Source organism: Muntiacus reevesi, chromosome 1 (assembly GCF_963930625.1).
Source record: "Muntiacus reevesi chromosome 1, mMunRee1.1, whole genome shotgun sequence".
Taxonomy (NCBI): domain Eukaryota; kingdom Metazoa; phylum Chordata; class Mammalia; order Artiodactyla; family Cervidae; genus Muntiacus; species Muntiacus reevesi.
Genome location: NC_089249.1, coordinates 72581382 through 72652630, shown reverse-complemented (window position 1 = coordinate 72652630; position 71249 = coordinate 72581382). Strand labels below are relative to the sequence as shown.

General features: G+C 46.0%; 3 protein-coding genes across 5 annotated transcripts; all 3 read right to left on the bottom strand.

Annotated features, from left to right (window-relative positions):
- Nucleotides 1-11097: 11097 nt before the first annotated feature.
- LOC136161041 (ragulator complex protein LAMTOR2) lies at nt 11098-11699 on the bottom strand. Its single transcript, XM_065925472.1, has one exon. The coding sequence runs from the start codon at nt 11595-11597 to the stop codon at nt 11220-11222; it is 378 nt and encodes a 125-aa protein (XP_065781544.1). The 5' UTR covers nt 11598-11699; the 3' UTR covers nt 11098-11219.
- A 10203-nt stretch (nt 11700-21902) lies between these two features.
- On the bottom strand, nt 21903-24637 carry PIGM (phosphatidylinositol glycan anchor biosynthesis class M). The gene has a single exon (XM_065947610.1). It carries the CDS (start codon nt 24535-24537, stop codon nt 23266-23268), a length of 1272 nt encoding a protein of 423 aa, XP_065803682.1. The 5' UTR covers nt 24538-24637; the 3' UTR covers nt 21903-23265.
- Nucleotides 24638-33834: 9197 nt separating this feature from the next.
- KCNJ10 (potassium inwardly rectifying channel subfamily J member 10) lies at nt 33835-65820 on the bottom strand. 3 transcript variants are annotated; one of them, XM_065947619.1, is made up of 3 exons: nt 57381-57613; nt 51499-51585; nt 33835-36305 (listed from the first exon to the last, which is right to left on the bottom strand). In XM_065947619.1, the coding sequence occupies exons 2-3, from the start codon at nt 51505-51507 to the stop codon at nt 35166-35168; spliced, it is 1149 nt and encodes a 382-aa protein (XP_065803691.1). In that variant the 5' UTR covers nt 51508-51585; nt 57381-57613; the 3' UTR covers nt 33835-35165. The 3 variants fall into 3 exon arrangements, with proteins under 3 accessions (XP_065803691.1, XP_065803709.1, XP_065803700.1); XM_065947637.1 differs by lacking the exons at nt 51499-51585; nt 57381-57613 and adding an exon at nt 65620-65820; XM_065947628.1 differs by lacking the exon at nt 51499-51585.
- Nucleotides 65821-71249: the final 5429 nt, after the last annotated feature.

The following is a 71249-nucleotide window of genomic DNA, read 5'->3' as shown; positions in this document are numbered from 1 at the left end:
ATTAAATGACGTTTTAACTGCATTAACAGAATCATTAATTAAGCACATCGTTTGTTTAAATTTTACAAACTTGTTCTGAATTATTTTTGTAAGCCGAACAAATAAGATAAAAATTAAAATTTAAAATGAACTACCTGGCATGTTGAATTATTAGGTGAAGAGTTGTTTTGTATTTCATCAGCTTTATAAATTCACATGGTGACATATCAAGTTTCCCCAACTAGGGAGGGATACACCTGTAAAAGATTAGGACCAGCATGTCTTGTTTTACGTAAATAATCGTATTGTGTTCTGAAATTGTGAAACTTAATCAGAAAAGTACTTAGTCTCTTAAGTCCTTGTTCCCACATTTTTAAAATGAAAGCTTGGGCTAGTCTGTAGTTTTCAAATGATTTTAGCTATGAAAACACTTTTATCAAGTGAAATAATCATAGCTAATAAGACAGATAATCCTTGTGGTTTCACATTGCATCCTCACAACACTGTGTGATCAGTGTCCTTACATAGAAGCTGAAGATACCGAGGCCAGAAGAGGTTAAGCGATATACTCAAGATCACAGAGCTAACCACAGAGCCAGAATTCAAACCCAGTTCTGTCAACTTCAGATCTCATGTTCTTTAATCATTTGAAGCCCTCTCTGTGAAGTAAAGAAGGGGACTCTGCTGATTGAAAGGAAGGTGGGGGCTCTCCAGCGCCTTACTAACTCTACTTCTCATCCTAAGAGTTCGGTTTAGGAAATATCTGATTTTTTCCTTAAAAAAAAAAAAAGAAGAAGAATTTCAACTAAAAGTTTAGCCTTTATATCTGGTCAAATAATTTAATTTTTTTTTCATGATGATTAAAACCGATTTTAAAATTCTCATAGTTCTCTTTGGTCATCTGGCCTCAGTCTGCCTTCTTCAATAGACTCAGGGATTCCCAGGAGTCTGTAGATCCACAATTAAGAAATTCAAGTATTAACCTAAAGGGTGGGATGGGGTGGGAGGTGGGAGAGAGGTTCAAGAGGAAGGGGACATATGTATACCTAAGGCTGATTCATACTGATGTATGGCGCAAACCAACACAAGACGGTAAAGCAATTATCCTTCAAGTGAGAGCTGAACCACAAAGAAGTCTGAACACTGACGGTCAATGCTTCCAACCGTGGTGATGGGGAAGACGCTTGAGAGCCCCTTGGACTGCAAGGAGATCAAACCAGTCCAGCCTAAAGGAAATCAACCTTGAATATTCATTGGAAGGACTGATGCTGAAGCTGAAGTTCCAATACTTTGGGCCACCTGCTGTGAAGAGCTGACTCATTGGAAAAGACCCTGATGCTGGGAAAGATTGAGGGCAGGGGGAGAAGGTGGCAGCCTAGGATGAGATGGTTAGATAACGTCACTGACTCAGTGAACAAGAGTTTGAGCAAACTCCAGGAGGTAGAGAAGGATAGGGAAGCCTGGAGTGCTGCAGTCCATGGGGTCTCAAAGACACAACTTAGCGACTGAACAACAGCAAAGAAATTCAAGTATTGATAAAATTCAGTTCAGTTCAGTCGCTCAGTCGTGTCCGACTCTGCGACATAGAAGTTAAAATTCAAGGGGAACCCATATACACAATAATATGGAATATAGTGCCATCTACTGGCACATCGTGGTATTGCACTCGACTTCCTCTTAACAGGACATAAAAGAAGCAAGGGGCTAAATTCTACCCTGTTGCAGGTATATATTGCAATAGGAGAAATTCCTGCTATACTGAGAGCAAGGGGGAGATAGTAGAATTTCCCAGTAGTTAAAATCTCAAGTTATGGGCCTGGGTTTGCCATCAATAGCTGTATAGACTTGGTTACGTCCCTTGGTGCCTTGGACAAGAACTCACCTTGGATCATGTAGGCTTTGCCGTTTTGCCCTCAAAGCATAAGGACACCTAAAGGGACCATGCCAGAGAGGCAGAGCCTAAAGAGTGTGGCTCATCTTCTCCTCTGTAGTGCAGGCTCTTGTTTTTTTATCTCTTCATATGCTAATTTTAGAAATAATATTCTATCCTCAAAAAGAATTTCACAGCTCTTTTCAAAATTTCTCAAAATTCCCTTTCTACTATAAAGACCTGGCCAACCTCTGAGCATTTACTGGGCCTACCACATTTTAAGGTCTTGCGTAATTCTTTCCGAGTACAACACAGGAGACCCAGCCCCCTTCTCCTGAACTTACAATATGATTGAGGAATAAAACAAGCACATCATCTGCTCCTTCCTTAACTAAGCATTTTTGTCAAACCAATTGGGATATTTTTTTCCATGTGATCATATTTCTGATTTTATAACACTAGTCAGCGGGAGAGAGAATTCTTTTTATAGTCAATCTTGCTGGAAGGCATCTTTGCTATAAAACCAGTGTTTCAGGAGTCTCTTGGGAAGAAACTGTGATGGAGTTGAGATCCACTGTCATCGCTAGGTAACAGTGTTCTTCTCATGGGAAGTGCCTCAGATTACGAGACTTCACAGGTATTATCTGCTGTAAGCAAAGTACATAAGGCTCTGAGGGTCCCAGCCCAGACAATAGGCTATATATCTGCAACAAAGGAAGACATATAGATATCTTCAGATTTCCCATTCGCCTTCATTTAATAACCAAGTCGCTTGATTTTTTAAACATTTCTATTAAGGAATGGACTTCCCTGGTGGCTCAATGGCTTCCCTGGTGACCTGCCAATGCAGGAGACATAGATTTGATCCCGGGATCAGGAAGACCCCCAGAGAAGCAAATGCAACCCATTCCAGTATTCTCGTTTGAGAAATCCCATGGACAAAGGAGAGTAGCACGCTACAGTCCATGGGGTCGCAAAAGAGGCTGGTACAATTTAGCAACTAAATATCAGCAACAATTATGGGAAAAGGAGCAGTATATTCCTCAATAATCCAAAGAAGGTAATACTACTATCATGAATTATTAGTATTGATTAAGTATATTGGCCCAAGAGTTGTTCTAAGAGCATTAACTCATTTTATCATCACAACATCCCTAAAAAGTACATTTTATTCTTATCATTTTACAGAGGAGGAAACTGAGCCTCAGAGTCATTAAATAACGAGGCAGTTATCATTGTTTGACCCCACGGATCCAGACTTTCTGCCCTTGAGGAAGTTATAAAAGGGAGTCAGACTAGCCCCGGCCACCCAGTTGATGGGTTACTCTCAAGACTTTGTTGCGGACCCCCTCCAGCACGCGCTCTGGGTTCCAGTATCATGTGGACAGATGAAGAATCCCAGCTCCTTTCCTCTCCAGGGCCAGCAGTGGCACAGGCAGTGCCTGAATATTGTTTGGCATTGTATTCAGTAAGGAAAAGGACATTTAAAAAGAGAAAGTCAAGTTCTTCTGACCCGTCTCTGGCTCTAAGCATCCTGTATAAATCTATATTTGATAAGATTAGGTTGATCAAATCTAATCTTCCTTTAAATCAGAAACAAAGGAGGATTATCCAATCCTTCCCTGAGGGAGTTGGCCCCCCAGATTGATATTAAAGGCAAAAAGATGAGAGTTTCAAGATTCCAACAGGCATTTAAAAAAAATCAATTCCTACTTTCCCCTTTTTCCTCTAGCCAAGAAAATCCAAGAAGTACTTGACTATAACATGTGTAGTTATCAGATTTCGGTTGAAGATGAAGTTCTCTTTTCAAGTATCTTAGAACTCTATAAGACCGCCTTCCCTACTCTACCCTACCCCTGGTCTTGCAAGGAAGAAGACCTCCAGACCATAGGCAAGTCCCGTGGGCAGAAAGGGATAATTCTTAAAGGAAAGTGTTCTTGCCTTTTAATTATCTTCCCAAGAGCAGGAATGATCAGCTGGAAACTCCCAGTCATAACTCACTGACATCTTAGACCAGCTGAATAGACGGGTCTGCTCTGATAGATATATTATGCAGCAAGCAAAGAACAAAGAGACTCTTCTCGCGGGAATGTCAGCATCACTGTGTGTTTTCATCCTTTCTTGTAATATGTATAATTTATCTTCTTTTGGAAAAGTACATATAAATTTTAATGCAACTTGCTAAAGAATAATAAACAAAGTCACAGTTCACTACTCCCATTCGTTTCTCAGGAGAAAGGGGAAAATCTCAACGGTATGATGAGTATTACGGGGACTTCAGGCCAATAAAGGGGAATTTAACCAGAGATCTCCCCAGAGGGAAGGCATCTCTGATTTGTTAGGTCCTTAAGACAATAAAAAATATCTGTGTGATGACAAGACAGTCTCATCCTTCACACACTGACTAAAAAGCATTAGGTAACATGGAACAAAGAGGCACATACCTCAGGATTTCAGGATTAGCAACATGGATTCCCCTTAACAGCAAAAGAAAAACACCAGGTACAGAATTTCTGGAAATGAAGAGTATTAAGGACATTGTCCAACCTCCCACCCAGTGTATTTCTCCCTCTCACAATAGCCTTGGCGTGTGGCCAGTCCCTGTTTTGATGTCCAGAAGCTAAGAGGAAAAGACCGTCTAATTCAACGTTAGAGACAAATGCTTATCTCTTGGGAGGCTATAAATTGCAGGCAGCCTTCCGGGCAGTAACCTGCTGAATAGGCTATGATTTTCACAAAGTGTGGATCAGAAAACAGAAGCTGCCTACCCCTCTCTGCCCTCCAAGCTGGGCTCTGGGAGACCTCACAGATGCACAGCAGGCCCACCTTTCAGTCTGAGAGTCAATGCAAGTGACGTAAGTGGTGTTTCCAGTGCAAAAATGACGGTCCGAGTCCATACACTTAACACTGTCCCTTCATAATTGCCGGGTGAAGTGACTTCCGGGGCAGAAGAGGACAAACCGTCTACATCTCAGAGCGACTCAGACCAGAGGTGAGTGAGTCTAGCGTTTTGAACAAAGAGGAGCAAATGCTAGTAGGACTAGCATTTTGTGGAGGGTGGTGCCAAATGGGAACCCCACCGCCGCCTCCAAAAGGGGACAGGTACTGGGGTCCCCAAGGAGCGGCAGGCAGCCACAGGTCCACCCAAGGCTTGTTTGAGGCACAGAAGGCGTGAGAAGTGGCGCAGAGGTGCTGATGATGTCTGGGGCCACCATGCTACTTGGAGGGAGTTTAGGCTGTCCCACCCACCTCAGTGTCCAGAGGGAGCCCTGGAGTCAGAGGTGAGACTGGCTGCCCGTGGCCACTTCTTATCGTCACACACCGTGAGATTTCTAAGGTGATAAGATCAAGGAAGTAAAAACTTGTTTCCTTTGCTGAGACCGAAAGACTTCAATAGGGACACATAACCTGAACAGAACATCTATCATCTCCTTTTCTGGACAAGCACCCATCTTCCTCTGTGAGGATGAGAACACAGAGGGAAATTACCAGATGTAGAAATAAAAGGGCCCATATGAGGAGTGCCAGGCAAGTTTAATAAAAGAAGGTTTATATGGATACATTCTAGCAAAGATTGAATGTCAAAGATAGAGAAAAGGGGTCTGTAGCTATCCGGGTAAAAAGCAAAACCAACAGGCTATTTATACTGAAAAGTAGAAGATTTCTGCTTTGGAAGCTTAAATGCAAAAATGTCATTCAGTAGCAGAACAGATAATTCGTTTGTATAATGGAAGATGATACAACAGGAAAAATAAAGTGTGCTTCAGCTATGCCCTCAGCACCAAGGAATCACACTCATAAAACTGGGCTAAAAGGTGTCAAAATACAGTGTTGTTTGGGTGGTGATGTGCTCAGTCATGTCCAACTCTGTGAGACCCCATGGACTGTAGCCCACCAGGCTCCTCTCTCCATGGAATTTCCCAGGCAAGAATACTGGAGTGGGTTGCCATTTCCTTCTCCAGGGCATCTTCCAGACTCAGGGATTGAAACCTAGTCTCTTGTGTCTCCTGCATCGGCAGGTACCACTGTGCCACTTCGTAGAAAAACAGTACGGTTCTATACATGTAAAGGTTAAAAGTAGTCAATCTAAACATTGTATTATTAAGGATGCAAATCTAAGAAGTTAAACTATAAACAGAAAAGTGAGATTACACTAACTCAAAATTCAGGAGTTAATTGCGGAAGAAGTAGAGAGATGCTAATGGAAGCTTCCAGGTGTTGGTGAAGTTCTATTTCTCAGGCCAGTGGTGGCTGCACTGGCGTTTGCTGTCTTATCATCCTTTAAATTGTACAAATCCATGTTATGCACTATTCAGTGGGCTTCCCAGGAGGCTCAGCAGTAAAGAATCTGCCTGACAATGCAGGAGACAATAGACCCAAGTTCAGTCCCTGAGTGGGAAAGATCCCCTGGAGGAGGAAATGGCAACCCACTCCAGTATTTTTGCCTGGAAAATTCCACGGACAGAGGAGGCTGGCGGGCTACATGGGATTGCAAAGAATGAGACACGACTGAGCATACACGCACATATATATAATGTTTCAAATGAAAATTAGGACAGAGACATCTCAAATAGAAAATGAAATTCATAAAGGAAAAATTAGCTTTCTTAAGATTTAAAGAATGTACTAGTTAATGCAATTTTAAAAAATTAAACATGGGCAGAAATAGGAATATCATATAAAGTATATTTTTAGAAGAAAATCTCACCAAAAAGAGAAAGAGAGGAAGATTACAATGGATGAATCTCATTTGTGAAAAATAGATGCAAAATTCCCAATAGATCTTTTTAAAAATAGGATATTAGACTAAGAGGTATATTATTAAGGTTTACCAGGTACTGTTAGGTATTGTTAGACTTCACAATGAAAATATGCAGAGTTTGACACTGGAACATCTCATATTAAATTCAGAGAAAAATCTCAGGATAATATCAGTAGATGCCAAAAAGTCATTCAATTAAATTCAACAAAAATTAATTTAAAATTAAATATTAATAAAAAAATTCAAGTGCCAGAGAACTATAAAAGTATACATCTTTGAAGTCAAACACTAGGGGCATTCCTATTAAAATTCAATATAATATAAAGATGTCTGTTATCATGACTGTTACATTAGTAGGAAGTTTTAGGCAAGTAAGTAAAAAGAATAAAGAAGCATACATGTTGGAAAAGAAAAGACAATTACAATGTTTTGCATGATGATATAATTATTTGAAAAATCAAGAAAAGTAACTGAAAAAAAAAAGATTAGTACTAATGAGAGAGTTCTTGAGATGTGTCTAATTGCAAAATAAATACACAAAACTTAATAGCAATGATCACAACCTCAAAGGCCTTCAGGCAGACAGCAAAAATGAATGACGCAGACTGGTGGGGATCTTCTGGGACTATAGGAGGCAACAGCTTCTCAGCACCCATACATTTTTGTCAAGAGAAAAAATGACCACAGAGTTGCTAGACATTCTGATTTTTTAAGAAGTTTCATAAAATTATGTTTTTGTACAAAAGTTTTCTGATTTTATATGTAGATAACTAATTCAAAAATTACATGAACTAAAATATATCCACAGGCTAGATATGACCAGAAGCCTCCAGTGTGCAATTTTTGATCAGTATTTTGCTATTATAACTACTTTGCAAATAGAATGGAGGGAAATGTGAAATGGGACAAACACTGATTAATTTTTCAATAGCTCACCTTTTGAAATAAAACTAAATTTCTTCTTATATCACACCAAATAAAGGCTGGAGGGTAAAGATTTAAATGTAAAATATGAAGCTAGACAAGTACTGGAAAAAATATATAACTGAATATTTATATAATCTTGGGGTGTGGAGGTCTTTCTAAAAATAACAACAATATAGAAATTATAAAAGGAAAAAAACTGACCTTGATTACATACAGTTTTTAAACATTTCAGTTCTCAAAAAATAAAAGGCTGGTGGCAGACTAGGAAAAATATTTAAAACACAAAAGATCAATATCCCTTACTAGAAAAACAGATTGTACAAATCAACAACAAGCACCTTCAGAAAATATTAAGCATAGGCTGTGGAAGAGTAATTTGCAAAATAAGAAATGCCAATAGCCAATGAATATATTGTAATGTCCCATAATTAAAGAAATACAAATAAAGCCAGTGACTCAATGCCATTGTCCCCTATCAACTTGTAAAAGATTTTTTAAAATATCTTTTAATTTTCTTATTTATTTGACTGCAGCAGATCTTAGTTGCACCATGCGGGATATAGTTCCCTAAGCAGGGATTGAGCCCCCAGGCTGCTTGCACTGGGAGTGCGGAGTCTTGGCTACCGGACTCCCAGGAAAGTCCCTGACAAAGATTGGTTGTTTTTTTTTTTTTATTGTTTTTGAGGTCCAGTGTTGACAAAGACATTTATCATCGGTAGAAGTATCTTTGAATACAGCTTATAGAACAATTTGACAGTATGGGTTAGAATGCTTTAACTCAGCAAGTCCATTGCTGGAAGTTTAGTCTAAGGAAATAAGAATATATACAAGGATTTAATTGCAAGGATGCTATTGTTGATATAATGTGTGTGTGTGCTCAGTTGCTCAATTGTGTCCAGCTCTTTGCGACCCCATGGACTGTAGCTTGACAGGCTCCTCTGCCCGTGTTGATGTAATAGCAGAACCCAAAAACAAACAAACAAACAGGACAATGCGAACTCTAATGGAGAAATACCTAAATGACTACATTCATAGCGGGAAATGCTTGGCAGTCAGCTGAAAGTCTGAAGAAGTCTTGAAAAATATTTATTATTATTGAAAGACATTCACAATACATTGCTGAGGATTTTTAAAATTTATTTTTAATTACATTTAAAACAAATAAAATTAAGTCTATTTTTATTTCTAAATTAGTGTGACTCCAAACTCAGCAGTTGTATATACAAAGATCAGAAAGAATATATCCCAAGATATCAACAGAAGTTCTTACAATGGTCATCTCTGGATTGTGGAGATATGATTATTGTGTTCCAAATCTCCATTTTTAATATTTTGTTTTTGTTTTTCTATAATGAACATTTTGTTTTGATAACAAGGAGGAAAGCTTTATTTTTAAATAAAAAATAAGGAAAGCTGGGGGTACCAGGTAGACTAACTGATTATTATAGTTACTTAGCTATAAGTATTAGAAGGACCTAGATAGAGTTCAGATAGTTTAGTTTGCTCTGCATGTGTGCATAAACATGTATACTGAATATAATCAGGCTCACCTTTCTACTCATGTTTTGCTAGGACTGCTTTTAAAATAAAGTCATTTGCTAAACGCTGGTAAAGAGAGCCACCCCAGAAATATGCAAAATGCAATAAGAGAGTTTAGGCAGGATTTAATTTAATCTGAAAAATTAAAATTTTATTGCAAATACTCCACAAAATGGATTTTCTACATGTGGTTTATTAGAGTTGCTTATAAGTACCTGGTTTAGCCACAGTAACTTAATGGACTCTAGACAAATATTTACAGGCCCAGAGAGAGGTTTATTGGCAGACTTGGCCTTCCTGCCAGGCTTAACAGTGAATTCCTGCCAACCCTTCAAACACGCATAAAGAAGCTAGAAAGATTCTGCCAGTGATTTAGGCAAGGAAAAGTGTGGAGCTGTGAAGGGTCTGACATTTACTAGATGAATCTGGAGTGTATTCATAAACAATGCGAGTATCCAAAATAAACTGAGTGGTACATGTTACCCTGCAAACTAAAGCCCTGCACTTTAAAAACAAACGGCGTTTCTCTGAGCTCACCAGCCACTCCCTGCCTCTTTTGCCCATCGCTGCCCAGCTAGACTTTCGAAAGTATCTGCCAGGGCTCGGCCTTAGGTGCCTCCCACGTGACCTCATCCCACCTCTTGTTTCAGGTAAAGTCTGTAATCTGGTGGCTCCCAGACATACATCCAGCTGCCCACATGCTTCCCCACTAAGACATCTGATCCCTCAAACTTGACACCATATCATTCAATTTCCAACTCCATCTTCCTCCCTAAATCTGCTCCTTTTCTGTCTTTGCAGCTCAGTGAAGGGTATTACTGGGCTTCCCAGATGGAGCGAACAGTAAAGAACCTTCCTGCCAATGCAGGAGACATAAGAGACACAGATTCAGTCCCTGGGTTGGGAAGATCCCCTGGAGGAGGGCACAGCAACCCACTCCAGTACTCTTGCCTGGATAATCCCATGGATAGACGAGCCTGATGGGCTACAGTCCATAGGGTCTCAAAGAGTCGGGCAGGACTGAAGCAGCAGCTCACACACACGCAAAGGGCATTACTGGCCTCTTAGCTGCTCAAGCCAAAAGCTTAAGAAACATTTGGATCAATTTCATCAGCAAGTCCTGTCAATTCTCTCTCCAAAAATACATGCTGAATTTATCTCCTTCTCACCCTCTCCTGTACTACCCCCTTGATTCAAGCCACCATTGCCTCTCAGCTAGAATACTGCAATAACCTCCAAGTTGAACTTTATTTTTTTTAAATTATTTATTTAGGCTGGGCTGGAACTCTGTTGCTGCGTGAGAGCCATCCAGCCGTGGTGAGCAGGGGCTACTCTGTTGCGGTGTGTGGGCTTCTCATTGCTGTGGCTTCTCTTGGTGAGGAGCATGGGCTCAGTAGCTGTGGTGAAGGGTTTAGTTGCCTCTAAGCATGTGGGATCTTCTGGGATCAGGGATCGAACCCTCGTTCCCTGCGTTGGCAGACAGATTCTTAACCACTGGACCACCAAGGAAGTCCCCAAGTTGAACTTTCAAGTTGAACTCATTCTCCATCGCCAAACTGAACTTTTAAATGTAATTTATATGCGCTTAAATCCCTCCAGTGACTTTCTATTGCACCCAGGAAGAAAAAACCCTAACTTCCCACCACTGCCCACAACTTTGGTGAATGCCTTTCCTCTACTCCCCATTCCTTGCAAATTATTCTTTAGCTACAAGAGCCTTCTTTCTATTTCTGGGATTCCAAGTTCATCCTACCCGAGGGCCATTGCACATTTTGTTTCCTCTGGCTCAAACTTCTCCCACCCAATTCCCAGCCCATTCCCATTCATTCATTTTAAAAACAGTAAGAAATGAAGAATATGCCCTGACAGAAAGCAACAAAATTCCGTAAAGCAATTATCCTTCATAAAAATTAAATTAAAGAAAAAGAATCAGCACGAAGCGCACACAGTGAGTCGCTGGCGAGCAGAAGACCTGGGTACTTGTCTCCCGTTATTTTCTTTTTCTTTTTTTTTTTTTTTCAGCAGTTGAAGTTTATTCTTGGGAAGAACAACCCCCTGCAACAGTCCAGGAAGGTTTCCCCAGGGAGCCCTGCCCCAGCACATGGTCATCTCACTCTTCTGAATCCCAGGTTCCAACGCCCATTATGATGCTGCTACTTGGGTGAGAGGCTCCTCCAAATACTGCACCAAGGCCTGGGCCTTGGCCTTGAGCATTCCGAAGCCAACGGTCTCCTTAGCATACATGCACAGTAGAAGGTTGGCCACTCTTGTGATGGCTACACGGCCCTCCATGCAGTCCATGAGGATGAATTTGAGATTGTCTTCATTAAACGCTTGGTTTCCATTCCGGTCGTAGGCCGCCCAGATGTTACTGGCGATGGCCGCGGTGACCCTGGCGTCTGTATCCCCATAGCCGGAGTAGGCCAACAGAGATCCCTCGTTATTCAGCAGCAGGGTGCTCTGAACACCTCCAGTGTTGGCCTGGCTTAGCACCTGGGTCAAAGCCTTGGGACGCAGCATGCCTGAGGCTCCTAACCCTGGGTTTTTGCACCCAGAACCCAGAGTTTCCTATTGCTGGCCTCCGCCAGTCGCTTTCCGTAGTCCAGCTGCCTTGCTCCGGAACGCCCTCTCCCGTTATTTTCAAGGTACAACACCCACTCCAAACCAACAGTGATCACAGCAGCCAGCAACCACCGAGGAGATGCTCTGACTCACAGCCTCCCCTTCTGTAGGACAGGCACCAACAGCTAGCTTCTCTCTTGGAAATTTAAAACCTGGGCACAGAGACCTAGAGACTGGAGGTCTCCATGGAGCTGGCCACCTCCTCTGGAAGCCCCCAGCCTACCCCATTTCTTGTGTTCCCAGATTCTGTTCTTCAGTTCTCTCCTTGGAGTTTATGAACTACTCGGTACTCTTCAAATAAGTCCCTTGGCTAACCTTTGTTTCCGTAACGTACAACTGAAATGAACTTTGACTAAAATAATGAAGGACTCCATCTTAATTGCCTAGACTGCTTCCTAGAACTCAGCTTCACAGAATCCTTCTTTTACAGATGATTATTGGCTAATCCAGGGCTTCCCCTGTGGCGCTAGTGGTAAAGAACCTGCCTGCCAATAAACGGGAGACATAAGAGATGTGGGTTCGATCCCTGGATCAGGAGGATCCCCTGGAGTTGGAAATGGCAACCCGCACCAGTATTCTTGCCTGGAAAATCCCATGGATAAAGGAACCTGGCAGACTACAGTCCATGGGGTTGCAAAATGTTGAACACAACTGAGCAACTGAGCACAGATGGATAGATGATTGGCTAACCCAGGGCATCCTTGGAACCAAAAATCAGCATTGATGTTGGCATAAGTGATAAGTGAAAGTTGCTCAGTTGTGTCCAACTCTTTGCGACTGCATGGACTAAACAGTCCATGGAATTCTCCAGGCCAGAATACTGGAGTGGGTAGCCTTTCCTTTCTCCAGGGGATCTTCCCAACCCAGGGATCAAACCCAGGTCTCCCGAATTGCGGGCAGATTCTTTACCAGCTGAGCCACAAGGGAAGCTTGATGTTGGCATACTTGGGCAATTTAATAGTCATTTTGTCGCCTCCGACTAATATATACACACACACTCCTGAAGTCTCTCCAGGTCCTCTTTCTCCAGCATCCTTGAGGATGAACTCTGTTCTGCTTTGATGTTTGCTCACAGCTCATCTCATCTCTGCACTGCATGTTTGTACATGTACATGAAAGGGCCTCATGCAAACACAGCAATAAATCAGAACTCTGAGAAGGAAACCGCTCTCTTCTAGAAGGAATTTATTTCCCTTTCCTTTCCTGAGTTAATCTTCTTTCTATTTCATTTTCCCCAGTAGTTACATTTTCATCACCAAGACTGTGAGCTTCACTTCTTGGAGTTTAAGGACTTTTGATGAGGGCTCCGTAATTTTTTCACAAATAAATGCACACTCCCCACACAAGCACACACAATCTTGCATGCAACAAAATGCTCTTGGATTCTTGATTGAGAATAGCTTCACTAGGAACAGTACTTCTGTGACCTTCTAGAACCCCATACACACACACACAAACACACACCACTAATTCCCCCCTTTCTCTACCAATGACTCATCTACACCTCTGCTGTCAGAGATACTGATAAATGTGGTTCCTCCCTTCTAGAGTTTATTCTGCTGGCGGGGGGGGCGGCAGGGAGGGGGGGAGAAAAAAACACCCAAAGCATCCTTAGATTATAGGCAGTTAAGTTTATGAGTCATCAGAAGCTTCCCCCATTAGAACACTTCCCCAGGACAAACATTTAAAAATTTCCTAGATTACAGTTCATCTCACACAAGTTACATTTTAAATGCTTTCCTTCACGGGGAAGCATTCTTGGACTCTGAGATTAGGAAACAGACAGGTTTTATCAGTAGCACACCTATCAGGAGTTTCTTAGATGGGTTATTTCCTGGACAGATTATCACAGTAATTAATCTCATCCATTTTTCATTGTCAGTTTCAGAAAGTGACATTTTTGGCCCTGGTCCCAGATTCTAGAGACCGTTGTCAGTTTGGAACCTATATCAGTTCAGCTTCCTATATACTGACTGCCTTCTAATTAGAGCTTAGAAAACGTTGGTGTTTTCTGGGTTGCCTTCTACAAGCTAAATTAGAGTCTGCTAAGGACAAGAAAAAGTGGAGAAGAGAAGATGGAAAGAGGAAAGACTGGATGAATGCATTAAAGGAAGAACAGAAAAATCAGAGGCCAATCAGATGAGCCTTTTTTTTTTTCTTGTAAAACCCACTGGCTCCTGATTGGCCTCAAGCCCCTAAGGTGTCTCTTCACCCACTTAGCCTCCCGGTAGAGGCATTTACTTTGCATGATTACTCGTTTTTAATAGAGTCAACACGGTATAGAGGGGTTTCTCAGCCTCTGCTCTGCTGACATATGGGGCCAGAACGTCTTTGTTGTCAGGGCTGTCCTGCGCACTGTAGGAGGTTTAGCTGCATTCCTGCTCTGTACCCTCTAGATGCCACTACCAAGTCCTGGTTGTGGCCACTAAACATGTCCCCAGAGTGGGGAGCAAAATCACCCCTGGTTGAGAATCACTCAATAGAGGAAAGTTGCAGACTCAGATTTAGGTTCCAAATCTAGCTCCATCCTTAACAAGTCTATGACCTTAAAAATCAAACAAACAAAATAATATTTACTTGAGCCTATTTTCTTTTTTAAAAAATTTATTTACTTATTTGTCTGCACCGGGTCTTAGTTGCAGCATGAGGGATCTTTAGAGGTGGTGCGTGGGACCTCGGCGTTCCCTGACTAGGGATGGAACCAGGGCCCCTGGCATTGGGAGCAAGAGCCTTAGCCGCTGGCCCACCAGGGACGTCCCTGGGCCTATTTTCAGGTCAGCAAATGCTTATCTCAAAAAGTTGTTTGAGAATTAAAGGAAATGTGTGAAAAGCATATATTATCATTACCATTATTTTTGAGCTCCCAACAGGTGTTTAGTAAGCATCTGTTCCCTCCCCATTCCAGCTTCATGTATTTAACAAATATTTATTGAGAATGTATGCTGTATGCTAAGAATACAAGCACAGAACAATTCCTGTCCTCCAGGAGGTAACCCACTCTGAAAGGAGATAACACTGCAGGTTTGTACATGTACATGAAAGGGCATATGGACATATATTATAATAGTATAATACGATACTAGACCATGTGCAATAATAATGTTTACCAAATCTTACAACTCTGGTCCTATTTTTCTTTCTTTTCTTACTAATTAATGTCTCTGTATAAACTTACCTTGCATGCCTCCTGGTAGACAAAGGGGCCCGTGAGTTGGGTCTTAAAAAATGAGTGACAGTTCATCTGAAGAACAGGAGAAGCGCATGTGGCAGAGAAAGAGAAAGAGCAAGGGCAAAGGCTTAATAGTGTGGTGATTTCAGAAAACTAAGCATCATTCAGCAGGTAGAGAGAGGCTGAGTAGAAGAAATTGGCCCAAGATGGAGGATGCTACAGAATTTAGACTTCCTCTTGCCGGTCACGCACGGAGTCCTCTAGGATGCTTTTATCAGGATGGTGACAGGATCAGCCTGCTTTGGAAAGCATGCTCTGGCAGCAGTCGGGTGGATAAATGAGAGGCGCGTGGAGGGCGGGAGAGATGGGATCCGCGAGGACGAGTCAGGAGCCATCGATTCCAGATGAGAGATAATGAGGACCTGAACTGTAGAATCGACAATGACAATGGCAAGATGCCAGCAAGCTCCAGGGACATTAAAAGGGAGAGCTGACAGGATTCAGTGACTGATTAGATGGGAAGGCAGGCAGCAAATGGAGAAGAAGGAATAGCAGGTGATTGTAAGATTCTAGCTTAGAAAATTAGGTGGATAGACGGCATTTATAAATGACAGCCACCCAGAAACGGCTCCCTTTCTTTTTCTCAGCTGGGCAAAGAAGCTCACTATCCCTGGTTCCCACTTGACAGATTCATGTACCGCTCAATTCAACAGACCCAGGAGGGGATGTGGCACCCACCGCAGCTCCATGACATAGCTTACTCCTGTTTGGTTTTTCTTGGTCCTGGGAACACTCCAGGAAAATAACATCAATAACTAAGAAATAATCACTGACCCTGGGGAACTCAGTCTAGGTGGCTCAGACACACAAGTGGGAAGGTACTGTACAATGCTATCTGCACTGAATAATAGGGGTGCTGAATCAGAGGATGTTTCACAAAGGTCATTGTTAAACTGAACAGGAGCTGGTGGGAGAGACAAGGGGATGAGAAGAACGTTTTGGCCAAAGAAATGGCAGATGAAGGGCGTGAAGAAGTGCTGTGGTTTGGTATGACTACAGGGTGGGTTGAGGCCCAAGAGGAAGCTGGAATCATAGGCCAGGGCCACATCATAAAAGGTCTTGTGAGCTAAGCTAAGGATAATCTAAAGTATAACTAATCACTGAGTGACTTAAGCAAGGGAGTTTCAAAGAAAGCCCCCAATATTTACTCAGTATTAAAGGAAAACAGGTACAGTAACAAACATCTCAGTACCTAGAGCTAAAAGATAAACTGACACAATTAATTTTTTTAAGCTTATATGAGCAAAAATTGACTCAAATTGGGCAGCATCAAACTGGATGTGGTTAAGAGTAGGTTTTCCTACAGGAACTAAGGGAAAGACTTTTACAGGGAAGAAGCAGAAGCAGAGCAAGGAAATTATGTGATTGGCTATAGCTCAAGGTGTTGCATTATTTGGAAAAAACCTACTTAGTTGTCCGTAAACTAGTTTTCCTTAGGTTTCGGTTTGAGAGGTTAAGGCTTTCTTAACCTTTACAGGCTTAGGTTTTAGCTTGCTCATGCAGGCTGCTAAGGTTTTAGAACCACCTTAGTTAAATGGTCTCCTTGTTTAACTAATTTAACACTAATATGCACCATGTTCTGTGCTAGCTTTGTCCAGTGGATGGATTAGTGAAGCGCTCCCAATTACTTTATATGTGTTTGCTCTTGCCATTGTCACACTGAATTATAATCACCTTTCCATCTGTGTCCTCTGTGAGACACTGTGAGCTCCCTGAAGCGAGGAATGTTGTCATAACCATCCTCACACCCCCAGCCTAGCTGAGTGCATGGAACAAAGCAAGATCAAAGCATGGAACAAAACAAATTCAGGGAAAATTTACTAAATGAGTGAATGCTCTATTGGACGACTTTTCCCCAAACTTCTACCTTCTAGAGTCCACATCTAAATGATAAGAGTAGAACAGAGAGAGGAGTGGTAACCAGCTCTGGAAGATGTGGGTTCTGGTCCTATCTTATACACTAACTCTGACCTTGGGCATATATTCTGAGCCTTAGGGTTCTCATCTGTGAAAACAGATTCAAGAAAATCCTCATGTCTCAAAATAACATGTGAAAGTACTTTGTAACACTGCTCAGATGAGTTTTTATATATATTTTATCTTCCTTACAAATTAACATGCAATCTAAAGTCAGGAAAAACAGAGCTCAAAATCATTCTATTACAGGCCAATAAAAATACTAATGTTAATTGTATTTCTCAACTAGCATTCATGTTCTACCAGATACTGTGAATTCAATTCTGGTTCATCCTTGCATACTCCCATCCACTATACCATCCTTCCTGCTGTTCTTTAAACCTGCCAAGCTCTTTCCTATCTCAGTGACCTTCCACTCAGCAAGGGACACTCTTCCTCAGAGAGCCTCATGAGTGCTAGGTCTTTGCTTCCTTCAGGTCTCTGCTCAAACGCCACCGCAAGATGCCGTCTCCAACCACTTTATCTAAAATAGCACCCCTACTTCTCCGTACTGTCATCACTCTTTCTTAGCTTGCTTAATTTTTCTTTGTGACAATCGCCACAGTCGTGTGTTTGCTTATTCTTTGCCTCCCATGAAACTGTAAGCTCCGTGAAGACGGCCTTTGCCTCACTCACTCAGAGATGCATCTACATTGCTTAGAACAATGTCTGGCACATAAAGATACTTGGGGCCTTTTGTTACATGAACAGCATTTGGTAAATAAGTGAAGTTTCTCACTGTAATCACCTGTCATCATATGGAATTAAGAAAGCCTTGTAAAATACAGAATTAGAATCAGAAGACCTACTCTTTTCACTAACAAGCCGTTTGGTCTTGGAAAGTCACATGCTTCTTAGCCTCTACTTTCTTATCTGTAAAATGGAAATAGTAAAATACCTTCTACTGCCTCATTTTACAAATCACAGAATTGTTGTGGAACTTAATGAGGTCTTATATAGAATTTATTATATTAATGTTTCTGTCTTTACCGTTAACTCTTCAAGAGCATGGACCCTGTCTTACTCATCTATTATTAGACTTGGCATAGGCCTGGATCTATAAATAATCACCAAAAGGATGGAGGGCAAAGGTTAAAAACTCCCTTTGTGAAATCACTAAGCTTCAAATATTCACACTACAAATTATCTTTAAATAGTCACTATGTCATTTCATCTTATACAGCAGACATAACAATTAGCAAACTGTCTGAGCAGCTAGAAATATTCCCATTTTGTCTGGTTTTTGTTCAGGGTAATGAATATGAATGCTTGTTTTGACTAAATGAATGGTTCTCCTGGATCAGCACTGAAAAAATGCTTGCGCTATTATTCTGATGATTCTCATCTAGACAGAGGACATGTGCTTCCATTAACATAACGCCAACCCTTGAATGACCCCTCAACACAATGGATAAAAGAAGTGCTGTGTAACTTAGGAGCTAAAGCCAAATCTCCAATGTGTAGTGTCAGCCAAGGTATGACACGAATACACAAATACAAAACTGTCAGGTCAGAACCAGAAATCTGAAAAACCTGTGCATACATTCTCGCATATAATTATTATCTTCTCAGAGAACCAGATCAAAATTAGAAGGAATAAAGCTTATATTAACAGGTAGTTAAAACAATTATTTAATACAAATCCAGGTTCTTTTCCTATATTCTAGTAAATTGGAAGAAAAAGACTTAAGTCTAGATTCCAAAAGGAGTTCCTTCTTTAAAGGCTTGTAAACAGATGTGAAACCTGGGGAGGTGATGGGGAACAGCTTGTCCTAGGCAGGCATAAGCACTTTGGGTATATTAACTCATTTAATTCTTACAAACAATTCTATGAAGATTATATTATCATCCCCAATTCACAGATAGAAAACTAATCTATCTAGATAGAAGAAATCTGTCCAAGGTTACACACTGGCATTTGAACCTAAACTATATGAACTTGTGTTTTCTTTTGCTATACTTTTAGTATAGGACACGAGTTTTAACCATATGAATGCACCCTGCAGAAGGTACATTGTAGAGGAAGAGAAATTTAACAATAATCATTTGGAAATCATTGACTTACAAATAGAAGGGCTAACATGTGGCTCAGCAAATCAACTTGTCAGACCAGGCTATGGAGGGAAAGGACATTATAAAGTCACCAGTAGCAAAGAAATTATACAATTTGGTGAGAGGGTTTGGATGTGGGAAGGGGTTACTAAAGGTCTGGAATTACTAAAGTTGGGGAATGACAGAAACTTTTGCCCAACTGCAAGAGAACTGCCCCTCAAACAAATACATAAAAGAGTAAGGACAAATTGATTGGCAAGGCAACTGTTAAGAGTAGCGCTGAGTTTCATTTATTTTGCCAGAATCTCCACCTGTTGCATCTGGATGCTGGAAAACTCCAAAGCCTAATACAGTGGAAAGATTATGACATGTAGTCTGGCAAAATGTGCTTCAAACTCTAGCTCTGTAATTTATTTGTAAGTCATTTAATCTTTGAACTTCTTCATTCATCTATAAGATGGAAGTACAAATATCAATTCTAAAGTGTTGCTGTGAAAATTAAATGAAACCATATATGGCAGAATAGGTACCCTGAATCATTTAGCCATGAAAAGCCAGAGCTTATCATCAAGATATAAAATCAGTTAATCATTTGTTGGAAGAGAGAAGCAGATTATCAAGAATCTACACACGGGGAATTCCCTGGCAGCCTAATGGTTAGGATTCTGGCCTTCACTGTGGTGATCCAGGTGCAATATCTGATCAGGGAACTGAGATCCCTCAAGGCTCATGGCCCAGCCAAAAAATCTAAACATGTAATCTTTTATTTGGAAAACTTATTAGGGATGATTACTGCCCTGCATTTTCTTAGGAGGAAGACAGAAAGATTTGCACAAAATTGTTTGGTTGACTTTGATAAAAGGTGTATCTCTTAGTTCTCACTGCTTTCGAGAACAGGGAAAGATCCAGACTTCCTAGTTATGGATTATTTATTATCTCTTTCAGGGAATCTTTGAGATCCAAGAATGTCTATTTTTTAATTAATTAAACACAAAATAATTGGAGAAATTTGAAAATGGACAGGATGCAAAATTATATAACAATATAATAGTTTTATAGGAAGAGTATTTTTACACAGTGCATGCTGATGTACTTAGTGGTAAAGTTCAATGATGTTTTCAACCTTGTGTGGTTCAGGAAAAAACTGTATGTAAATAAAACAAGCATGGCAAAATGTCAGTTGTTGAACTTAGATATGGTAGGCATATGGGTAATGTTTAAAACTGTTCATGGTAAAGCACTGGGGAAGGGGGTGGGGAGCAAACAAGAAATTGCATTTAAGAACTGTCCCACATGAAATTTTCCATCTTTTCCACTTCTACTCATTGCACAGATGGGTGAGGTAAGGGTGGTACAACAGAAAACAGCTGGAGAAGTAATATATTCAGTAATATATTCAACAAGTGGACTAACCAAAAGACAAGTTCTGCAAAGCTTTTGAAACAATGTTATGTCACTTAGAGTCATTCAGCAAAGTGATGAGAAGTCAGTAACTGAAGAATATAGTTTTAAGAAAGAGGTCCTTTCCAATGGACCTAATTCAGGGACTTTATCTAGGGATATTTAGGGACCACATTTTGAAGACATTAAGGCAACCACAGAAGAAAATAAGTCATGCAGTCCCTCTGTTTAGAACACAGACCATCTTGAGAAGCATTCTTCATATGTTAATAATTAATGTTTATCTAGAAATGGATATATTGATCTTAAAGGGTGGCATAAGAACAAAAAGTATCATATAGGAAAAAAGCCAAAGTGCTATTCAATTTTAAAGTGTTATAATAGGATTAATAAAGAAACCAAAGGACTCACATGAAAAGAAGACAAGAAATTTTACAAAACCAAAAAACAAAAACAAATGAAAAAAATTTAAAAGCCCCAAGAGACCAAATAAGATCTTTTCTTGAGTTAATGTACTAAATGTCTTGTACCATAAAAGAACACTTTCAGCATCTTCTGAGAAATGCCTGTAGGTCTTTGGTAGAGAATTTCTCATAAGGCAGGATTTGCTGATGAAATTCCCTCCAAAATCCCAACAGAACCCCTCTGATTTCTAAGAATGTTAAGGTAATTTAAAATGTGAAAAATGTTTACTCTTATGATGCATTTATAATGTAAGCACTCATATGATAGAGTATTATTTAGCCATTTCAATGTAAGTATGAAGAGTAAGGCACAACAAAGAATGTTAAAGTAAAAAAGAAGTGAATAAGTAAATACACTTGTGTATTGTGTACAAAAAAACCAATTATATTGAGATGTTGGAAATCTATTTCTGATCCTCTTTCCCTCCCAGTTCTACCAGAGAAAAAATTTTTGTTAATTATTATTATAAAATGATGGAAAAAAAAAAGTAAGGCTGCGGCTGGAAGGCCACTATTGAACAGTCACATACAAATGCTAACGTTGCATATGAGACCAAATGTTACAAGAAAAGGCTCTGTCCTCAACAATTAATTCTCTCTGTTACTTTCTTCCAAACAGCAACCCATGCAAAGTCACCCATTCTCCCCTTCTTCTTCTTCTTTTTTTAAAAAATATTTATTTGGCTCCATTCTGCCTGGTCTTAGTTTCAGCACATGGGACCTTTAGTTGCAGCATGTGGGATCTAGCTCCCTGGCCAGGGATTGAACTCAAACCCCCTGCATTGGGAGCACAGAGTCTTATCCACTGAACCACCAAAGAAGTCCTCTCCCCTTCCTTTTAATGGTGGGTTGTAAAAGGTATCCATTTAAGAAGTGCTGCCAGCAAAAGCATTCTTAATTATGACCTGTCTATAGACATCTTATGTTCAGGCTTTTTTAGGCCTGAAGTGACATGAAATACACTACTTCCTCCGCAGTTTTTTGGTTTTAGTGAAAGAACAATGTTGTCACATTACTCATCTTTTACTATCAAAATCATTAAACCAAACTCACTCATTACTAATACATTTAGAGTGTTAGGGAGTCCCCAAACTAGATGGGTTGTTTTTTTTTTTAGCTTGCTTATTTGAAACTCACAAAGCATTTTTTCCTAGAAAATTAAGAGTAATAAGGAAAATGCATCTGGCTACTAAAGCCCATTTTCACAATCTCTCCCTCAATTTCCTGGTCTAAACCACTAATGGCTATTAGAATGCTTCTTACACTTTCTAGGAGCCTCCTATGCAGGTCTTCATTTCTATCATGAAATTTTCATAAGTGAGGTATTTTTAAACTGGTAAATGCCTATTAATGATTTATTTTTTTACAACCTAAAATCTCTAATCATTTTAACAATACTGATAATACTTGATTAACTTATATTCTGTATCAAAAGTCTTTTCTAGTAATTAGAAAATTAAAAACAAAGAGACAAAAGAGAGTTCTAAAATGTCATAACAGTATGTGACCTCAAACATCAAAAGCAAGATGCTATTTTAAAAGGTTGAGAAGTTTAAAGATGAATGAATTTATTTTTTAAAAATATTTATTTTTAGATTCATTTGGCTGCACTGGGTCTTATTTGCAGCATGCGAGATCTTCATTCTTTTGTTGCGGCACATAGGCTTAACTGCTTCATGGCATGTGGGATCTCAGTTCCTTGACCAGGGATCAAACCCAAGTCCCCTGCATTGCAACATGGATTCTTTACCACTGGACTACCAGGGAAGTCCCAAGACGGATGAATTTAAATTCAATCCTTTTGGTATAAAACCAAACAGTAAATTAATGCCACTAGGATTAAGTGCTGAAAAACTAAGTTATAAAGCAAATACATGAAACATGACTATAATTTACTTTCTTTGGATTCTTTATCTTCTAAGCCCCCACTTTAATATAGAATTAACTTTCCCAACCTCAGTAGTATTACTTAACACTTTATATCTAAAAGCTGTACTTTAGGAACATTTTGAGTTTTCACAGCTATCAGGAAAGCCTTAGAACAAAAAAGTGGGGGATAAAAGACAGTTACAGACAGTACCACAGTATAACTGTAACAAATACTGGCTTAGATTTCATCTCTTGACTGTATTCCCCTATTCCTTCTACAAAAACCTTTTAGCATCTGATTATTTCATTAGCCCTTCCATTTTCAAACAAGTAATCTTTACTTCCCGTCATGTCCCAGATGAATGAGTCCTGAGATTTCCCAAAGGGTGAAACTCAATTATTGAGCCCCCTCTATAAGTAAGGCAAACATTCATTAAAATTTGCTGGAATAGTTTTATGCTCCAAACTGGACTTTCTCTAGAGTACTTAGGATGTTCAAAAAAAAAAAAAAAAAAAAAAAAAAACCATCTCTCCAAAGCTCTCTCTGATCCATTCAGGACAATCAGAATCCAAGTCCCAGAAGGATTGGAGCATATCAGTCATATTTGGTTCTGTCTGTCAGGGGTTCCTCCTTGTAATGGGAAATGATTTGAATGAGGATGGAACAGTTGATAAGGAGGAAGAACAAACCGGCTAACCAGATAAACAGAAAGGTGTTCTTTCCTTGAAACTCAAGAACATAAGCAGGAGCCAGCCATAAGGCCTGCCCGATGAACCATAACATCAGGAGAACGACAGCTCTTCTCCAAGGTATTCTCACTAGTGGCATCACAAGGGGCAGGAGGCAGAGGTACCAAAGAAAGTACTGGGAGGTGCAGACTTTGTTAAATGTCACAAAAATTGACGTATGAAGAAAACAACAAAAGACAAGGTCTCTGTAATAGGCGAAAGACACTGCTGAAAGTAAGATGAACTGCGGCAGGAATGCGGCAATTCCCAGGGAAAAACTCCACTTGCTCTCTGCGGTCAAATACAACATGTAGAAGTATGGAGAAAAGTTGTGTCGGATATCTCGCCTAGTTAGGTGATAAAGGTAGGCGTGCTCCAAAAATTCCCAACCATATCTGTAATAAAAACCGAAGCTCAGGGCAAAAAACGTGAGTCCAGCAACTGCTACGAAGAGCAGCACAGCCCGATGACACAACCTTTTCAGGAATTCGTACAAACGAGCCTGGAAAGAATATCGGGATTGACGCAGACCTTCGTCACTGTCGCGTTCCGGAAGCAAGTGGAGGGCAATGGGAAGGATATAGGTCACCGGATACATCTTCAGGTGCACTGCGAAACCATAGAATACAGCGGCACACGCGACGAGTCTTTTTTCTATTAGGTACAGGGTCATAAGCACCAGGGAGGCGACAATCGAGTCCGCATTGCCTCGGCTGGACACCGCCATAGGTAGGGGATTAAGAAGCCAAAAGACACAGTACCCGCAAGCCTGGCGGCGACCCAGCCCCTTAAGAAGCAGTAGCCGGTACAGGAGGAAGGCGGTGAAGAGGTCGAAGCTGATGAAGAGAAACTTCCCAAACAGTTCATTGAGATAGATGTTGGGAGTGAGTAGCCACCCCAACAGGGGAGTGTATCGGTAAGTTGCCCTGAGGTAAGGGGAGCGCCCCTCCGTGACGAAACGCGCGGCGTCCGTGAAGACCTGGTAGTCGATGTCTGTATACCTCACTAGCAAGGTCCGGTCCTGGAAGACCCCATAGAAAACCAGGGCCACTCGGGCAAGGAAAGCCACAACAAATACCCCGGCGGGGGGCACCCGCAGATTCAGAAACTTCTCTCCCCAGTGTGTGGTCGGGCTCATGATCTAACGGCACCACAGCAGCGCAGGCTCGAGCTGTCAAACTGCCCTGGAATGTCTAATACTCGCTTCGGTTCCTCGCTTCAGATGGCCTGCACATCAATCACCTAGGCTGCCAACCCACAGCAACTTCCGCTTGACCACTTCCGGCAGGAAGATCCGCCCCGGTCTGCTTCCGGCCCCATACCAGGGGCTGGGTTCTCAGGGGCGCCTACGGGAGAACTACCTTCTTCTGCCTTGGCTGTCTCGTTTCCGCTCCTTCTCCGGCGAAGGCGGGATTTCCGGTCCTTGGGGTAGGCGACTTCCGCTTGCCGGGCCGGCTGGCTCTGGGTGGACTTTTTAGAGAGCTGGAGGTGTGTTATTTGTCGGTGGCCGTGTACTTCCTCCGCCTCAACTCCAGTTATGAGAGACTGACTTCTAGAGCGGAGCGAACTTCAAGCCACCTCCCTCTGGCCTGGGCGGGAGACCCGAAAGTGAAAAAAATAGGAGTGAAGGAAAAATAAACCTGTGATGATTTCCCACGGTTTCTCTCTCCTGCTCGAGGGTAATTCGGGGGCCGGGGGCCGGGGGCCGGGGAGCGGGAGTGAGGCGGGTTGTGGGCGACCAGAGAACCGAGCTGGGATGAATTGAAAGGAGGCCCAAAGTGTGAGCAATATTTGGGACATACTTATGTTTTGAAATTATTGTTTATCTAAATTTGAATTGAACTGATCAGCCTGTATATTATCCGACAACGCTTGGTGGAGGAACGGGAAGGGAGGACGGGAAGCTTCGTAAGGTTCCTAAAATATGTCATGCCCTCATACTTCAGTGTCATTGTATTTGCTGTTCTTTCTGTCAACGTTGCCGTCTCCTCTCCAGTCAGGACTTAACCCTTCAAGCTTCGGCTCATGTGTTAACTCCTGAAAGCGTATCCTGGCTTTCAGCTCACTTTTTCATCAGGCAGTGTGATTTAAATTGCCATTCCGCTAAGTGAGGATAGACGGGCAGAGCCCAAGGGGCTCTAAGTTCTAGAAAACCATTCACACAGAAGCTCCTGCTCCTCTCTGCTGTCCAGTAATATAGCATTTGTCAGTGATGCTGTTTTTTGGTTTCATTTTCCTAGTTTTCTGTCAGGTCGCTTTGAGTTCTTTGAGAATAGAGATTATCTTGTTCTTTTCTGTACCTCATCGAATATCACATTACCAGACTTAAGGCATTCGGTACACGTTGAATTGATTTTCCAGGTTACCCATACCAGAACCTCTGGAGTGGCATCTTTGGGGATGCTTCCAACTCCCAGTCCTTTTCTCTTTGAAATATCCTTTATTTCAAGTTCTACCCCCTTCACCCATCCCACTCCAAAACCCTGTTCCCATGAATTTCTCACCAAGGACTCTAACCCATGATCTCTTGCCCTTCTGTGGGCACTTACTGAACTTATAGTCTGCACTTTGGAATTTCATCATTTATTTTATATTGTATTCATAACCCTTTCAATGAGATTGTAGGGTTTTTGAGGTTAGGGGTTACATCTTATCCTTAATTTTTTAAAATTACTCATAACTTATTACAGTCTTAGGCACATGGTACATGTTCAGTAAATGCTGACTTTCTTGACTTCACAGATTGATCCGACTTCCTAGGGGAAGTCTTCTGTACTAGCATAAGGAAAGTAGATGACTCCATCTAGTCTGAACATGCAGCTCTCAGGATTACCCTCCATTCATCCCTCATACAATTTACATTTATTCTTTGGATGAACTGTCTTAATCTCACACAGCCTGTATTCATATTCTGATATCCCTTTGTCATTATCTGTGCCTTAGTATAACTATATCCCTTATATTAATAGTTACTTAAAATTTTTTTTGGCTATGCTGGGTCTTTGTTGCTGCGTGAGCTTTTCTCTAGTCGTGGAAGCAGCAGCCACTCTCTAGTTGCACTGCGCAGGCTTCTCATTGTGATGGCTTCTCTTTTTGCAGAGCACAGGCTCTAGGGCACATGAACTTCATTCAGTATTTGTGGGATCTTCCCAGATCAGGAATGGAAACTGTGTCTTCTGCATTGGTAGGCAGATTCTTTACCACTGAGCCACCAGGGAAGTCCCAATAATTAATTTTAACCTTTTTTTTTTTTTCTTTGCAATTAAGTAGCCATAAATACAACAGCACCATTCAAATAATGATGATGATTTCTAATAGCCAACTTTGTTGACAACTTATTTGCGGTATGTCCAGCGTCACGCTAAATACTTAACTATGTGAGGTAGATAGTCCCACATTCACAAATGAAGAAATCAGGCTTAGGGAGGTTAAGTAATGTTCCTCAGTCACATAGTCAGCTAGTGGCAGAGCTGGAACTCAAAAGCAGATGGCCCAGAGTATTCTTACTGTGTGACTAACCTGCAAATAGAATGTTAATTATGATATCTAATTTCCCCCTCTGCCTCCCTTCATTGATCTCTTGTTTGAATCTTTCTGATATTTTCTCTCACTGTGATTTATCTCTGTTATTCTTTTCCTTTGCCAGTGAAAGATAAGTGAGGGTTGGTCCCAGAAGGTAGAGGATGTGGGAGGTAGATGTCTGAGGATTAACTTAGTTAATCCTCCAGAGGGAGAAAGGGGTTCCTTTGGTTGGGTTGGTTTAGATAGTGTGGCAGAAAGGCCTCAACCAGTTTGTCCGTATAGAGCTTAACCTAGTAAACACATAAAAGGCACCAAGTTTGGGAAATTGAGAAAACAGTAAACAACTAATCAGAAGAAACTAAGTTTGGATCAAAGCAAGATGTATATAGTGTTTGTGGGACTTAAGAAGGGAGTAGGTTAGGGAAGGCTAATTCTAGACAACATTACTATTTCTGGGTGAGACAGAAGATTCATGGCACTAAGGACCCCATATTGAGCTTTTTGCATTGGGCATAGGAGTTGTGTCTTCTCGCTTCTCCCTGAAAAAGCTACATTTTTTCAAATGCTCCACTGTTCATTACCTCTTGAACTATTACTTGCAATCCTTCCTAATTCTCCCTTTTATTGTCTGTCTCTTGGTTTCCAGTTTTTTAGAACTAGTGGCTAGGGAAAACACGCACACATGCATACCTCAGCCCTAGCATCCTTAGTGAGGACCTTGGCCTTGGTTACTGTGCTGTGTATGCTCTCATTAGCTTTTTAGGTCCACTCTCTGTCTATTCTTCCCTGTTCTTTCAGCATCACATAGTTTCCCTTGCCCCCTGGTTTCTCATTAGAATAGGCCAGTGGCAGGCATTAGCAGAACTTTGGCAGTGGCATGAGTTCCTCTACCTAAGGCCAAGGCTGCTGCTGAAATTATAGCCCTCTCCCTTGGCTACAACTCTCACCAGGTTTCAATGACCATCCCTTCAGATTTAAGACTAGTGATGGTAGCCATGAAATTAAAGGACACTTACTCCTTGGAAGGAAAGTTATGACCAACCTAGATAGCATATTAAAAAGCAGAGACATTACTTTGCCAGGAAAGGTCTGTCTAGTCAAGACTATAGTTTTTCCAGTGGTCATGTATGGATGTGAGGGTTGGACTGTGAAGAAAGCTCAGCGCTGAAGAATTGATGCTTTTGAACTGTGGTGTTGGAGAAGACTCTTGAGAGTCTCTTGGACTGCAAGGAGATCCAACCAGTCCATCCTAAAGGAGATCAGTCCTGGGTGTTCATTGGAAGGACTGATGCTAAATAAACCTGAAGCTCCAATACTTTGGCCACCTGATGCAAAGAGTTGACTCATTGGAAAAGACCCTGATGCTGGGAGGGATTGGGGGCAGGAGGAGAAGGGGACAACAGAGGATGAGATGGCTGGATGGTATTACCGACTCGATGGACATGAGTCTGAGTAAACTCTTGGAGTTGGTGATGGACAGGGAGGCCTGGCATGCTGTGATTCATGGGGTCGCAAAGAGTCGGACACGTCTGAGCAACTGAACTGAAAGGCTTCCTTAGAGAAGGGCATGGCAACCCAGTCCAGTATTCTTGCCTGGAGAATCCCATGGACAGAGGAGCCTGGCGGGGTACAGTCCATAGGGTCAGAAAGAGTTGGACATGACTGAAGCAACTTAGCAGGCACACACACAGTCTTCCTACTGTTCCAAGTCCCTGGGTGCTTCACCAGCCCTGACCCTTCCCATACCTTTGCAGATAATCTCTTCATTAAATCATGTCCAGTTAGCCCTTTGAGTGTAAGCATCTGCTTCCTGCTGGTGCCTTAATTCAATTCCCTTCTTTTTTTGTCTGGATCTTGCTTATATGTCCTGCTTTGTAATTTCTTTTGAGTCTGTCTCTAATTCTTTTTGTGCTCAGCGTCCTGCACCTTAGTCCAGACTTCACCAGCTCAATTTAATAACAGTATTGACACTTGTATTACACTAGGATCTGTGGCAGTTACCTTTCCCCTAAGGTTTTGCAAGTCTCTTAATTGGTTTAGTGTCTCCTGGTTCTCAATTCTGCTGCCAGATTGTTATTCATAAACAGTATTTTAATTAGATGCTTTCCTTTCTCAAACATCTTCAATGGCTCCCAAGCCTGTAGAAAAAAATAGTAAACTATTTAACTTGATATTAAATCCTTCCATTATCTTGTGTTTTAAACCTATTCACCAAGAAAGCCCTCTATTCTCGGGTGTTTTTTATAATATAATTTTTAGTTTATATTGAGGTACAGCTAATTTACACTGTTGTGCTAGTTCCAGGTGTACAGCACAGTGGCTCATTTATACACACACACATATGTATTTTTTTCATTCTTTTTCAGATTCTTTTTCCATGTAGGTTACTTCAGAATATTGAGTACAGCTCCTTGTGCTATACAGTAGGTCCTTGTTGATTATATCTTAGGTTTAATAACCATTCCTCCAATATGCCTTTTGCTTTCTTAACTGTGATGCTTTTTTTCGTGCTGTCCTACCTACAGAGGTTCCTGTCTCTCCTCACTTACTTATGTGCTGCTTGTCTTTCAGTGCAAGCAGACCTGTCTGCCTCTTCTTTCCATCCTTCCTTCTCCAGCTTTGAGCATCACACATGCGGGTGGGCTTCCCAGATGGCACTGGTGGTAAAGAACGCACCTGCCAATGCAGGAGACGCAGTTCAATCTCTGGGTCAGGAAGATCCCCTGGAAAAGGAATGGCAACCACTCCAGTGTCCTTACCTGGAGAAGCCCGTGGACAGAGGAGCCTAGAGGGTCCATGGGGTCGCAAAGACTTGGACATGACTGAAGCGACTTAGCACGCATGCATGCGTGCAGGTACAGTGCTAGGTGTCCGGCTGCACTGGTGACCCAGCACTGACAAGGATCCCAGTTAAAGTCACACGGCACTTCAGGTCTAGTGAGTGAGGCAGATGTTAGTCAGGTGACGGACAAGTAGCAAAACTGCCGCTGGGACAGGTGTGATGAAAGGAGTGGATGATGCAGTCACAGCTTTTAACAGGTTTGTCTCCTGAGAGTGAGCATGGGAATCGGCAAGCAGTACGGAGAGTCCCCAGAAGGAACAGCGGTACAAAGTCAGAAAAAACTGTACCTTGATGGTATGTACCGTGTCTCGTTTGCCTCTTGGATGGTGCATTTCTTGTAATAGGAACTCAGTTTTTGCTGATTTTTCTTGAATCCTATGTCAGATGTGTTTTAACCACACCACTTTGATACCATCCCTTGCCTAGTGCCCATCCTTGGGGAATGTTTCCCACAGAGATCTCACTGTTAAGAATATATTGTTAACGGTGTATCTGGCCCTAATGTATGCTACTTGTTATTTTATCTTTTTTTCTTCACAAGTTGGCAGGTTTCTTCAAATGTTATGGGTCTGTATATTTCATATATCTTATATATCTTTCCTGTATGTGTGCATGCATGAAGTTGCTTGAGTTTTGTCTCTTTGTGACCCTATGGACTGTAGCCCATCAGACTCCATTGTTCATGGCATTCTCCAGACAAGAATACTGGAGTGGGTTGCCATGCCCTCCTCCAGGGGATCTTCCCAACCCCAGGGACCAAATCAGAGTCTCTTATATCCCCTGCATTGGAGGTGGGTTCTTTACTTCTAGTACCAGCTGAGAAGCCCCATGTCCCATGACTCATCCCTAAAACCTACTGTTTCCTAAATGTTGTAAATAAGTATTTAGTGATGCGGGTAAGAGACCCAGTCTTCTCCCTCTGTCCTTCCTTTTCTGGGGAACAAGAGTCAGTAACCATGGGGGTCTGTTTTTTCAATTCAGGACTGGATATTAACAGCCAAGCCTTTTTCAGACTATTGCTAGATAAGCATAGAAGAGAAACCCATTTCTTTGAGAATTGGGGCAAGAAATACCTAATGACTAAATAAATAGGCATATAGAGCCTTGAGGATATATAAGGAACTACTTCATGGTAGCGTGGCAGGGAAGTTGGGTTCATGATCACTGGCTAAAAGGGGCAATGCCTAGGTTCCAAAGCAACTTGACTTGCCTGAATTAAGCTGAGACAGTTTTCAGATTTCTTGGTCTTAACTTTTTTGTAATCCTTTTAAAACTGATTGTAAAAGGTATCTGCTAGAGGATCCTAAAGTTACTGAGGGGAGGTGTGGGAAAGGAGTTGGGGGACTGATGGTAACACTAAAGGAGAAAGACCTGACCATGTTGTCAGCGGCTCTTCGAGCACAGCCCAGCTCTACCCTTCTTTCCCAAAGGAAGGCCCGTGAGTTCAGGCCTTAATAAACAGGATTGGTTTTGATTTCTAAAAGAAGCTGGAGCGAAGAACAGAGATTCAGCCATTTTATTTAGTAATAGTAACTTGTTCTGAACAGACAAAAAATAAAATAAACCAAAAAAACCCACATATTTTTCCTAGGTATGTTTGACCTGGTTTAGTCTTCAATGCAGTGAATGGAAAAACCATCCCTAGATATTTCTGATTTCAATAGTCGGCCATGACTGAGCCTGAAGCCCAGGCTAACTTTACAGCAAAGGTAGTGTGTTATGTTATGTTACAAATAAGCTAGGTTACCTAGCAAGGGTAAAGGACCAGGGTAGCAGCCTTGAGAGGGGGCAGTGTCCTTAACTTGTAACAGTAGTATAGCTGGCTTCTTTTCTCTGCTCAGGTCTCAGAGAGAAATCCCTGATGGTCTTACTAGCTGAGGTTGGGTTAAGGGGTTAGGCAGGTAATGAGGTGAAGCACAGAGTAGGGATTTCAGAAGCCTCTCCCATCAAAGGTAAAGCACCATGCCCTGCCCCATGCACAGATGCTGGAATTGGGACTGTTCCAGCACAGAAGTCATTCTCTTTGGGCTGCTTGCCGCCACACAGAAAGCTGGGCCTCTGCCTTGAGAATATCTTGGGTCCAGCAGCTCCTTAGTCCTGGCATTTAGATTCCAGGCTTGAGGCTTCCCTTTAGTGCCTCTGACACACGGAAGTGCTCAACCTCTCAGTTTAATAGCCATCACTTCCTGGGGCTGGAGCTGCAGGTGCCCCACCCCATGACAGCAGGGAAATGGCGAGGGGAACAGGATTTTTAAGTGCCGCAGGACACCAGGCATGCAAGCACACAGACTGCATGGCAGACCGCCCCAGATTTCCATGGATGGAGTTCTCCCCTCCTCCTGGTCCTTTCAGCAGCACAGGGTTTACCGGGAGCCTCAGTGGATACCTCTTTATTCTGAAGAGCAACTTCCACCCCTCCCTTTCCCATCATCAAACCTGAAAGCCTTTGTCAGGCTTTGCATGTTGAAATCAGGATCACTGGTTGTAAGTTCTGGGAACCTGGGGAGTCCTACCCACCCCCCCAAACCAGAGCAAGATATCTGCCCCCAGGCTGAGCTCTCTGAATACTTTCTTTCTGTACATTCTGTATATTTGGCCCTATATACATCTATATACATGTCTCTATATGTGTATGTGTGTGTATATGTGTGTATATATATATTATCTCTGTTTCTCTTTCTTAGATAAATCTTTCATTTATTTATCATAGCTTAATTCCCCGAACCTCCACCTACTTCTTGTCTGCTAGCCCAAGTAAGACTCAAGGGTTTCATCGATTTCACTAGGTCCCCCCAGTACCACCCTTTCTCATCTTTGCATCCTGAGTATCCTCCCACATGAGTCATGTCACCCATCCTCTGAAATCTCATCCCTTAAGATCTGTGCCCACTGCTGTCCTGGCAGTCTGAGTCCATGGTTGGTGTGGTCAGGGATCCCATTACTCACCAGACCTGGCTGCTTCTAAAGCTTGCCTGATAGCCTGAAAGATGATTTCAGCTCAGAGGGCTAAGTCTAGAAAACCACTTAGGGTTGAGGGCAAGGGAGTGTTGTTCTCTGATGGGGTTTATAAGCCAGGTTGTATCAAAAGGATGGTTTAAAGTGCAATTTAGGGCAAAGTCAGGGATTGTTCAGGAGAATCAGAAAGGGTAACTCAGAAAGTGTTCCATTTTGTTATCCAAGAATCTGAGGAGTCTGGAGGCTTGGAATAGACAGGGAATGGGGAGACAGCATTTCTCTCAGGAGGGAAGCAACTGTGCAGAAGAAACTAGATGGGGGATAATTTGCAAATAGATAAGAAGATACACACACACAGTGCAGTGCTCTTTGCCCTTATACGTTGAAAGAAATCAGGTGAGTCAAACATGGAATAAAGTGTAGAGCCCAGAAGGTGACTGTTTGCCTTCTATTTTCTGTCTCAGATTTTCAAGTTGTTCTGGTTCTTGTTTGGTTGAGAGCTAGGGAGTAATGGGGGGAGTTTACAGTAAGTGGAGAATGAAGGGTTAGTTGAATTCAAGGAGAGATCAATATAAGAGGATCTTGGGCAGTTGTAGTAAATGACAACCATGGGTCCACTCTCCAAATTTTGTGGGTTTCTCTGTAAGGCTCTGTACACAGATGCAGGTGCACATTCTGTATAAGTGTATAGTGTATAACAGTTGTGTGTGTATGTGTTAGTTGCTGTAGCCTGCCAGGCTCCTCTGTCCATAGGATTCTCCAGGCAGGAATACTGGAGTGGGTTGCCAGTTCCTTCTCGAAATCTTCCTGATCCAGGGATCAAACCTGGGTCTCCCATATTGCAGGCAGATTCTTTATCATCTAGGCCATCAGGGAAACCCATAACAATTGGCTTGTCTACCTTAAATAAATTGCCACTTGATTCATACATTGACTCTATGCAAATCCATCTGGGGTGGGGGAGAGTATTCCTTGGTACCTAAATGAGAACAGGGAGCACTCTTGGGATTTGGAGCTTTAGAAAAAGTTCTGGCATCCATACACCCTTCCTGACCTCATACCACTGTCCCCATCAGGGAACAAGGAATGGCCTGAGTCTGATCTCATAAAATATGCCTTTTAACTTGCCTGAAACTGGCGTCATGGCAGAGGAGAGAAGAGAGGAGACTGATACTCGTTTTATACTGTCTCGGGAATGGCTGAGGAAGACCATAGTTATTTGATCAGGAGGTGTAATTTCCTCCCCTCCCAGCACTGCCTAACAGAATAGCTGGCACTTTTCAGAAGGCAATGGGAGGGGTGATGGTGAATCGTGTCTGCCAGCCACAGAGTTCTGCCTCTGCTCAGACCTTAGCAGAGCCACGCCGATTCCCAGAAGCTGTGTACAGCAGTCTGAAAATCTGAGAATGTTTCCTCCCATTTGGCGGGTTGGTTTAACTCCTGAAACTCTGTGCCCTGTGAGTCTAGTTTTAGTCAAGCATCAGTGTTAAGAGAGGAAGGCCCTTGCATTTTCCCTCCCTTCCTTCAGAGCTGGGGTTAAGGGGAGAGTGGGCTGGGCAGGAAAGAATCAGGGAAGCCAGGGACAGTGTAATCAGGAACATTATTTCCAGACCTTTCTATGGGGCCTGGGCATTGGACTTTTTCCAGGGGAATGAATTGGGGCGGGTCATCACTTTATGGGAAACAGGTCTGCCTGGAGGATAGGTTCCAGGTTTTAAACAGTAGCTCTGCGTTAATCACCCCACAGTGAAGAATTCAGTATTCAGGTTGGGTTCAGGTGTGGTGGTTGTGTCTTTATGCTTTATAGTCCCTGGGAGTAGAGGGCATCTGTGTAGGAACTGGGTATCCAAAGAGAGGGTCCAGTTTAGAAACTAGAAAGAAGAGAGCCGTGGGAACCAAGGTCCTAGGTTAGAGTCAGGAGTTGCCAACAGAAAGTAAACTACACCATGAAAAACCCTGGCTTCTCTCCACAGGTTTTGGTAGAGAAAAATTATTCTGGGGACCTATATTTCTGAGGGCACATAGCCCATCAGAGAGAGAGTCTTGCCTTAGATAACATGGTAAGTGGGAAGATAGAGAGGGAGGGGCTCCAGCCTCAAAGTACCAGACATTGGTGGTCGTGGGAGGTGGGGGGAGTCAGTTCATCCAGCTGCATGGCCCTCCTAAAGTGAGTCTCCAAGCATGGCTGAGGCCTTCTAAGCCACTTCAGCCTAATCTTCCCTCTCCTTCCCCCATCCTGGCTTAAGGGAGTTGTGCATCTTGGGGCCAAAGTGGGGTGAGGTGAAGGGAGGAAAAGCATGGACTCCAGGTGGCCTCTGGGATGAAGAAGAGGAGTGGAGAAGGATGCTTCTGGGGCTCCCCAGTAAGCCTGGGTAACACACATCCCCCACCCAGGAGCCACAAGAAGAAGAGAAACCAGAGGGATGGGGAGGTGGGACTCCACACCGTCAGACGTTGCTGATGCGCACGCTGACGGCACTGCCCTCCTTCTCAGCCTGCTCCCTTAGCGACTCCTCCAACTTGAGCTTTTCGGGGTCCCCATAGCGTACAGTGCTGTCACGGAGGCCGCTTGGAGAGGCTACTTTCACCACTTGGTCAAAAAGGCTGAAGTCTGCTATGTATTTGCCGCTGGCGGACAGCGAGATGGCGGGTATGAACTCATAGCCCCAGAGGATCTCCTCCGGCAGGTAGGAGGTGCGCACCTGGCACGTGGCACTGGTGGACTCCACTGTCCCGCTCAGGATCAGCACCAGCTCGAAGTCGCCCTCACCACTGCGGAGGGGCAGGTCTTTCAAGGGACTGGTCTCATCCACCACGTGGTAGAAAGTAAGGGGGAGGATGAGGAAGGGGCTGTCAGAGGCTGTGTCCACCTGGAAAGTCACATTGACCTGGTTGAGGCGGATGTTCTCACCCTCCTTGGTCTGGTGGGTCTGAAGCAGTTTGCCTGTCACCTGGCAGCCAATGAGGAGGCTCTTACGCATGTTGGCCACTCGGATCATAAGGCAGGGCTTCCCATTGTGGGCGGCTACGACTGCATGCTGGCTGAAACGGATGGTCTCCGCCCGCTTCTTGGGCCGGGCAATCTTTGCCAGGAAGGTACCTGTGATGAAGATTTCCAGGATGGTGGTGAGCACCAGCTGGGCAATAAGAAGCACAATGGCCAGTGGGCACTCCTCACTGATGTAGCGGAAGCCATAGCCAATGGTGGTCTGGGACTCGAGGGAGAAGAGGAAGGCCCCGGTGAGTGTGTGCACCTGTACCACGCAGGGGGTGTGGTTGGCCGGGGGGCCCAGCTCCAGCAGGTCCCCATGGGCCACAGCTACCAGATACCACACCACACCGAAGAGGAACCAGGTGCCTGCGAAGGTAGCAGAGAAGAGCAGAAGCTTGTAGCGCCACTGCATGTCAATGAAGGTGGTCCACAGGTCCTTGAGGTAGAGGAAGCGCTTGTCCGCAATGTGCTCCATCCTCACGTTGCTGCGACCATCTTTTGTGAGGACTCTCCTCCTCCGGATCGCTGGGCCCATCAGGGGCCGGCTTTCCGTCTGAGTGGTCTGGCTGTAATACACCTTGGCAACCGAAGCCATCTGCAGAGAGCAAGGCAGCATAATGAGAGTTACGGCAGAAGTCCAGCCGACTCCCAGCCACCCCCTTCCCAATGGGAAGGAGGAAGAAGTATTCCTTTCAGTGCCACTGATCTGTTACCTTATTAGCAAATGTTTACTGCGCACTTGCAACATGCCAGACCCTGTAGTGCAAGGTGCTGGAAAGTCAAAAATGGATCTGACAGCAGCCTTGCTCTCCAAGAATTCACAGCCTAGTAGGAAAGATACTTGTTCAGCAAAGCAAACAATTGCAATATAGTCTGGTATTTTTAATTCTTAGGAGAGGCAGAGAAGAAAAAGTAGTAAGTTCCCAGTTCCTTGAAGGTGCGAGTGGGACTAAAGAGGGCTCTACTGGTCTCCTTTCACCACAAAACTGGTTCTGTGAAGATCCCCAATTCTGAAATAGGATCCCTCTCTACCATCTTGAATGACACAAGCAAGAAAGACTATCCTATTGTTATCCTTCCAGGTCAGTCCCCCTGAATACACACATGCCCTTAATTTCTCCATTCTCTCCCCATCCTCCACGTCAGTGCTCACTGGTGATACTAAGATACTCTTCTAGCTGAGAAGATAGCAGAAACTACCAGTTCTTCCACCCCTGAAGATGTTCTCTAAGCACCCAGCCCATTTCACTATTACTATTGTCATTATCATTATCATCATCATCTTTTTGCATTATCTAGGTTTGGGTCTGCAGTGGTGTCAGAAAGTGCATAGACAGAACTGAGCATAAGTAAACAAGCGATGGGGTAGGCAAAACATCAAACTGAAGCCTCCTGGCAGCACTGGGCCATATTCCCAAGGACTGGAGAAATGCCAGATTGTAGGTGGCAAAACTGTCTTGACAGAGTGAAGCAGGAGAGTTGGGAGTGTATATTAGCTTGTAACTATGTGTGCTCAAGTTCAGATTCAGGAATGCTGTTTGTGCTGATAGTAGAAAGTGGGACAGGGCTCTGAAATAGGAGACAGCTCATTTAACACAAGGTGCTTGGCACCTCTGCCCAAGGAATAACTTGTACTTTTCCAGCAGAGAAAGAATTATAATAAATTGAGTCCTTGGACTTGAGATCTGCCAGCCAGACCTGGGAAGGAGCAGCTGATCTCTGCGGAGCTTGTTTCTTGGAGAACACAGAGAGGCTCATCACATTCTCCATTCTCAAAAGTCTGTCCCATTGCTTTTTAGCCTTCTGCACACTGCCCCTTGGTCTTACTTCCATGGCCTTATTGCTGGAAAACTCTAAATTATCTAGGCCCATTCATATATTCACCCAGCCAGTCAGTTCAGTTGCTCATTGTGTCCGACTCTGCGACCCCATGGACTACAGCACACCAGGCTTCCCTATCCATTGCCAACTCCCGGAGATTGTTCAAACTCGAGTTTGAGGCAGTGATGCCATCCAACCACTTCATCCTCTGTTGTCCCCTTGTCTTCCGACTTTTCAGTCTTTCCCAGCATCAGAGTCTTTTCCAAGGAGTCAGTTCTTTGCATCAGGTGGCCAAAGTATTGGAGCTTCACCCAAGTAGAACAAAGTTAGAGAGAACCAACAGACAAGAATCCAAGAATATTCAGAGACAACCAGCAGTGCATTTTACACTGCCCACTTGGAACTCATCCACATGAGACTCCTCAGCCAGACATGGCTATTTTGGAGAAGGAGACCCTGTAATTTTGAAGTTTGAAAAACTCTTATTTAGGGCCCAGGTAAAGCCCCATTCAGTACTCAGTAGTAGTAATATTAATAAAAGAATCAGTCACCACAAAACTTGCATCTGTGTACCATTCACAGTTTACATGTTAGCATGCTTCTCATTTGACCCTCAGACTCTTGAAAGAAGTGAAACTTCTATAGAAGATTTTGAAGAACAGGAGAATCTAATACAGGTTCTAGAGAACAGAAGGAGTGCTAGAAAGTTGTGGATGAGTGAGCATGATTTTAATTTTCAAAAAGAAAGTTTAAGTGCATTTCACAAACTACAAAGAGGTAGACCATAGACAAGACTCTAGAATGGAACATTAAGATAGTGAATACTTGGGCAGGGTTGGGGAAAGGCACGTATCAGTAGGACTCACCATGGGGTTACTAAGAACAAGTCAAATGACACTAACCTAATTTTCTTCTTTGACAAGGTTACTAATTTGGCACATCAGAGAAATGCAATAGAGAAAGTGCTTCTATGCAAGATTTTTTTTTTTTTTTTTACAAGATCTCTCGTTATGTCCTTGGGGATAGAGACAAATGAACAAAATGCTTCTCTAATTGGGTGACTTAAAAATAAAAAATCAGTGTTACTGGTGAGTGGATCATGAGAGCCTGAAATAAGCTTTCTAATGATGTACCAGAGAGCTTTATCTTTGGTCTTGCCCTTAGTCAATGTTCTTAACACTAATTTTGTTCAAAAATATAGAACACATGGCATCGATTATGCACAGAGCTGGGACAGATGGAAAAGAAGCCAGAGGAGTGGGCCAAATATAACAAAAAGGATAAACATCGAATTACATATTTGGGTCCAAAAATTACCTGAGCAAGTTCTGCAATTGGAAAGATGTGATTTCATAAGCAGAACCATGAAAATAAATGTACCCATTTTAGCAGAAAGTAATCCAATGTGAGTTACTTATGTGTTTTAGTTGCCAAAAAAGCAATGTGATTGTGAGTTCCTTGAGTTGAACTAAAGTATCTAGAATAAGGATTCAGTTGAGTCTGCTCTGTTCATCTCACATCTGCAGTATTGCGTCTCAAGGAACAATCAGGACATGAGGGTCTTCAGAACCAAATCACGTGAGAAGTGGTTGAAGGTAATGGAGACATTTACTTGGGAGAAGAGGCAATCTGAGGGATATGAAGGCTATGTGAGAATATTTGGTTTGAATGCGCTGCCATGTGAACATAAGTTTGAATTTGAGCTCCAAGGGGAACAGCCGGGACCACTGAGTTTAAACCCATCAAGAAAAAGGTAAACTGCCAAGAAAAAGATTCCAGATTGATATGAAGAACATTGTAACAAATGTAGAAAGAGCATCTCAAAAGGTAGAGAGTACCCTGTCCCTGGAAGTGTTCGACACCAGGCAGGATGAGAACTTTACAGAGATTCCATAGAGGAGGTTAGAGCTTCGAATGGGAGGTTCAAAGAGTGTCTTTAAATTTCTGACTACATTCATAAAAGATCAAGACGCCTGCCTCCTCCCTGTCTCTGTCCCCTCCCTTTATACCATGCTATCCAGGGATCCTGCACAGAAGCCCTTGACTTGTGCTGAGGAGAGACCCTGTATAATCTGGGGAAATGGAAGCTCTTGGGGCTCAAGGAAAGTCGTGCTTATTGTTCCCAACATAATAGTCTATGATTATACATCATTTGGGGGCTTCCCTTGTGGCTCAGTTGGTAAAGAATCCGCCTGCAATGCAGGAGGCATGGGTTCGATCCCAGGGTTGGAAAGATCCCCTGGAGAAGGGAAAGGCTACCCACTCCAGTATTCTGGCTCCATGGCCTGGAGCAATGGGGTTGCAAAGAGTCAGACACGACTGAGCAACTTTCACTTCACTTCACTTCATATATCATTTTACAGTTTATGAGATGTGTAATTTGACCCCCACACCATGAGGTAAGTAGGAATCGCATCATTAGAAACTAAGGTTCAGAGACATTTGTTCCAAGTGGATTTGGAGCCAGAACCCAAGTCTTCTGGCTCCAGAACTTTTAAATTGCAGCAACTGCTTCCATCTATCCCACGTTCATGCTCACTGTCTCATGTCCTCAGCGGGTGCCTCTGTAGTCTCCCGTATGGAGGAGCACAGCTGAGACAGAGAACGGGGCCCAGAGCTTCCAGAGGCCAGTGGTAAGACTGCAGAGTCTTGGGCAGTGGAGGTTTTGGCTACTGGCTAGTTGTGACTGCCGCCTCCAACTGTGGGCCTGCTGTTGCCAGCCTTTGTATCTGTCTCCTCCAGCTGTTACATGCTGCTCCCAGCTACTGCGCTACCTCCCACAGCCAGGCAGCTTTGTTCTCCACAGTAGTGAGACTCAGAAGCATATAAACAAATCTGCTACACTCCACCCCCAGGACCGGCTGGGCCCCTGAGAAGGGGGCAGCATAGAGTTCTGGAAACGATTTGTTGCTGCCCCACATGAAACATACATTACTGTCTCCTCTAGAGGGTGCTGTTTCCCCCAGAACAGTCCCAGCTAGATACCAGGGACAGTAGCTGAAGAATTCTGAAAACAAAAGCAGGCTCTCAGCTGTCAGACACAATCACCTTCTTTCTACTCCAAAAATTAAGCTAATGAGTCCCTAAAACAAAGGCCAGTCACACCTACAGTGATGTCCGGCACATTCCCTCAGCAAACACCTCTCCCTCCTGATCCACACCTACAGATGGATCTCAGCTTTATTTCTTTATCTAAGAGCTCATGAGTCATTCATTCTCTAGAATAGATTTATCAGAGTCTTTCTTGAGCACAGGACTGCTCTGCAGTATGCACATTCCTCCTGTGATTAAAACTGACTCCTGGCTCCCCATTGCTCTGAGCACAACATTCAAGGCTCCTCGTGATTTGGTCCCTGCCTCCTCCTTGGCTTTGGTCTGGCCCCTTTTCTGCTCATATCCTAGACTCCAGCTCCATAAAGCCCCTCACATCTACCTTTACCTTTGGATCTGCTTTTGCTCTGTCCCACTCCTTGCCCACCAGGATGAAGACCTTCAGCTTATCTTTCAAAACTCACTCAAGTGTTAGTTGCCCCCTTGGAAGCCTGCCTGACTGTTGAAAAAACAGTTCATCTCCACCTCCCCGCCTCCAGCAAGAGTTTACTAACATAGTTTGCACACATTCCTATTTTCAAACATCATGGTGTTTTGCAACGGTTTGTTTACAATTGTTTGCCATCTGTGAGTTCTGAATTTAAGGCCACAGATGCACATCACCTGTTTCACTTGTACTGACTGCTGTTTGTTAAGTGAGTCTGAGTAAAAGGATGACTAGAACCCTGATTTGGACAAACGGAGGCCTGAGTCAGGGCTGCAGACATGGTCTCCCTCATAGGGACCCACGTTTACATGTGCGCAGGTGTTTACAAATTCTTTTTGCAAAAGGTGGGATAGAGCAAGCCCCAGGCACAGGTCCCAGCTCCCTCTGGAGCTGCGGTTCCCTTTTCAAGAGGATGAAGGAGGAGAACAAGCCTATACACAGCTGTGGGCATTGGGGAGGACTGTGCCAAACTGCGTGACCAGAAAGGATGCTTCAGCCCCCTCCCTGAGGGGGTGGAGGAGGGGCAGGTTAGAGCTGCGTTCCTGTCAGGCTAGGGGTGGGGTGGGCAGGGAAGCAGCCCTGAGCAAAGAGCTTCGTCTGTCCTCTCTGCGGCAAGAGCAACCTGGATGAAGCAACTTTGGGATACGAATCCTAAATACATCCATTTCCACGTGTGAATGAATTCTCTTTCTTCTACTTCTGCCCCGCTTTGGTTTCCTAAATAGTTAAAACAGTGCCAGGACTTCCCTGGTGGTCCAGTGGTTAAGACTTCATGCTCCAGCAAAGGAAACCCTCAGAATGGGAGAAAATAATTGCAGATGAAACAACTGATAAAGGATTAATCTCCAAAATATACGAGCAGCTCATGTAGCTCAATACCAGGAAAACAAACAACCCAATCAAAAAAATTGGGTGGAAGACCTAAACAGACATTTCTCCAAAGTAGACATACAGATAGCCAACAAACACATGAAAAGATGCTCAACATCACTCATTGTTAGAGAAATGCAAATAAAAAACTGCAATAAGGTATCACCTCATACCAATCAGAATGGCCATTACTAAACAATCTACAAACAAATGCTGGAGAGGATGTGGAGAAAAGGAAACCCTCTTGCATGGTTGGTGGGAATGTAAATTGATACGGCCGCTATGGAGAACATGAAGATTCCTTTAAAAAAAACGAGGAATAGAACTACCATATGACCCAGCAATTCCTCTTCTGGCCATATAGCCTGTGAAAATCATAGCTGAAAGGGGCACGTGTATCGCAATGTTCATTGCAGCACTTTTTTACAGTAGCTAGGACAGAGAAGCAGCCTAGATGTCCATCGACAGATGAGTGGATACAGAAATTGTGGCACATATATACAACGCAATGTTACTCAGCTTTTAAAAAGTACGCATTTTGGAGAAGTGGCGACCCACTCCAATATTCTTGCCTGGAGAATCCCATGGACGGAGGAGCCTGGTGGGCTACAGTCCAGGGTCACAAAGAGTCGGACATGACTGAGCGACTTCACTTTCACTTTCACTTTCAACCCTCAGCTGAGAAGACTTTCAGCTCTTGTGTTTGCTATTGATTGTTTTCTTGAGTTCTCAAAGACCTGTGACCATATTTTTTTTTGTCTGTTTTCTAATTGCATCACTTTACACACTGTTGTCTAATAATATGTGGTATTTAGAATGCCTTCTTAACTATTTTGAGCAGCCATTGCCTGTGTTTTCTTAGCACCTCCTTGGTTTTCTTACGTGAACTCATCTGACAGGGAAATGCAGCTTTTTTGTTCACCCTCTCTGCATACTGGACCGTCTGAGTCAGTATTCTAACTAATCCCTGATGGTCTCTGAGCTACTGTTCTACCAGACTAAGCAGTTATGTGCTTCAGGAATTTTTCGGTAGAATTGGTCCTATTAGGAGACTCTTGGTGTCACCTTTGTTATCTTAAAAGCTGGTCCCTTCGCTGAGGCTCTTAATTTTTTGAAAATTTGATGCAATTTCAGCTGAAAAAAATTGGCAAGGCTATTTAAAAAATTGAGGGAAGCCATTTAAGAAATTGAAAAGTAATCGCAAACAACATTGGGTAGTTGTGACTTTCAGTTCTGTATCAGTTGAATTTTTGTGCTCTTTTCCCTGTGTATGTGGTGGTTCTATTTTTCTCCAATAAAACTTTTTATTTAAAAAAAAAAAAAAAACGCATTTGAGTCAGTCGTAATAGGTGGATGAACCTATAGTCTATTGTACAGACTGAAGTAAGTCAGAAAGATGAATACTGTATATTAAGCATATATATAGAATCTATAAAGATGGTACTGATGAACCTATTTTCAGGGCACCAGTGGAGATGCAGATATAGGGAACAGACTTGTGGACACGGTGTGGGAGGGAGAGGATGAGCTGAATTGAGAGAGTAGCTTGGAAACATATACATCACCATATCTAAACTAGATACCCAGTGGGAATTCGCTGTGTAACAAAGGGAGCTCAACCCAGTGCTCCCTGACAACCGAGAAGGGTTGGATGGGGAGGGAGCTGGCAGGGAGCTCCAGGAGGAAGAGGACGTATGTATACCTGTGGCTGGCTCAGCACAATATTGGAAAGCAAATACCTTGCAATAAAAAAATTTTTTTTAAAAAGACTACGTACTCCCAGTGTAAGTGGCACAGGTTTGATCCCTGGTCAGGGAATTAAGATCCTGCATGCATGGCGCAGCCAAAAAATTTTTTTTAACAGTGCCATAACCTCCAAGTTAACTGCATTGAAAATGTTTCATAACATCTCAAACTCTGGTCCTTTCTCATCCCAGTATTCATCAGGTGCCACATGCTGTGGATTTGTTACTTGTGTCTCTTCCCCCTCATCTCATTGCCTGAGTTCAGGTCCTTAATACCTTTTGTCTGAATCATCAGCCTCCTCCTCATCTCTTGTCTCTATTCTTTCTCTCCCCAAATCCTTCCTCCACTGCTACTGGCTCACTCTTCCGAAGCTGCGCCTCTGATCACGCATCAGCGCACACGCACCCACGACTTCACACAGCACTTGTACTCTCATGGCATTCCTAGGAGGTGTTCAGGTTACAATCCTTACTCTATGAATGAGGACACTGAAGCTCCGGGAGATGGCGTGACTGCTAAATTGAGGTCTTTGGCCTCCCAAACCTCTGCCTCCAAACCCCATTTGTCATTGTACTATAACTATCTCAGATCCTCCTCAGCTCAATCCCTTCTGCTCTTGGTTTAGGTTTGACAGATGATGTGTCCACTAGGTATCAAAGAAAGGCCAAACACGGACTGGAGCATTCGCAGAGTCTGCTTTTGTACCTTCTTTCCAGCGTTATTTCCTGCCTCTTCTGTCCTTGGTAAACTTCAAACAAACCAGCAGTCCGCTGCTCCCTACTGTACACCCCCAGGCTTTCCTGCCTTCAAGGGATTGCTCACGCTCTTGTCACTTCCTGGACTCCCTTTCTCCTTGTCTTTATATAGCCGAGATATCTTTCAGAGCCCATTTCAAATGATTGCTCTTCCATGAGGACTTCTCTGACCCCCAGAGCCTTAAGTAAAGCCTCTGAAGAAAAAAAATATATATATATATGTGTGTGTGTGTATATTTATATTCCATCTATATCTTCTACTGCAATCTACTTGGTATAACATGTGTCTTCTACTACAAAGAGGCTTATTGAAATGAGGATTCAGGTATAACATATCTCGATTAGCCTGACGTATGATTAACACCATGTATGACACATAGTAGGTACTCAAGAAGTAATTTATGAGTGAATAAATGAGTAGGAGGGTTCTCCCAAGTCACTCTAGCCACAGCGGCCAATGTAAGCATACTGAGAATCATCCCCCACGAGGTCTCAGGACATATGGAAGCTCTTGGCCTGGATACCACAGATGGAACTTCACGCTAGTTCAGGGTCTCTCTCCCTCTGGGGCCTTCTCACTCCCCATTCTTGTTTGTATCTTCTTTTGATTTTTCTTATGATGATTTTTCTCTTTCCTGTATCCACTGAAATGCCAATAACTATCAGCACTATTAGATATGCAAACAAACCACACATCCTCATCTGTAATGATGCACCCACTGCGTGGGAATATTTATGCAGTCTCAGGTGTGTGTTCATGCATTTATACAATGAACATTTACTAGGTGCGGACTCTAAACGGGACACTCAAATTATGGAGGTAAGTTGGATATAGATTCTAGCCTTGAGGACCTTACAATCAAATAAGGGAGATGACCACAAAGCAGGCAAGATGTGGTAAGCGCCACGGGGCCGGGGAAGGATCCGAGACGTCCTGGGGTACTCTGCAAAGGGAAGGTGACAGCTTAGCTCAAGGCGACGGGGCTGGAAAGACAACAAGGCACTGGGCTAAGTTGTTGGGATATTTTAATGTTATCTCATTACTATTATCCTCATTTTTTTTACCAGGAAACATAATCAGTAAGTAATAAGCAAGAGTTGAGGTTTCCTCCACACCTGACTGTATCACCCAGGGGAGAGTATGTTATAGATAAAGGTGGCACTGGGACTGAGGCTGAAGGCAAGATCTGGACCCTTAAAGATTGGAGTTTGGGGGTGGGGGTCAAAGAGAAAGCCCCTCAGGGAAGGGAGCAGTAGGAACAACAGGTATAGCATTGAGGAGATCCAGGGCCAGCAGGGGAGAGGAGCCAGTCATTTTGGTTGAAGTGTTGAGAGCACATGAGACTTGAGGGGACAAGTGGGAAAACAGCGATGGGCTCTGATTCCATAACTCGCCTGCCTTGTGGTCAGCTTCATGGATTTAAAGGTTGGGCTGTCAGAATTCGGGGCCCACTCACAGAGCCCCCCGGGGAGTCTTCTCTTCTGACCATGGAGTACTTCCTCTTCCTGACGGCTGCTTCAGGGAAACGGGAGAGAGAATGAGGGCAACTATCCTTTCCTGAATGCCTAGTTTAGACCAGCACGTGACATTTCATCTTTGCAGCAACCCTGGGGAACAGAGTTTTGTTTTGTTTTTTTTTTAAGTTTTTTTTTTTTTTTTTAAATGTGGACCATTTTAAGAGTCTTTATTGAATCTCTTACAATATTGCTTCTGTTTTATGTCTTGGATTTTTGGCCACAAGGCATGTGGAATCTAAACTCCCCAACCAGGGATCAAACACGCACCTCCTGTGTTGGAAGGCGAAATCGTAACCACTGGACTGCTCAGGATGTCCTGGGCAGAATTTCCATTCTTCAGTTACTTATGGAACTGGGGTTCAAGGAGCCCAGGTGACCCAATATAGAAGTAGCAGAGCTGAGACTAGTATCTAGTTCTGGCTGCATTACAAAGTTCTCTCCACTATAGCTTCAGGCTAACATTACAGTGAACTTGCCTTTGCTGAGCAAATTTCACGCTCAACACCCAGAGAAGACGGACACCTGGAGCCGGATGGGGGCTCGCGGGAGCCAGCCAGGGGTGAAGAAGGCACAGCCATCACCCAGGGTGCGTCCGAAGTTCGGTGGTCATGCTCTTTGTTGTGTGACTGCTCCGTCCTCGTGTTCCTTCTAGGTTTGCACGACAGGTCTTTATCCTCCGCATTCCTTCCCTTGTACCCTGCTCCCAACTCTCTTCTCATCTCTTCTATCATCTGCACTGCCCTGCTCATATTTCAACTGGCTGTTTTACCAAGATGTGTCTCCCCTGATCTGTCCTCTTTTTCACCTTCCTCTTTGTCTTTTCACTCCCCCTACATCTATCTGGCCTGTCCATTCTTCTCCTCCAAGTTTCTTCTGCCTCCTGTCTTGCATCCTGGACATGTGATTTTGGAAGATGGTGATATGGAAGAATATTCTGTGTGTGTGTGTGTGTGTGTGTGTGTGTGTGTGTGTGTGTGTGTGTGTGAGTCGCTCAGTCGTGTCCCACTCTTTGCGACCCCATGGACTGTAGCCCACCAGGCTCCTCTGTCCATGGGATTCTCCAGGCAAGAATATTGGAGTGGTTAGCCATTCCCTTCTCCAGGGGATCTTCCCAACCCAGGGATCAAACCCAGGTCTCCTGCATTGCAGGTGGATTCTTTACTGTCTGAGCCACCGGGGAAGCCCTAGGGAATACTATGCTATCCATCAAATCACAGCTCGACCTCCAAAATCTGCGTCACACTGTATCCCCACCCATATCCCGAAGCCAAGGTGCCCATGTTAGTAGAGGCATTCTGAGCCCCACAACCTCCCAGCCGCCCTGTTTCTTCCCTCCAGAAACGGCTTCTTGATGCAGGGATTTGGAAATGGGGTCAGAGAGGGAGGCAGTTTCTAGGAAGATAGGAAGAGTTCCCACTGTCCGATTATTTTAGGTTTGAAGGTACAGGAATACCTGAACCAGTCACAGTGGGGTACAGATAAATGAATGGGGGGCTAGAAACAGGAAGTCGTAGTGCCAGCTCAGTCTGTCCCAACAACTGTGCCAACAATCATGCTCAGGCGCTATGTGCTGGGAGAGCCCTGTGCACAAGCAGGGGTTGTGAGCATGATCGGTCTCAGAGCTGGAGGCTGGGCGGGTCTCCAAGCCCATACACATCTTAGACAGCTGAGTTAGGTGTGTGTCTGAGCCTAGCGTCCTGGAGACGGAGCGAGGGTATCAGGAACTCATAGGTAGGCAGTGAGCTGGACTGGGAACAAGAGCTTTCGGTACCTGCCTCAACTCTGCCTCTGACTAACAGTGATCTTGGGTAGGTATTTAAACTTCTTCGGCCATTATTTCCTTAATGGTGGAAAAAAGGGCATCAGATTAGCTCCATACTTCTCAAACTAGGGTGCCAGGAGGTGCTCAAAGCCACAGGATTAAATTTAACATACCTTCCTAAGATATCAATTTCACTCAAGGATTCTGAGGGGAAATCTTATTTTACTATTAAACATAGTTAACATTACACAGTTAAGTGTTAGTCGCTCAGTCGTGTCCAACTCTTTGCGATCCATGGACTGTAGCCTGCCAGCCTCCTCTGTCCATGGGATTCTCCAGGCAAGAATACTGGAAAAGGTCCCTTCTCCAGGGGATTTTCCCAACCCAGGGGTTGAACCCAGGTCTCCTGCATCATGGCAAATTCTTTACTGTCTGAGCCACCAGGGAAGCCCCAATATTCAACAAACAATGTAAAATGGAGTAGAGAGAAACTTTTATATCATTTAGAAGACAAATCAGATTTCAAGGATATCCACGGTGTGGGAGCTTATGACCCACCCCTATATCTTCTGGGATAAAATTCCTTATACCTTTTAGAACCTGTTGCTGGGTCAATTTGGGATGCACTGTGCTTGAGAGTTATCAAGGTCACGTCCTGCTTTAAAAGTCCAGGTCCAGCCTGAGCCCCTCCCGGTACAGATGGGTCCCATCCCTCCCACGGGCCTTGGTGGAGACAGGAGACTACCACTTAGCCTCCTCTCACCAACCATATTATCTCTGTTTTGGATACCAGCTCCAACTTGAATAGCAACCTTGGAGGCCTCCAGGAGGAGATCAGCTGCACAGTGGGGACTGAAAAGAGGCATTTCTAGGCTTCCAAGTGTTCTCAATGTGAGCGAGAGGAAGAGAGGAGAAAGGAGACGGTGTCAAGGAAGGCCTGGAAGAAAAGCACTGCAGGATTATGTAAGCCCTCAAGGTTGGGAGAAGAATGGAGTTGGGTTTGGGGTTCTTTTGAAAGTTGATGTCTTTGTTCATTAATCTTCCTCCTGTCCTGCCCCAAAGAAAATAAACAAATAGAAACCAAGCCAGACGCACACAAATCTTGAGGTGGGAAAAAAAGGGCCGTGTGTGTGTCCGGGGCCTTCCTTGCCAGCTGAGTCACTGCAGGCTCTGCCTCCCACCCTCCTGTCTCCTTCCCCTTCCCTCCCATCCTCTAGCCTCGGCCTGACACAAGGCCCTGGCCCAAGGAAGAATAGGCTTTTCTTCCCTTGTGTCAACGTTTGGAAAGTTCTCATAGTCTGATCAAAAGAAAGGATAAAAGCCTTCAAAGCATTTCCTGGGAGCCTGTGACCTGCATCTGGCCCTTCTGACCCTCCATGTGCTTTCCGGTCAAAAGAGGGAGGAACACAGAGATGGAGCCATGTCAGATGTTCTGCTCTGTCCAGACGCCACCCCAGCCAGTGTGGGCTGATTAGGACCACAGCCCCTTCCTCCGCCCCATTCCCTGGCAGTGACTTCTGTCCCATAGGAGAAGGGAACAGTGTTCCTGCAAAGAACTACCGGGGCGGGGGGAGGGGGATGGCTCCTCGGGGACCTCCTTCCCCAGCTGGAGAGGGAGATGACTTCCTGGCACGTGCAGCCGGTGACGACGGCCTCTTTGATGCACCTGCCTCCCCTTGCCCCCGGCGCGCGCTGCCGCTGTGAGTCACCACCCGGCCATAGCGTCTGCCCCTACCCACTGTGTGGGGCTGCAGGGCTGCACGTCCTGGCCTGTGTGAGGAGCTTGGCACCACGCGGAGTTCAGCTGAGGACAAAGGATGCACTAGTGCCTCCTCAGCCCCAGCTCCAGCCATCCCGGGAGCCTCCCGGCCTGGCCCCGTCTGGGCCCTCACCTCAGAAGAACGTCTCAGAGATATTAACCCACCCCTCCTCACCTCGACTGAAGAACCAGAAAAATCAGATGCTAAGACACAGATGGGGCGCTCAGAAGCAATGGCATTAATACAAATAGCATCTGTTGTCATTGTTATTTTATTGTCATCGGTAAGACCTGAGGCACCGAAAAGGTCCCCAAGGACACTGGGGGAGGTTTCAGAGGAGCTGGGCTGGCGATGACCAAGGGGTTGGTTCATGTGTCAGCCTGCCCTGACTCTTTAATCAGTCACCACCTGGCCTGGGTTCCTGAGCTTCTCCATAGAACCCAACTGATCCTCAATGATACTAGTTGAGAGGATCACCCTAGTTTTGGAAGTTAGAAGTATTCTTCCAGAGGCCCCCTGGGAGAGTTCACCCCCATGCCCAGCTGCACTTAGCATAGAGGGTGCTGGTAAGACTACAGATGGCTGGAGGGGAGCAGAAGAGATGAGAGGGCTCCGCGAATTCAAGCTTCACCAGGTCACCTGCCCCCCACAGCCCGCCGCGGTCTGTGCTGAAGCGCACCTTCCCACCACCAGGGGGCAGGGCACCCCAGCCCCAGGAGACTGCCTGTGCCCGGGGCAGCTGGGCTGCTCCTGCCGTGGCCGCCCTACCTCCACCCCAGTCCACTCCTTTTACGATTAGCTTAAACCATACGAAATTACCCATTTTTAAAATGTCAGCAATCTCAAGTGGTCCAACCTATTAATATTTAATAATAATAAAAACAAGAGCACCAGTCTCCTTCAGACTACCAGACTCTGCGTTCCGCAAAGCATGTTAGAAGCAATTTCACTTGATCCTCACAGTCAGCTGGGTGGCAGCTAGAGCTCCAGGAAGCTGTCTCCAAGGTCACAGCTGAACTTCCAGTCATCAAATCCAAGGGCGTTTTCTCAGCCCTTGACCCCAGCAGTCTCTGCATCATGTGAGACTGATGACCAGCCTGTCCGTTCCGGACACTCTCTCCTTTGACTCTCAACTGCAATGTGATGGGGATCCGCTGATCTAGAGACCTTGATTACCTCTTAGTAGCTCTGCCACGTCTAGGCTTTGGGATTTGGGGAAAATCACTTAAACTGTTTGAGTTTCCTTTTCCTTTATATTAAAAAAAAGGGGGGGTCTAATGATACCGACCTCACCAGGGTGTTGGGAGAGTTAGATAAGCACACAGGTGTACCTAGCGCACTGGATAGGTCAGTACAGACTGTGTGGAGGACCTCACCATCACTCTCTGAGGTGGTCCTCCAGGCTCTCTCCTCCCTCTCTCTCTCTTTTCTTCTTCTTTTTTAAAATTTTTTTTGGCCGCACAGTACGGCTTGTGGCATCTTAGTTCCTTGACCAGGGATTGAACCTGCATACCCTGCATTGGAAGCATGAAGTCTTAACCACTGGACCACCAGGGAAATCCCATCTCCCTGTCTCTTTACATCTGGCCCATCTCTCTTGCTGTGGCCTCTCGCTGACCCTGACTTACTGATGTTTCTCAGGGATCCTCCCTGGCTCTCATCTCTAACCACTCTGCTCCCGTTTCCTCTGCTGTTGCAGCCACTCCCGTGGACCTCCCCTCACCTCTGCCCCCAGGTCCAACCCTTACAGGCTCCCTCTAACTGGAGGTAACAGTTTTACCAGGTCTCTTCTGTGCTTCCCCTCTTGTTCGCAGAATCACCACCCATTCAGTGCCCAAGCTGCAACCTTAGAGTCACTCTCCGTTTCTCTCCTGCCCCCCACCCAGGGGCTCACTAGGTCTTATCAATTCTGCCTTTGTGGGCTTCTCTCGGTCTCCTTTGAGGCTGCCCAAGTTCTCTTTCACCTGAAACACTGCAATGATCTTCTGTCTCCCCACCCCCAGCCTCGCCTCCCTCACCTCCACCATCTCAGCCACAGCAGTGCCTTTCAACAACAGTTACATCCCATCACTCTGGCTTTCCATCCTCAAGAAGTTCCATAGCTTCTGCAATAAAACCCAAACGTCTAGACATAGCATTCTGAATCCTTCCCCATCTGATGCCACCCTGATTTTCACAGCCTCTCCCTCTGGTTCTTTTCCCCTTCGGACCTCATGTTCTAGCCATACAGAACCGCCACTGGCTCTTCAAATGCAGCCTGCACCCAACTTGTATGGCCCCCAAGCTTTTATCAAGCAGGCCCCTCCACCGAGAATGCCCTCTAGATGCCCTCTACATTCCTGGGATGTTTTACCACATCATCAGTTTAGTACTCCCCTGTCCTTGAGAGATGGTGAGCTCTTTGAAGGCAGAGGCTATATCTTAGTTCTCTTTTAAGCAGGTGCCTTTGACCTTCACCTAACTGATTAGTATGGGGAAAGGACTTAGACATGAAACCCTGGTCTGACTCCTGGCTGGGGATGCCAACCATACTGCAGGTGGGCCGTCACTTACTCCACCCCCACCCTTCAAAGATATCACCAGTTCATCACAGTCCATTTTTTTTCTCACTGAGCCTCAGAATCTTTCTCAACATGGTGATACAGAGAGCCATTTTCCAATGCAGTTAGCCTTACAAATGAAACCTGTTTGTTATCTTGGCAGGTCTGAGTCACAGCCAGAGGTCCCTATCTATTTTTCTTTCCCACTATTTGCCATCCTGATCTGTGCCATTTACCAGGCATGGGAACTCCAATCAATCTCCTCATCTCTCTAGGGCTCCATTTCCTCACCTAAGGAAGCAATAAAACCTTCCATTGTGTGGTTGAGATTACAGGAGTTAGTTTGTGAGATCTCTGAGGCCCTTACGTAAATATAAGGTATTATTATTAGCCTACTTTGCAGATGAAAGAAAAATATCTACCAAATTAGTGAAACGAAGGCTCAGAGAGGTAAAGTAACTTGCTGACATTTATATAATGGCAAAGCTGGACCCTCTGTTCTCCAAGTCCCGTGGATCTTTACTCACGGTGCCTCTCCACGCCTCCTTGGGCTTGTCGGTGCTCCAGCTCCCCCTGTCTTATTTGTCCTTTCCCCCGGGTAACAGTGCTTCATGAAGTAGGACTTACTACAGCCCTGGAATTGGAGGAGGCTTTCAGCCCACCTCCTTCATCCTGCTTCCCTATAATTCCCAAGGTGAAGCTCCCTCCAAACCCATTCACCCTGCCAAACGGTAGGAAAGGTGTTCAGTGAGGGATGCCCAACAGAATCCAGTTCCTCCATCATGCCCTGCAGCCCCTGGCCCTCCTGCTCCCCACCCCCCACCCCAGCCTTGATGGCTCCAGGCAGCTGGCAGGCTGCTCAGAGCCCAGGATGAGGGGTAAAGCACACAGCTGTTCCGAAAGGCATCTCTGAAGAGAGCACACTGGATTTCAGTTAAGTTCCTTATGTCTTCACCTGAAATTGCTACCCTCTCATGGGGGCAAGTGAAGTACCAGGCTCTACCAAAATCTATAAGGACTAGTGTGGCCAGGGGGACGTCTTAACAGGAACTGAGAATTCTCCTGGTGTGCAGACTACAGATGAGCAGGAAGTTGTCAAGAGGGGTGTGCAGATCCTTGTGATTGGCCAGGGAATGACTGAGACCTGGAAGGTACCCCCATTAACTGTGGAGTACCTCGGGAAACAAGGCACTGAAGTGCGGGTCCAAAGGACGATAACGCCTTGGTTACCCACGGTGTCAGGGCGGAAGTGGTCTCCATTCCCCCTGCCGATGTAGCCTTAAAAGAATAAGTCACTAAGCAATGATAAAACAAATTCTGTTTAAAATTTTCTAAAGAGCCCAGGATGCCAGGCCCCAGGAGATAAGGTTTTTGGGCTGGAGGCCAGGGAGCCACTGAGCTGCCACCAGAACCTGGGACGCCAGAGAGAGGCCAGGCCGATGGGACTGGCTTCTTAGGGTCCTGGGACCAGTGCGACTTCCCACCTGAGAGATAACAGGGAGGCTGACCACCTCCTGGCTGTGGGTCCCCTTCTCGGTCCCCTTTCCTGTCTGCGACCTTAGACACTGTGCGGCTAGTGAGGAGGGAGGCCTTGGTGCCCGTCGGTGGAGGCTCCAAGAGGCAATGTAGGCAGCAGAGGAGGCGTGAGCGTCACCCCCAGTGTGGAAGCATCCTCAGGAGACGCTGCCAGAGGGGGCCTTTTATCTGTTCCACTCCTTCCAGGAAGGATCATGCTCACTGTCCCAGTCAAGAGAATCATTTCTTTTATTTTAAATTATTTATTTATTTGGAAGCTCTGGGTCTTAGCTGCAGCATGTGGAATCTAGTTCCCAGACAAAGGATGGAACCCAGGCCTCCCTGCATTGGAAGCATGGAGTCTTAGCCACTAGACTATCAAGGAAGTCCCAGAAGAATCATTTCTGAACTGCTTCCGGACCAGTGCAGTGTTCATCTTTGTAACCTCCTCAGTGCCTAGTACAGAGCTTTGGGTAAGTAGTTCTTGGCTTTAAAAGAACCCATAGGATTGATATTGTACATTTCTTTTCCCTCCCTCAGGCTCCCTTTTTGGTGTGTGACCTGCTTCATCCTTGGGAAGTCCTTCCTCCGAGTTTCCCATGACAGTGTCAGCCTTTGAACAGTGGAGGGCACTGACTCGGTCTCCCCATCAGCCTTTACTCCAAGCTAAAGGTCTGTCTTCTGTCTAGCTTCCCTCCGTGCTCACCCCACACTGCCCTCAGCCCACCTCCACCAACACTCTCATATCTCTATATGATGAGGGGGCAGTGCGGCAGCCAAGGTCCTCCGTGGGTACACAGGGAGCCTCAATGTCAGGAATCCAGAGTCTTCAGCAGAAAGCAGACCTTTCTTTGATGGTGGGAAAGGAGAGAGGCAGAAAACTCCAGACCTGGACCCCAGGCTGGTCCCAAGTCAGATAGCTGCAGGCCAGAGCTTCTCCCTGGACCAACCGGGTCCTCTTGGGGAGCCCAGTGCTTCCATGTACTCACATGACCAAAGACAAGAGGACTGAGCTTGGGAAAAAGAAAAGTAGGAAAAGGAAGATGTAACAGAAGTGGAGGGACCCCAACTCACAAGCTCCTAGGATTCCAGGCAGGTCGGAGTGTGTCATGAGCTGCCCTCTGCTGCCCTCTCCAGCATCAGTGTTCGTGGACCCCACGTGCCCCTCACACACGGCCTCTGTCCTCCAGCCACACTGAGCTTCTCCCAGCACCTGAACAGGCCATGCTCTCTCTCACCGACAGTTCTCGGCAAACAGTGGGGCCTCTTCGGTGAAGCTCCCTTCCTCTCCCCACGCCCCTTGGTCGCTCTCTACCCCTCCTTCAAGCCTCAGTGTGGATGTCAGTTTCTCTGGGAAGCCCTTCTGGGTGCCCGCAGCCTCGGGTGAGTTGCTGCCCCTCATCCGTGCTCACGTGTGCCGTGTACTTCCCCGCCTTGGTCCTTACGATGAGCCAGGCCGTGTGCCACATGTTCGCATGCTGCATTGTCCTATATCCTCCCTGGGAGCTGGGTGATGCCATTGCCCTCATATGAATGGGCAGAACCAGACTCGCCCAGGAGGGCCACTAGTGAGGAGGAGGTGACTGCAAGGTGAACCCAGGCCCGCTGAAACCGAGGTCTGTGCTTTTCCTCTGACCGCTGTACCGTCACGGCGTGTCGGCACTGGGAGGCCCCCACGGTCATCTTGTCCAATCCCCTCATCCCACCGAAGAGGAAGCCAAGTCCCAGAAAAGCTGAGTAACTTTCCCACAGTCACAGAGCTGGCTTGTAGCACCAAAATCAGACAATGACCCGGGCTTTCTTCATCCCAGCCTCTCTCTTCCTACAAGATCCTTTCTTGATCCTCGGGTCCTAAAGGGCCAACCTGGGAGCATTAGCCACTGAGGTCTTGCCCTCCAACCACAGCCCCAGCCCAGGGTGTGCAGTGCGCCAGCAGCAGGCCTCAGGAACCTAATCCAAACCCTAACCCGCCCTCCCCCAACAGCAGCTGGCCCAGAGACAGACCAAGAAGAGCTGGAAGAAACAGCAAGTAGGGGGCCCATTAGGAGAGGGCAGATCCAACAACACTCTCTGTAGGGTTTGTGGAGCTGATCAAGAGAGTTTCTCTGAGACAGCTAGAAATCACGCAGCCCGCAGGGGCTCTGAGCCCCCTTGGAACTGTCTCCTAGACCTCCCACCTCTGTTCAATAGGAGACCACCAGGCCTCTCTTTCTCCTCAAGGGGAGCGGGTCCTCCACCTCTCTTCATCCTTCCCCTTTGCCTGGCAATCCCTTACACCCAGGAAGTGCTTCCCATTAAGTCAAAATTGACCTGCTGCTGCCTGAACAATTTCCTCTTATTTTTACCCTCAATGGAGATGGAAACCCATAGGTATCCTGTGCTTCTGATGTGTATTCAGGAAACTGATCCACCTTCCCCCACAAGTGTCCTCGCCACTCCCTTTCCTTCTCAGGTTTCGAGCATGAAGAACAATCCCTGACTCTCTTACAGAGAAACCTAGGGAAGGTCTACTGTCAGCCTGGGAGGGAATCTCTCCGTCCTTCCCCAGCTGTCCACTTAGCCCTCATCCACACTCCTTGTCTGAGTAGAAGTTCAGGGGCAGGGTGGCATGAAGATACTGACTAGACGCAGAACTAGATTCCGAGGTGGCTTCCCCCCATCCCTCCTCTGAGCCAGAGTGCTGCCGGAGGGGCTGAAGTTGTATTTTGGCCAGGCCGCCTTCTCCAGCGGGGAGCATTTGAAGGAGCACTTGGAGACAGAAGGACCAGAGAATAAAGACTGGGGCAGAGTGTTCATGCATGGAGGAAGACAGAGGAATCATGCAGCTTAAGCTGAATCTGGTAGCCAGTCGGGGAGCATCCAAGATGAGCAGTGGGGTAAGGAATAGAAGGGTCCTACTGGTAAAGATTTCGCCAGCTATGCAGGAGACCTGATCTGAGATCCGAGATCTGAGCCACCAGGAAAGCCCATGAAAACTGGAGTGCATAGACAATCCCTTCTCCAGGGGATTTTCCTGACCCAGGAATCAAACCGGGGTCTCCTGCATTGCAGGCAGATTCTCTACCAGCTGAGCTACCAGAAAGCCCATAGATCCTTATACAGACGTAGGATATTAAAGGGAAGGTCAGAGTCAGGTGTCATGGACTTAAAATTAATACAGATCTCAATCCCTAAACCCTAGCCAAGAAGGCCATGTGGCTTCTCTCCCCAGGGACCCAGTCAGCAGAGGGGAGTGGGGCTCAGGGGAAGGCAGGAAATGAAAGGAGGTAGACCCACCCTGCCCAGAGGTGGTCAGAGGTCAAGGTGACCTTTCGAAGTTCTTTCTAGACTGAGAATCCCATATAAGCTCCTTGTACCTTCTTTTCCCCTCTACCATCCATCCCAATATGCCCTTCCCAACGAAGATGGGCAAAAGATGGCTCTGATAGAATTCCACATGGAGTAGGTTATCCAAGGAAGTCAAGAGGCAGGCAGTGCGCGTGTGTGTGAACTCAGCCCTTTCAGTCATGTCTGGCTCTTTGTGACCCCACGGACTGTAGCCTGTCAGACTCCTCTGTCCATGGGATTTTCCCAGCAAGAATACTGGAGTGGGTTGCCATGCCCTCCCCCAGGGAATCTTCCTGGCCCAAGGATCAAACCGGAGTCTCCTGGGTCTCCTGCATTGCAGATGGATTCTTTATCACCAAGTCAACCGGGGAGCCCCTAGGCAGACAGTGACCAACAACCCCCACCCCCACCCCCCCCAAAAAATCCAGAAAAACACCAGGCAGCAAGAAACCTCCATGCCAGAATACAGTCCCAGTCTTGCCACCTGGATATATCACGCCGCCTGGTCAGAGCCTTACCGTAAAATGGGAAGATAACAATGATGCCGTCTAGCTCACAGGGCTGTAAGAGGCTGTGACCCGGAGTGCCCTGGGCAGGCGCAAAGGTGGTCGCCCTGGGTCTGGGCGGCTTGGGGTTAATCTTTCCCACATTGCTCCATTCAGCGTTTGGCGGAGCTCTGGGCCGGGGGTCCTGGGCCCACCAAACCTCTCTGTGGGCGGTGAGATGAGGGGAGCCTGTTCAGAGTTCTGCGGAGGCGGCGTCTGTGGTTAACATATAAGCAGGAGCGGTCTGGAGCAGTGGGACATTTCCCGCCTCAGGGCTACATTCTTGAAGTCACAAGTGCAAACTTGTTATAACCTGTGTTGGAGCAGCAGGGGGCAGCGAGGGCACGGCGGGGGGCGGGGGGACTGGCGCTGACCTGCCCGAGGCTGGTGGAAGGGGCGCAGGGCGGGTGGAGGGCGGGTGTGCAGGTGCATATATGCAAGGGGCGGGTGGGTCGGTGTGCCTGAGTCGGCCTGCTGGGTCCAGGCGCCGCCTGCGCTCAGACGTGCGGACCAGAGCGTGTGTGGGGCCGCATGCAAGAGCGTGCGCCTGTGTGTCTCTGCATATATGAGCCTCGTGGTGGGAGGGGGAGGAGAGGCGGGCAGCCACCGGCCGCGGTGCCTGGGCATGTGGAGCCAAGGAGTGGGCAGGCTGCGTGCCCCTTCCCCTGGGCCGGCCTCATGGAACCTGAATTCCAAGTCCGTCCAGAGACTGCCCGGCCCCGCCCCGCTGGGAGCCGGGGCCACTCCCTGCCGGGTGCCCATCTCCCCAGCCTGCCCAGGGAAGGGGGGGTCGCCTCCTGCCCATCCCCCCCGGCCTTGGGCTCATTCCCCCGCGCTCACTGGGCCCTCCGGACACCGGGGTGGGTGGGGGTGGGGGGAGGCTCTGAAAGCAGGTGACTGTTTGGGGGAACTCGGGGACAGAGCCCCCATTGTGCCCGCCCCGGAGCCGCCTCAATGGAGCTCCCGGGCACAAAGGGGCTTTGACAATGGGCAGGACATTAGTATGCAGGGCCAGCCCCTCGGCCCTCTCCCTGTCCCACAGCCCAGGGGAGGGGGGGCGCTGCTGCCAGCCTCGTGGGTGGAGGCAGGGGATGGGGCAGGGCTGAGACTGTAGAGATCTTAGCCCCCAAGGGCTCCCCTGGGGGCACTGCCCCGGAGCCAGGGAAGGAGACAACCCAGGGCCCCCAAACCTGCCACTTGTCAGGACTCTCCAAGTGGAAAAAGCCAGGGGCACTGGGAGGAGGAGGGGCAGTCTGGGGGAGACCAGGATCCTTCCGCCCAGGCTGGACTCATGAAGAAGCACGTGGGCAGTCTGAGCCCACCCACTTTTGGCCTCAGTTTTCCCATCTATTCAAGGGAACTGTGTGGGTGGGAGAGGCAAAACCAAGCAATAAGCAGCAAGGTCTCAAACCTCAGCCTGCCATGTCTGAGTCTCCAGGCTGCATGTGAGTCCTGACCGTCCAGAATCCTGCTCAGGGTGTGTGCCTGGAGTTCGGGGTGTTTAGGCTTCAGACAAGGTAGTGCCTACTGCTCAGCCCAGGGGGATCTGGCTGATAGAGGAAGAGCCAGAACTAGCTCCCCTCCACCCCTGCCCCCACCAGCATTTGTTTGTCTGTCTCCCCCTCTGCCTCATCCCCTTTCCCAGGCTGTTGGAAGGGGCTTCTCCTCCTGGCCAGGGGCCCCCCGGAATCCCGCCCCGGCCTCCACTAGCACCTTCAGCACCACCCCTGCCTTCCCAACGTGCGTGCACTGCCCGTGGTCCACAGGACAAAGGGCAGGGTCGAAGCAACGCAGAAAGGCACCCCAGGGCTGGGAGACCGAGAGGGAGCGATGCTCGGGAAAGGGCTGCAGGCAGAGAGCAGGAAAAGGGACGCCATGGAGGAGCAGTGTTGCTGACTACAGACTCCCTCTGCCCTGGGTCAGGAACCCACAGAAGAGAGGGTTGGGGCCAGTTTACAGAAGTGCTCCGGGCAAGGCACAATGGAAAACCGGGGCTGAGGAATGCCTTCTCCTGGCTTGCTTTCTCCTTCTGCAGTTGCTGTTGATGCCAGGAGGTCCTCCCCACTATCCGCCTTCCTGCTCTGCCCTTAGCCATGGATGGCACACTTGGGATTGCTGGGGGAAAGGTAAGGTCTGCTCCCCTCTCTGAGGATCTTGAGTTTTTTCCCTCCCCTGAAACAATCTGAGGGGGAGAGTGCAGGACTAAGAATTAGGACTCCTGGGTTCAGGCCCAACAACCCTGTTAACTTTTTCTGGGACCTCGCACAAATCACTTTTTCTGTCTGGTTCAAGAAGCCCACATCTGCAAGATGGGAAAGGTCAGTTCTACATCACCCTGCCTTCTGGGCCCATGGGCAGTGGATTCAGGGACAAGGCTCTGGGATTTACTAAGAGCTCATATTATTCAGCATTATGTTAGGCCCTTTTCTAGCCTTACATCATCTAATTCTCAACAATTCTAAAAACTAGACACTATTTAAAAGTTCCATTTTACAGACAAGACAACTGAAGCCCAGAGATGTTAATAATTTGCCAACTAGCAAGTGGTAGAACTGAGATTAAAGCTCAGTAGGTAGTCTGTCTCCAGAGCCCACGTGATGAATCACTATCCCATACTGCCTCCCTAGTGAAAATATTCAGAAGACCAGGGGCAGCTGAGAGAAATCAGCCAGGATATTCAGATCACCGAGGGCTTTTCCAAACCTACCTTCATAATAATGCTAATATGTCATTTGCTTTTTTTTTTCATTTTCATTTTCCATGGGTGTTCAGTAGAATTTTCCAGAATCAATGTGATATTGTAACATATTGAATGCAGAAGCAGATATGAGATACCAGCTGTCTTCTGTGAAGCCAGATATCACACAGATTGGAGACAGGGAGACAGTGCCACTTACTAAACTTTTGTTTTTAAATATAGCTATTTTTCATTAAAAATATGTCATTAAAGTTGACATCCAAAACAGGTTGATTGTTAATTTTGAATGAATTAATACATATTTTAAGTTTGCTCTCCTTTCTAACCTATCAGCAGATATAATCCACATGAACAAAACTCAGTAATTTTTAAGATGTGAAGGGAGTCCTGAAATCAACAAGTTTGAGAACCACCACCCTAGACACAGACATCCTTACCTTCTCCTCTTGCCGTTGCCTGCATCTTTTTTTTTTTTTTAAAGCAGATCAACCAGGGAAATTTAGATGTGGGGAAAAGGTCTTGGGGTTAGAACTAGGATGAGGGGTGAAGCTGAGTATATAATGCTAAAAGGTCAGGCCTAACCCCACTTGAGAACTATCTCCACATGTCTCCTAGCCTGCAAGCTCTCGCCCAGAGGTATGCTCAAGATCACGGGCCTGTCCCAGGTTGGATTCTGGTCTCTGCCCCTTTTGCAATCCAGATGCCCGCTGACAACATCAGGCAGGGGCAGACCTTCCTGGTGAGGAGAGAAAACTTCTGTGGATACCCATGTGGATTTTTGTGTTTGGGTCGGCAATGCTTAATCTGCTGCCTGTAATCTTAGGATGAAACTGTCTCCACAGGATGGGGAGCTTTGTAGGAGATAAATCTCTCTGGCAGTTCCCAGGAGAATTGGATAATAGGGTCTTATGTATACCCTAGTCTGGGCTTCCCAGGTGGCACTAGTGGATAGAAACTGCCTGCCAATGCAGGAGATGTAAGAGATGCAGGTTTGATCCCTGGGTCAGGGAGATGCCCTGGAGGAGGGCATGACAACCCACTCTAGTATTCTTGACAGGGTTGGACATGACTAAAGTGACTTAGCATGCACAAATGTGCACCCTAGTCTAGGACACTCTTAAGCTTCTAAAGCCTTAAAAGTCAGGATCCTCCCCTAGAATTAGCAACCAGAAAGACTTTTTAACCTAGAATGAAGCTGGTCAGTAGGCACTCTGTGCCCTGGGATAGAGGGATCCGGGGAGGGAAAAGATGTGCTTGCTTCAGGGAGTCCACAATCTGACAGGGGTGTAGGCTCCTCCCTAGAGGAGCCCCCGTTTTTGAAGGAGACAGGATGTCCCCTCCAATATTACCACTGCCCAGGTTGTCCTGGGCAAAGTCACAGACACAAAGGACAAGGGACAGGCAGGATGCTGACACGAAGGGGTACAAGATGATAGAGCAGATAGGGAAATAGGAGGATGGAGATTTGCAGGAGGGGCAAGGTTAAGATCCATAGGTCTGTGTGAGGGCCCAGGGTGGAAGGGTGTGGCTCGGGGACTGCCGTGGGATATGCTCCCCCAGTACAAGGTCTGAATAGATTGGGGTCCCTAAAGAGGGGGTGCTGGAGGGGATAGGAGAAAGGCTGGTATAAAACAGTTTGAAGACTGTGACTGGGAACTTTAGTCTGAAAACCGATAGAGATGTCTGGGTAGGAAAGGGGCAAGGTAAAACTGATGCTTCATGATGACAATTTCAGGGATGATTCCGTGAAGTCAAGGGAGAGAATCAAGGAGAAAGAAAGGCGGGAGTCAGGAAAGTCGTAAGGAGGCTGCTGTGGGCACCCAGGCAAGTGGAATGGGACAGGCTGATCAGGGACAGGGAAGAGGTCGGCTTACACACCTGAAAGGGGTTGTGGGGGTGGGGGGAAATGGGCAGGGAGGGGACAGGCAGAGCCATGGGGGGACCAGGGTGAGATATGGGGACAGAAAGAAGCTGCCATCTTTGGCTGGAAGAAATAAGTTGCCCAGAATGGAGAAAGACACTATTTTAGGGAAGTTTAACAGCTCAGTTACATTTATCATGACTTGAGTTGAACACAAGACATCTGCTTGGTGAAAACTTATGGAAAGAAAGGGCCAGGGACATGGAGACCCAGGCTCTGGCTGTGGCCAGACTGTTGGAATGAAGAAAGGAAGCTCATCTTAAACAACTTGATAATTCTCCCACCTTTCCAAAGTCTAGAAGGGTGGAGAGATAGAGACCCAGCACAGACCTCAGAAAAAGCCCCAAGGAAGGGCTCTGGCAGGCCCAGGAGCCAGGCAAGATAATGGAGTAGAAAGAGTCACATAAGTGGGAGAACCACGACAACCAACAACTGTACCTTTTTAGTTTTCACTTGTTGAGCACCATTCCAGGCCCTTTACAAATACTGAGTCTCTTAATCTACAACTATAATTTTTATCCCCATTGTAAGGATGAGGAAACGTGTAGCTACGAAGCGGCAGAAGACGGATAGTAAACCCAGGAAGTCTGACTCCAAGACTGTGCTCCTAACACTATGCCTCTGCCTCTCAGGCAACAGAAATGTACCGTGGGACTCACTGTGGGTCACACCTTCCTTCTAGAAGAGGCCTCTTGACCTGTTAGAGTAATCCCTGCATGTCTCTGAGTTTCACAACTCCCCTCACAAGCCTTAATGGTGGGCTTTTTTTTTGTTCGGGAGCTTTTTTGTTTTTGCTAGAGTCCACAAGGTGGTCTCCCTCTCTTTTCCAAACTCCATTTCAGATCTCTTTCCTTCTATGGACATGCTTCCTGAAATCTAGCCTAAGTCCTTCAAGTTGCAGCCCCAACCCTTCCCCCAGGTCTTCTGCCATTGGCCACATCCACTCCTTCAAAATACTACACCTTTTCAGGGACCTGAAGTGCTAATTAAGCCTTCTCAAGCCCATGCTTCTCCAGCCTCCTTCTCCAGGCCACCATTTCAGTTCTCACTTCTCTCTTGCATTCCAGAGCCAACCCCTCCCTTCTCCCCACCACCTCAAATCCAGCTCCCAGCTGGCTGACTCCCACGGGAGAGTTTTTCCCATAATCCCTTTCTCTCTGCCCTTTCAAGGTTCTGATGGTGGGAGGGGATGCAGAGGGACCATACAGATGCACTGTCTCCATGAAAATGGTGGCAACACCTATAATAAACTTGGATGAAGGAGGAAAAGCATTGAACACTGCCTATGGAAGAGAAGGGGTGATATGGTAAACTCAGAAAGCTCTGATTTCCAAGAGCTGCCCCTTCCAACCACCCTTCACTGGGTGCTAAAACAGTTGGATTCCAGATCTCCCATCTCTCTCATCTTTCTGCAGTTTCATCTTAACAGTGTGCCTTGGACTCTCCCTTCTCTCTGCCCCTTCCAGGGCCTCACCATCGTCCTGGACAGCTTGGCCTCAACCGGGACTGTAGCCCTGACCAGTCAGGCAAGAGAAGAATCTAGGCTGCCTGGGGAGGGGATTGAGAGTGGAAGTTTCTTCGTTCTGTCCTAAATAACCCTTGGCAGGAAAGCTGAGGGGCTCTGTGGCCCAACATCTCTTTCCCTCCCCACCAATGCCAGAGGGTTCAGCCTACCTTCCATCTTGTGTGCAGAAACCAAACATTTTACTAAAAGGTGCAAGAGGCCGTTTCTCCTTTTTGTACAAGTGGGTCTTTCTGCATGACTCACTCCCCCACCCAGAGCCCTAAATCCCTTATTCCATCAGTCCCAGTGTGGCCCTAGAGGATTTCATTTAAGCTCACCAGATCCAAGTGTCCCAGTCTTTCTGGTCCCTAGGGAGGGAGGGGAAGGAGGCCCCTGAGTCTTATGCCAGGCCCTTCCCTTCTAGCCCAAGCCAGTGTGCACAGAGGTGCAGGCGCAGAGATGGGGCACCCACCGTCCAGTGGGGCACAGGGACGAGGTGGGAGATGCCAGGGGCCTGACAACCAGGCCTCCCACACAAACAGATGTGTCCACAGACTGCATGTGGGGCAATGTTGGGGAGACAGATTTTTTCCTGCAGAGTAGGGGGCAGCAGTGGGATTCTGCATTGAACCACAGAAGGGATGGGACCATAACCCTGCCCCCCCCCCCCCCCAGTGGAATCATTGCCATTTGATACCCACTGAGACAAGTTGGCTGCTCCGCTCAGGGTGGAGGGTGGGGGGACGGCTCAGAAAACAGCGGCTTCTTTCAGGACCTAGGTTGGCAAGGGCTTTGGGAGGCTGGACTGGCCCAGATCACCCCCAACACCCCCTCTCTCCCTCCCGCGCCACCACCACCAAAGGACTGGAGGGTGGCGAAAAGGAGTTGGCACTGCCTGGGCCGTGCCTATTGCCTCTGTAGCCCAGCCCTGGCCCCCCTCCTTGGCATGACGCCTTCCCTCCCTCTCCTCCCTCATTTCCTCCTCCCTGAAGAACTAACTATAAACCAGGACACCTGGTTCCTTCTACACTTGGTCCCTAGTACCCTGCTATACTGTGAGGAATTAACAAGCCTGCCCCTCAGCACAGGATGGTGCCCACCATCATGCCAGGAACATAGAACAGAAATCCTTGGAGAGTAGGGAGACAGTTTCAAGATGAAACTAAATGGAACTCAGTGGTAGCTGCTGGTCTCTCCTCAAACCGGTCTCCTAATACCCACCCCAAGCCCCCCTCATTCCTAAACAAGTGTCACTCCTGACAGGACACCAAATCTCCCATCATCATCTCCCTCCCACCCAGAAATGCCTAAAGCAGTCCTGGTGAGGAAAAAAAAAAAAATTCAAGTACCACAACCAAGGCAGACAGGCTAAAAATCTTTAGCCAGAATGTGTATCAATAAGTAACAGCATCAGGCTTTAAGCCTAGGCCTCCTCTGGGGTCCACATTTGTATTGGTTTCTTCACCACTCCGCTTTCCCAACTGTCTCACTCTGCAGCAGGGAGGGGGTTATTAACGGGGAGATATGTCTTGACATGGGAGGCAAGTTGGAGTGGAGGGAAGAAATTGAGTGGGCAGGGGGTCCCAGTCACACCAAGTTACGAGGACTCCCTAATCGGAGCAGTAGTTACACATACAGCTTTCTTCCGCTGTGTGAGCTGTGTGTGGGTGTCACTACGTGTCACAGCACGGGGACGGGGAAAGGGGCTGGGCATGGGAGTGGGAGTAACCTGATGATCCTGGGAAAAGGGGGCGCTGTCTGGAGTGCCTTCGGGCGTGCATGGTTAGATGTGGTAGTTACTGTATTAGTTGGAAGGCTGTGATGCAACCGCAGGTCTGCCCAATAGGAAGGGGTATTAGGAAAGCCCCTTCCTGGGCTGAAAGCGCTGAGGTGACCAGCTTAGGTAAATTTCCCTTCTTGGAGAGCCCTTCCCAGACGCCCAAGGTGGGAGGCTAAGGAATAGGGCTGTATCACTGAGGCCAGTCAGGGTGGGGACCTAGGGACTGGGGGCCCCGGTATCTCTGGAGAGTGAGGTAAACAGGACCCGGGCCTAGGCGGCGGCACTCTTTCATGAGGGCCAGGGTCTTACCTTGGGTCCAGGGTGGAGTGGCCCCTCGGATGGGCAGCGGGACAGACGGACGGACGGGGCGGGCAGGCGTGAGGAACGGAGCTGCGCGACCGGCAGGGCCAGGACTCTTAAACCCGGAGCTGGGATCAGATAAGGGCTGGTCCAGGGGCCGGGGCTGGGGTCGGGCCGGCCGGGGGCAGAGCTGGGCCGGGCCGGGCCGCCCCCTCCCTCCGCAGCGCAGAGCCAAACTTTGCGTGAATGGAGGGACCTGGAGGGGCCGGGCGGGCGGGGGCGGGGGGCTCCGGACAGGCCAATGGGAACGTGGAGCGCCAGGCCCGAGCCGCCGGGATTGGAGGGGCCTGGGAAGGGGGCGGGGCATGTGGAGCAACGAAGCGGAGCCCCAGACAGCTGGAGGAACCGGGCAGAGAGCAACACCCGAAGACAGAGACCCAGACAGACTCGGGAGAAAGAGATGGAGAGACGATAGGCGAAGCGATAGAAGCCGAGCTGGCAACGTGACAGAGGAAAAGAGAAGGAAGAAAAAGGAGGCGGCCGTGTCGGGGATGGGGAACAGGAGCGGGAGCTGGCGGGGGCGGGCCTGGGGCCGAGTTAATGAGGTGGAAATGAATTCAGCACCCGCCCAGTGGCCCGACAGGCAGCGCCGAAGGGGCGGGCTCCGGGGTCGACCAGGCTATATCCCTCGGCACCATTTCCACGCTGTTTGCGGTTTTCTAAGCGCTGAGTGAGGTCCTGCGAAATGCACAGACATCATTCCCACCTGCAGTGCCTTGGTTTGAGAGAAGGCAGAAGACGCAGCCCTCGTGCCTGGGAGTTGCTGGAGGCTGCAGAAAGGGAAAGAGCAGTCTACTTAGGAGGTCTTAGGTGGGAGGACAGACTTCCGATAAGGTCCCTAAAGAATACAGAGGATTCAGGTACTAGGAGATGATGGGGAGGGAACTTAAGGCAGAGACAACTTTATTCACACAGTTCTGGCAGGACAGGAAAATACAAGTAGGCTTGGGAAAGAAACAGCAGCAAAGTGGTCCATCTTGGACTGGAATATAGAGTGGTGGTTCTCAACCTTATCATCACAAAGATGATTTGATTATTTGATTACCTGAATTCATGTTTTGAGAGGTTTTTCTCCACAATCTCGCATTCTTGGCATGTATTAAGAAAGAAATCATTTATTTCCCCATTTCTATACATTGTAGATATTTAACTACTAATCAGTAAACAGTATTATCATATTGAGTTGATATACATCTTGGGGGGAGAAAAGGAAAGAAACTTGAAATTTTAGCTTAGTTCAACCTTCTAAACACCCTATAATGGATAAATGTCCATTCAAACAGCCCCCATGGTGGGGGGTGCGGGGGCGGAGGGGGTTGTACTAGGCAGAAGGTAAGCACCCCAGGTATAGTGATTGTGGTGGGGGAAGATCTGGACCAAATATAGAGCTGTGCCCATTCACGGTCAACTCTGAAGGTGGTGGAGAGCAATGAAGGTGTCTTGAGCAGGGGGGAGACAAAGCTATAGCAGAATTTTAGGGAGGTTAATCTGGAGGTGAGCAGAATGGTGACTCAAGAGGAAATCTGGGAGCAATCCTAGACTCTTCCTGAGCAAAAAGGCGGGTCAGGAGGTAACCTGACAACAATTCTAGACTTTTCCTGAACAAGAAAGGTGACTCAAGATGAAACCTGGCAGCAATCCTAGACTCTTTCTTCACCTCCCTTATCTAAGCATTGCATCTACTTTCTAAATCCCATAAATCCCACTCCCTTCCTCTCTAGCTCATCATCCTGCCAGTGGTCCAGGACCCCATCACCTCTCACCAGGATTACTGCAGCAGCCTTCCAACACCTACCTTTAGTCATTCTCCACTCTAATAATCCTTCAAATCATGAAATCCTTCTTTTAAAAAGAAACACCAATGTCTCTGAAACACAAATCTGTTTCACTTCCCAATTTAAGCTTTCAATGACTGCCCATTGTCTATAAATCAAGTCCAAATTCATAACCATGGAACAGAAGGCCTCTTATGACCTTCCAGTCTCATCTTCTTCCACTGCCCCTACATCCCAACATACAGTTTCTGCCTCCAATACTCAAGGTTTAGTCTTATGTTCTCTTTCCATGTCCTGCCCCTGGAGCCTTCATCACTTACATGGCTCCAACTATGTTTCCTGAGTTATACCCAGATCTCTGTCTTCAGTCTTAGGCTGTCTTCAGAGGGTTACCTCCACAATTCCAGTTCCTTGCTGGGGATTTCCACTCTTAATTGGACAGGCACCAAATTGAACTCATCATCTTCCACCCCAAGTGTGACACTTCTCATGACTTCCGTCCTTACTCTGTGTTTCTCCCGGTCAATCATAATAAAAAGTTAGAAGTCATCTTCATTCTTCACCCTTACCCTGTGCTCCATCCATTGGCAGGTCAACTAAATTCTGTCATGTCTCCCTTTGGCCTATTTCTCTAGGATATTCTTTTTCATTTCATGGCTACTTTTATGTTCAGGAAGATCCCTAGCAGCCTAGGACCTTGACCTGCCCTTCACCTTTCCCTCCAGTCTCAAAGGAAGAGGCAGCCTGTATTCACCATGTCAGTCCCTGTGTCCTTGGATCAAAACCCCAAACTGGTGGCCCTTGCTAACAGATCATAGCCCAAACTCGCTAGCTTGACGCTTAAGAGTACTTCTCTGAGGAGTTGGGGGAGGAAGAGTCAAAGGGCAGAAACAGAAAGAGATACCTAGTGGTGAAGAAGTCTCTGGAGAAGTTCCTTACAAATGGTCTTCACTTCTGTGTAGTTCAGAAAACTCATTCACTGAAACTTAATGTGTGGCAGGACTGGACAGTTAGAAAGCACTTAGAAGTTCTAGAACAGCAGGTGTGTGGAGACTGTAGAAAGTGCACAGATAGCATTGTTAAGTTTTCCATTTTAAAATAGTGATTTAAATAGAAGTTTTGTTCTTTTTATGTTTTATATAATTATAGATATCTATATGTATATTGTTTTTTGCATAGTCAGTTTTTAATTTTTGTCCTGTTACAAAAGAGAAGTCTCAAAATAGTCACTAGGAGCCCAATATGGAATCAATTGTAAAGGCATAGGAAATTCATATTTGTGAGTGTTCACTATGCAAGATACACATATTACTTGAGATGGGAAAACAAAGAGGTTCGGCAGCTCGCCTATGGTAACATAGCAGAAAATGTTAGATTTGGAATTTGAATCCACGTATGTTGGACTCCAAAGTTTGTCTCAAGGTAATACTAGAGTGAATTTGCATGGTTGAAACTTAAACTCATCATTATGAGCACACGTTGGTATGAGAAATTTGCCAGGGTTGCAAAGTCCAGTGTTTCCCAATTTGGGGAACCGTCTTCCTTTGAGGATCTCCCCCCCACCCCATTCCTCACTTTAGCAAGTTCTGTCTTTCTTATTTTCAATGACTCCTTTCCGACTCACTCCTTCCATCTTCGGCCTCATCTCCTCTTTTATCTCATCCATAATAGGGCAGGGGCTTCCTCAGAGCACAGAGGACAGCAGAGACAAGAAGGCTGTTTGGGGAGGAGAACCCACAAGTGGCAGCAGAATGAGGGGCTCCTGCTGGGAAAAGCCAGTGGACAGAAGGACAAGGGAACCTTCTGGTCAGGAGGCATGAGAGGCTCAGAGCAGTCACGTTACAGTCAGGGTGTCACCTGGAAATAGCAGGCGCTGGCAATGCTCTGCACAGGATGCCAAGGGGCATTCTAGTGTTCAGGCCCCACAAGGCTCAACAATTTCCATTAGTACTGGGGTGCCTACTAACTGGATAATTCAGACCACAGAGGAGAAAGCCAAGAGAGAGACTGAACCTTCCCCCCCTCCCCCAGTCATGAATGAATTCGTTATTTAGATATACCACTTCCTTTCAGTAAATAAGATATGCACAAACTCACGTCTATAAGACATAAGTTACGGGATGCTCAATCACATTACCAGAGTGTTCTTCCCAGAATCTCTTTAACTAAGTGGTTCCTCTTGTGCTGGTCAGTAGCTTGGCTGTGTCTTGACTCTGCGCGGCACCATGGACTGCAGCACTCCAGGCTCCTCTGTCCTCCACTGTCTCCTGGAATTTACTCAAATTCTTGTCCATTGAGCCAGTGATGCTATCTAACCATCTCATCCTCTGCCACCCCCGTCTCCTTTTGCCTTCAATCTTTCCTAACATCAGGGTCTTTTCCAACGAGTTGGCTCTTCACATCAGGTGGCCAAAGTATTGGAACTTTGGCTTCAGCATCAGTCCTTCCAATGAATATTCAGGATTGATTTCCTTTAGGAATGACTGGCTGGATCTCCTTGCTGTTCAAGGGATTCTCAAGAGTCCTCTACAGCACCACAATTTGAAGCATGAAGTCTTTAGCACTCAGCCTTCTTTATGGTCCAACTCACATCCATACATGACTACTGGAAAAACCATAACTTTGACTATACGGACCTTTGTTGGCAAAGTGATGTCTCTACTTTTTAATACACTGTCTAGGTTTGTCGTAGCTTTCCTACTAAGGAGCAGGAGTCTTTTAATTTCATGGATGCAGTCACCATTCACAATGGAAACAGTGGAAGACTATATTTTCTTGGGCTCCAAAATCACTGCAGATGGTGAAATTCATCATGGTGAATTTCATGACTGCAGCCATGAAATTAAAAGATGCTTGCTCCTTGAAAGAAAAGCTATGACAAACCTAGACAGCATATTAAAAAGCAGAGACATTACTTTGACGACAGAGGTCCATCTAATCAAAGCTATGGTTTTTCTGGTAGTCATGCATGCAAGTAAGAGTTGGACCATAAAGAAGGCTGAATGCCAAAGAATTGATGCTTTTGAACTGTGGTGTTGGAGAAGACTCTTGAGAGTCCCTTGGACAGCAAGGAGATCAAACCAGTCAATCCTAAAAGAAATTAATCCTGAATATTCATTAGAAGGACTGATGCTGAAACTGAAGCTCCAATACTTTGGCCCCCTGATACAAACAGCTGACTCATTTCCCTGATGCTGGGAAAGATTGAAGGCAGTAGAAGGGGACGACAGGATGAGATGTTTGGATGGCATCACTGACTCAATGGACATGAGTTTGAGCCAGCTCTGGGAGATGATGAAGGACAGGGAAGCCTGGAGTGCTGCAGTCCAGGGGGTCACAAAGCGTCGGACATGAATGAGCAACCAAATGAAAATCACCATCCTCAGTGATTTCGGAGCCCAAGAAAATAAAATCTGTCACTAGTACTTTTCTTTTTTTTTTTTTAATTAGGACCTTTCTAACTGGTCCAGTGGAAAGAAATTCTATTAACACCCAATGTACTGCAATAGGAGGGAGGCAACAGGGAATAAAGGAACAACCAGGGACCAGGAGCCAGGAAGCCCAGATCTTAGTCCTGTCTATTCTCTTGGGACCCATCTCTTACCTGTAAAGTGAGGGCTAATTCTGGACTACCTCTAAATGCCTTGACTTTTAAATCCTGGTCTACTTCCACCCAGTCCTATAAAGCAAGATAGACCTGTGTATAAGAAGGCTCTGATCCTCTTGCTCTCTTGAACTCAGCCAGAAGACAGCAAAGCCCTCAGCTTCAGAAGCCCACTGCGGCTCTATCTGCCTGGATCTGTG

What these genes read in the sequence shown, in the direction of transcription:
- LOC136161041 (XM_065925472.1), bottom strand. Translation starts at nt 11,597, where the DNA reads ATGCTGCGTCCCAAGGCTTTGACCCAGGTGCTAAGCCAGGCCAACACT.
- PIGM (XM_065947610.1), bottom strand. Translation starts at nt 24,537, where the DNA reads ATGAGCCCGACCACACACTGGGGAGAGAAGTTTCTGAATCTGCGGGTG.